Here is a 72,089-nt window from a genome sequence, read left to right on the forward strand (position 1 = left end):
AAGTCTCGAAAGTGGACCAGACATATATATACAACAACTGGCTAGTCTCAAAAAGCAAAAGACGGGTCATCTATACTAAAGGAGACAGAAGTAATCTAGAAACGTCAAGTGCTCACCCTAGTCTCCGAATCTAACTACAACAGGCTCGATCTATTCGTGATGGTAGCTGATGCTCGGTCCTGCATCACGAAAGTAGATGCAGAGTGTAGTATGAGTACCAAGACAACAGGTACCCAATAGGTATTATAGGCCGACTGAGCAGAAAAGGTAAAAAAAATAATATAAAAAAGAGGAATAAGTCTAAATAGGAGTCAACATAAGCATTACAAGGGAAAAATATACTATCTATGAGAACTACAGCTAACTATACCCAACTAGACCCCCATAAGCCCAGCTGGGACACTCGTGCGCAAGTTAAATAAAAACCCGAACGAACTTCTATAAGCTAGCCGAGTACACAGAATAGCTACAACTACCAAGGCTGGGAACCAAGAATCTGCGATGTCAGGAACCGAAGTACTGTATCATTTCCAAACCCATAATCTCCAAGAGTAAACGAACTAGGGTGTCTTAGGGGTCGAGGCCGGTACTAGAACCTAGATGCTGGCCCAAATGTTCAAAGTGGCCAAGACCGGGACTGAGTAAATGGATGCTTGTCATAATACATTGATGCGGTTAAGGTTGGTACTGGGTACCCAGATGCTCGCTGTAACACATTGATATGATCGAGGCTAGGACTAGGTACCCGAATGCTCGTCATATTAGAAAACTGGCAGAGGCCGGGGTTGGGAACCCGGATGCTCTCTGATAATTCAGAACGGAGGTAGGGACTGGATACCCGGATGCTCACAGATAATTCATCCCCTGGTACCGAATATTCTCCTTTCCAACTAGACAGCAACAGTTTTGAGAATCTCCTCCCCAATATGTCAACTCATATGCCGTCAAAACTTGAACCAGAGCCAAAGACAAACGACCACGAAATCTAGTATTACCGACGTATCTCGAAAGCTATAACTAAGCCGAGTGATGGATGAGGGTGTTCTTAAGAGCAAGGGTATCGCCTAGCTAAGGCCAAACTACCAGGCACTAGCCCACTACACCATTTTACAAGAATCTAAAACAAGTTTGTATCCTATACTAAGGCCAACATACTCCACAATATCAACAACATGCTCATTCAACTCTCCTTACAATACTAACAAATAACGACAAGATACACATGCTTCCAAATACTTGAAAGACTTGATAAACAGCTTAAAGCATGATTTCTAACACCTAAGATATACAATTAAACTATCCAACCCAAATTCCAATTATTTCAACATGCTTTCACACATTCCAGCTCAATTTAAAGAAAGATAAACTGTAGCCTACCTATAGGCTGAACACACGAGCTTCAAATCACAGTGTCGGAGTAATTCCCTTCCTAGCGGTCTCGGAACACTACCACATTGTCAAAAATAGAAGCACAATGTCGATACGATTGTTTAGACACTAATTTTATAATCTTTAGAGACGGACTAATTTTGCGGTCTAAAACGGGAAATGTGGGAGCCGCATTTGGAATTCTGGATTTGACTCCCAAAATAGGTTCTAAACGTCACCTCAAGCTCATAAATCATATTTATAATACAAATCGGGGTGGAAAAATAACGCAAGATGATCAAATAATCAATTCTCACATTTACAAACTAAGAAAACAAATAGGGTAGCCTCTTTACGCGTTGATTTCTCAAAAACGAAACTCTCCCAATCAAAAAAAATTACACTATGATGTTCCTTGCGAAATACCTCACAATCTAGCCTCAATAACCACTCAAAATGGAGTTATATTGACCAAGTTACACTGTTCCAAAATTTAACAAAATTTAATTTCGAAAAATACTAAATCTGCAGCGAAAAATTGATTTCTTACCTTGAACGACATGCCAAAAGCAGATTTTGACACCTCCACGATGTTTTTCTCAAAATTACATGCAAGATAGCCTCTGTAATCACCCAAATTGGATCAGAATTTCTCTCAAAATCGCAAATCAAAGTTTTGAGGAAAATTTCTTATAATCTGATATTTTTCAGATTTAAGTACATATGCCACATCATCGCTCGCGCACCAGATTTCAGAAATTACCAACTCCTTGGTTTCGACACTTTGAACTCATCCCGAGTCAGAAAAACACAAACCATATATGGTATTTTATTAGAAACAATAATTCAGACTCAACGGCATGGTCAAAATTCTCATCAGAGATCGTTACAACAAAAAGTGTGTCCCACCTCCGAATATCGAAACCTACTGAGAGGGTCAAAATGAACCTGAAAGCCTCAAAAACCGAACAAAAGGTTGTTCTAGACTAAACTCAACACTCTAGAGCTAACCGTGTTGTCAGAATTCTCATCCAAGTGCGCTTTTCAAGAATGTTGACTAAAGTCAAACTTTGGCTTAAAATCCTCAAATTCTCAACTCAAGGCCTCAAATCTTCATTACAATTCCAAAACTGATTCCGTAAAGTCTCCTAAGCCAATTTTGATATTTTTGAGATGCTGAAATCGACAAAATTCTATTTCGAGACCTGTAGCTTTGATTGACCCCAAATACCACTTTTTAATATTTAAAGCTTATGAAAATTCAAAATTTCTAAAGTCTTAACTTTGCATAGAATTTTCTAAAAATCAACATCTGATACTAATCAGAAACGACTTGGAAAAACTAAAAAGAGGCATAAAATAATCATTTTATAAAAATTCCAGAAATGACCTTAAGGGTCATTACAGGTTATATACAAAAATTGCCCTATTATTTATGTAAATGGTCCTTTTGATTTTAACAACCTGACCTGACGGGCTCAGCCCAGTTTTAAAATTCAAAAAGTGAAGTGAAGCGTAACCCTAATTTCATCCTCTCATTTTTCTCTCCTTTATCTGGCGATCGGTGATCGGCGATTTTGTCAACGTCTTTTCTTTATCAAGTTGAACAACATGGATGATTATCAGGAAATGGAAAGGTTTGGTATGAAGAACGATTTTGAAGATGAACAGTGGATCGGTGGTGAATTCTACTATCAGAAACGAAAAGAGAAAAAGCAAGTTCAAACCAAGGATGATACACTCTATGGTGTTTTTTCTTCTGGTGATAGTGATTTTGACTATGAAGGATCATCATCTAAGAAGAGGAAAAAAGGTTTTTCATCAAAACCTTACCTAACTAAACCTGCTCATTTTGTATCAACTGGAATTATTATGCCTAACAAAGAAATTGATCAGAATTTGAAAAAGGATAATGACGAGCAAATTATGCCAGAAGATGAGAATAAAGGTTTAGGATTGGGATTTGGGGCAGCTTCTGTTAGCGGCCTTGAATTTGGTACTAGTAGTAGTTCGGTTAATGATAAGGATGATGAGGTTAAAGCTAATGGGGCAAACTTTTTGCCTAGTGCTTTTGGTAGGAAGATTAAAAAAGGTACTTGAAGACGTGAGAAGGAAAGGGAAAAGGAGAAAGAGAAGTCTATGTTGGCGAAGAAATCATCTTCTGAATCAGAGAGGAGAAGGGAATCTGGTGGGGATGTTGGTGGGTTTGAGAAGTTTACCAAGGGGATTGGGATGAAGTTGCTTGAGAATATGGGTTATAAAGGAGGTGGATTGGGTAAAAATGAGCAAGGAATTGTGGCTCCAATAGAGGCGAAGCTGAGGCCGAAGAATATGGGGATGGGATTTAATGACTATAAGGAGACTAGTAGTGCACCAGCTCTTCAAGAATCAGATGGAAAGCAGCCTGTTTCTCTTCCTGCTATACTATCCGTGGAAGGTCGATCAAAAGAGAAGCTTTGGTCAAAGCAAGCTAAAAAAGTGAAAAAGGTTTATGTTACAGTTGAAGAGTTGTTAGCTAAAATACAGGAGAAAGGCCTGGAAACTATTCAGAGGGTGTTTGATATGAGAGGTCCACAGGTTCGAGTCTTGACGAATTTGGAGAACTTGAATGCTGAAGATAAAGCAAGGTAAAGTGATGTTCCAATTCCCGAACTTTAGCATAATAGCAGGTTGATTGTGAATTTGGCAGAACTTGACATACAAAAAATTGATAGTGATTTGAGAAATGAGATGGAGACAGTTGCTGCTTTGCAAAATGAGAAGGAGAAGCTTCAAGCTGAGGCAGCTCGCCAAAAAAAGCAGTTTGATAATATGGAAGAGATTGTTGGTGGATTGGACCGGATTGGGGAAGAGAGCACATCTGGTACCCTGACCCTAGACTCCCTTGCAAAAGCATTTGCAGACTTGCAAAAGCAGAGTATGCTGAGGAATACACACTCTGTAACTTGTCAAGCATAGCGTGCTCATATAGCGCCTTTGTTTATTCAAATTTTTCAGAGATGGGATCCACTTCAAACTCCAACACATGGATTGGAAGTGGTTTCGCTGTGGAAGGAGCTTCTGCAAGGTGATGACATCTTTGCTATATCTGATGCTGCATCTCCTTATACTTAACTATTTATGGAAGTTGTGTTCCCTGCTGTTAGAATATCCGACACCAATACCTGGCAGGCTAGGGACCCTGAACCAATGCTTCATTTTTTGGATTCTTGGGAGAAGTTGTTGCCTTCTTCAGCCCTTCAGACAATAGTGGAAAACATTATTTTGTCCAAGTTATCAGCTGATGTGGACTACTAGGATCCACGTCGAGAAACAGTTCCAATCCATTCCTGGGTTCATCTATGGTTGCCCTTATTGGGTCAAAGATTGGAAAGCTGCTACCATACTATACGTAACGTTTAGAAAGTGCACTGCATGCTTGGCACCCAAGTGATATGTCTGCATACTACATATTGTCTCCTTGGAAAACTGTGTTTGATGCAATTAACTGGGAAAAACTAATGGTCTGGTTTATTGTTCCAAAGTTGTTAGTAGTGATGCATGAATTCCAAATAAATCCAGCAAATCAGAACCTTGATCAGTTCTATTGGGTTCGTACTTGGGCTATTGCTATTCCCATCCATCACATGCTTCCCATACTAGATATATTCTTAAACAAGTGGAAAGAAGTTTTATGCCACTGGTTATGCTCAAACCCGACTTTGAAGAAGTGACGAAATGGTATTTGGGTTGGAAGGAACTTATTCAGCATGAACTTCAGGCAAATGAACATGTTTGCTATCGACTCAATCTAGCTCTAGACATGATGAACCAGGCTGTAGAAGGCTTGGAGGTGGTTTGACCTGGTTTGAGGGAGAATATAAGTTATCTTAGGGTTCTTGAACAAAGGCAATTTGAGACTTAGAAAAAAGCAGCAGCACAAGCTCAATCCCGCCCTTCTGTGGGCTCTAACAGTGGTATCCAAATGGATGGTACAGGTGGTGGGGGTTGACATGACCATAAAAGAAGTTATTGAAGTTCATGCTCAAGAGAATGGTTTGTTGTTCAAGCCTAAGCCTAGCAGGATGCAAGATGGTCATCGGGTATATGGTTTTAGTAACATTAGTATTATTATAGATTCTCTCAATCAGAAGGTATTTGCGCAAGTTGAGGACAAGTGGTCTTTTGTGTTGCTTGAACAACTGTTGGACCTGCATAATCGATCTGGGTTAGAGCACCGATAGATGTCTTAAGTTCTTGAATGTTATGTATGGAAGCAACTCTAAGATTTCAAAAACTAGATTTTAGGCTTCATCAATATTTCGTCAGTGGATCTCTTATAAGCCCTTTGTACGTTACGAGAAGATGAAATACATTTTCCCCACTAGTGACATATTATCTGCTCCTTCGATGACACTATTTAACTAGTAAGTTCTCATCATCCTACTTGGGCATCTGGCAAAATCACTAGAAATGAGGGAGATGTGAGCGTCAAATCTTTCTAGCTCAGATAGCAATCCTTCAAAAATTTTGCATAGATTTTGTATTGTAATTGTTTGTGATTTTTATGAAACATAAACAGTTTTTTTTGTTTTTTGAAACAAAATTGTTTGTGATTTTCTTTAATAGAAGTATTAGGGGTCGTTTGGGGTGAAGGATAATACCAAATAATTCCGGGAGTAAATTATAGTGGCACTTAAGTTGATGTTTGGTTGGCAAGTTCAGGATAACTTATTCCGAAATTAATAAATAGTACCGGAATAAGTTATTCCTCCTCTTGGGTGGTATACTAATTCCGGGATAAAATAGGTAAATGACAAATATATTCCTTTAAATATTTTTTATACCCCACTTTTCACATTCATATATATTTACATTATTTTTAATATCATATATAACAACATTCACTCCTTATTTTTTATGAGTCAAACCCATCGGTGACCCCTTAAAGTTGGCACCAACTTTCACTTAGACATCTAAATCAGGAGATGTTCATTTTAGACACTCAAGTAAGGGTCGAATGTGTCATCTTGACACTTTTTTGACAGTTGGCAACTCGCGTGTTTTCCACCTCTCTGAGGTGCGTAGAAGTTGTTTTTCTTAAAAAATATATTATTTTTTTTTGTTGTTGTTCTTTTTTATTTTAACAGTAAACTTTCACCTCCATTATTAGCGGTAGAAGAAGACTAGCAAGTGCCCCTAAAAAACCCATCCTTTTTTTTCCCTTTCTTTTTCACTGTGTAGCTATTTTTTTATATAATATACTAAATCTAGGGTTGTACATGGCAAATCGATAAAACGCACCAAACTGATAAAACGGAACAAAAATTCGACTAGTGGTTTGGTTTGACTTGGTTTGGTGTTTGGAAAAAAACCTGATCATTATAGGGTTGGGTTGGTTTTAACTAAAAAAAGTCAAACCGAACTCAAACCGACCCGATTATAGATATACTACTTTTAAATTATGTTATACATAAAAATATTTATTAAAATATAATTTATAAATATTTTTTATAATTTTTGTTTTCTTTCTTACATTTAGATTTGGACTTGAGAAGCCCATCTAAATAATATACAAAAAAAAGTCATCTTATAAAGTTATATTATAAAGCTAAAATTTCAAAAAGTGTTCTGCCTCCATCTTATATGTTGATATTTTGTACTAGAACTTTTTTTAAGAAGTACTGCTCTGTACTTTTTATTAGATACTATGAAAAAACCCGAGAAACTCGAAAAATCCAAAAAAATTGAAAAACTCAAAAAATCCAAAAAAATCCGAGAAAAATTAACATCGAAAAACCCGACTTTTATTGATTTGGTTTGATTTATAGATTTAATAATCCGACACAAATAGTTTGGTTTGGTTTGTAAAAAAATTGAACCAACCCGATCCACGTACACCCCTAACTAAATCTATACTCTTTTTATGTGATCGATAATCTGTTGAAATTACTTGAAAAAATCTTTTGCTTTTTTCATCCATAGTTTCAGGTGAGAATTCATCATAGGGATTATGAGAACTACTCGAGCCTATGAAATTTTCATATGAAAGTTCACAAAATTGAAAAAGTATGAAAAATGCAAAAAACACCTCACAAAATCAGAAGCAGCCATAATTTCTATCTGTTGAATTAATCAAAACCAAAAAAATTTATACAGAGATAAATTTTTATTGAACTTGTTTGTTCTTGTTTTTTTGTATTAACTTGGATGTATGTATTGCGTTGGGTGGGGTTGGGGTTGGGGTGGGTGGGTTGGAGAAGATGACGGCGGGGTGGAGAAGGAGTTGGTGTTAGGGTGGGGTTGGGGTTGGGAAGATGATAGCGGAGTGGATGGGGGTTAATAATTGTTAATTTTTATTTTTTTGGATAAAAAAAATACCACGTGTCATTAAATTATTGGTCATTTTTTTCTATTCAAAAGATATTATTTGATAATTATTTTTTTATGCCACGTGTCTTTATTTAATTTGCTGCTTTTGACACGTCAGACGAGTGTATTACACGCACTTAATATATTTTGGTGATTGTAAAAAAAGTGTCAATATAACACATCAGACCCTTACATTAGGTGTCTAAAATGAACATCTCCTGATTTAGGTGTCTAAGTGAAAGTTGGTGCCAACTTTAAGGGGCCACTGATGGATTTGACCTTTTTTATGATAATTCTTCATATTTTTTCTATTAAAAAATTACACTATATAATATAATTTTTATTTATAAATTTATTTGACTAATTCTTATGTTTATTTATATTTTGATTTCTCATAAATCATTTTTTATTTTAATAAACTTAAAATGAAAATTCTATTTTTTAATTAAAGAAGATGAAAGTTTTTTTTAAAATACATACTGATATCATGGAAATACACGCATAAAAATATTTAAGGTAAAGAGATGGAAGTTTTATTTTAAGAATGAATATTGAATAACTAAAACTTGGAAAGAAAATATAAAAAACTAAATAAAGAGTATTTTTGTAAACAAACAACCTATTCTTAAAATTTATGAAATGCATATTATTTTGAATACAACAAACCAAACACTTAATAAGAAATAATTTCAGCATAACTTATCCATTATAACTAATCCAACATAACTTATCACATCATAACTAATTCCATCGTAACTTGTATTCAAACAAACGACCCCTTAGATGTTCCATAAACTTTGTAATGATATAAATTTTAATCCTAACTTAGATTTTTTTATCAGCACTTACTGTTCAGCTTCGCCATATCGTAACTTTTTCGTAGATTTGTTATGATTGACCTTCTAGATTTAGGAGACTAATCTATTGTATTCCATGGAGGCATTCAGAAGTTGATTCAAGACAGGTTAAATTTAGACACAATGATGAATGAATGCAAAAGGAGTTGCCTTTAAGTTTATATGATGCACTCCATACTCCATAGAACATGGATGCTTATTTTCTTGTCAACAGTCGATCCATGGACTGATGAATGAGGGCTTGTACTAGTCAAAAGGAAAACAAAAAGTGAGAAACTAAGTAATACGTCGTGACGTCCTCGGAGGCTGTCAAGACATATTCCTTCTTTGATTAGGTCATCTGCTCCTTAGAGAAAAATTAATGGATTGAATTCAAAAATGAAGCCTTATTAAGCAAGAACCATAACTAAGAACGAACAGTTCGATTTGGGCATAGAAAAACTCTCCTAGAACAATATATTAAGAGCCTGTTTGGATTGACTTATTTTTTTTAGTAAAAGTAACTTTGTATTCACAAAAAACTCATCACCGAAAAATGACGAGGATCATTTTACAATCCACACATGGTGTGTTCACTTTCCTCAGTGAGGACTACTCAATAAAAAACTTTACAAGTTACACTGAAGTCAACTGTGTCCACTGTATTTCCTACCATATCATGTTTACACCAAAAATAAAGTAAACTAAGGCATTTGGTTCTAATCTTCTGGCTGTTGGTCCTTTTGCCTTCAAAACATGTTGAGTTTCTCTCATTCCACGATGTTCATCAGACACAATCTTCTGGCTATTTGAATTGACTTATTTTAAGTGTTTTTAAAACAAAATAATTTTTAATCACTTCTGGAGTATTTAGGTAAATTTTTAAAAATGATAAAAATAAGCTAAAAACTATAAGTTAGAAATGCTTAAGTGTTTATAAACACTTCTAACTTATGACTTTCGGCTTATAAGCCAAAATTCAATCCAAATAGACTCTAAATGCATCAATTTTTTAAAATGATAGGAATCATGGGTCTTGAAGTCTAATAAATTTCATCAAGTCTACTTGCAATCCTTTTGTCAAAGGAACAACTATCTCCAACTTAGGGTTGTTCAAAACAAAACCGAAATAAATAAATCAAATCAAAAAAATTTTATTGATTTATACATAATGGGTTATTGCTTTAGCGGTTTTGGTAATTATTTAATTTTTTTATTATCGGATTACTAATTGTTAACTGTTTAAGGTTTTTCTTAATACCAGATAAAGATAAAAGAGTAGGTTGAAGATGTAGCCAATGTACAGAAAGCGGAAAAAGAAAGCCCTGAATAGCATGAAGTTGAGAAAGGATCAAAGGAGAGTGATAAATCTGAGAGTGGTGCTCAGAAGAAAGACCGTAAGAGGAAAAGAAAATTGGAGGACAAGAAGGAACTGGAGCCTAAAACACCTCTGGCTTCAACAATTGTACGCCCTGTACATCAACGGAAATCTGTTGAATGGCTGGTTGCATCTATTGAAGGAGAACTCACCAAGGAAATCTATATTGAAAAGGTCCATGATGCCAGTGCAACTTTGTTCTCATTATCCCCCTTTTATGATTTGGGTCCGGACTGCAAATTTATGATTGTTTATGAAATTGACTTTATGATTTATCTTGTTTGTAGGGTCGTGGAACTGCTGAAAGATATCCCAAATGGTATATTACTTACTAGTCCACTGATTGTAGCACGTGTTCTTTGAAATGCTCACATTTCCCGCTGAATATAGATCTTGAGATAGATACCAGTTCTAGATGTTATTTCTGCTTTGTTTTTTCTTATGCACGCAGTACAATCTTACTTCCTAATTGTTTGTTCTTGATTTAGCACATGAGTATTTACTTACCAGGGTTAAGCAGCATGAAACAACCTATCCACCAAGTTGATTGTTGGGACTGAAACATATGGTGGATTGTAATGTACAGTAAGAAACTACAAGAAAATGAAAAGCATATAACCTATATGAGCTGCTTCACCCAGTTTCGATTGTTTTATTGGATAGACAAATTGTAGTGAGTACCATTTATAATTGTTCAAATTTATATGACTCTGATTATGACTAATTATAATTGGTATTGGAAGTATTTTACTCGCTCTATATGTTGTAAGTTTGGCTCTGTGAGATGTTTGTTTTTGTTGGGGTAAAGCTTTCGTTTCCCATCGAATAGAGGAGGAAAAGGGGAAAATGAGACAAATAGTAGTTCAATCTGTTAAAATGTGACGAAAGATAGACCACTACCTACATTGATTTTATCTTGTTCTCGTTTAAGTTGTATGTAGGTTTATCTATATCCAACTAGTGGTCCTCTTAGATATGCATGAATCTTGATCTGACTCATGACTTTTATTAATATTACCTTCTTTTCTGTATGTGTACATACTACAACAATAGGTATTTGATTTAATCTTGGCTTTGTTACCCATCTAACTTGATTATCTTTTCCTTTGAATCACAGTTTCATTTGTCCTGTCATGTATGAGAATATTGTAATTGGAGGGTCCTAGTCTCCAAGACTTTGTTACCTAACTTCTTTGGTGTATCTAACATTGGTTTGCTATTCTGCGAGTTTCCATTTTCTTGTGTGTTTCTATTGTTTTTCCTATGATGTGTTGATGCAAAATATTATGTTATCAGTGGCATACAAATTATCCAAAAGAAGGACTAATGACACTCTCAAATTGCTACACACAATTCTCTTTGGACGGCGAGGAAAGGTGACGTTTTGATTTATAGCTTATTGCTGTAGATTGGTTTCTTTTATTGTATCATTTTCTGCTTACCCAGTGGTGTTCTGGTTGACATGCTGAATTATATGACCTACATCTTAATTCCCACTTCCTGACAAAGGAAAGGTGTCTTCTGTGTTGCTATTGATTTCTCTTCTATAAGTACCTCAACAGGTATTTGAGAGAAGAAGGAAGCTATGATCTTCCTGATGCATGTTTCATGTCCATTTTAGGGTGTAATCCTGAGCTTTATTCAGACAATCATGTTTCCAATTCTCCAATTTTGGTTGGAATTAACTCTTATGGCTCGTTTGGTTTTGGCATACAACTTTGCATTACTAATATAATGTTTTGTTTTCAGTATTAGTATTGGATCACTTCCTCCCCATGTCCCGACTCATGGAGTTAAGAAACATCTTCAAGAATGCTTAAAAGACAATATGCTATTTGCTCTCTATTTCTTCTTTACTCTCTTTCAGTTGATACTTGGTGTTTATAGTTATTGTCCTTTGCAGGCAGCTCAATTCAAGAGTAATATTTCACAGTTCTCTGGCTTTATGTGGCATGAAAATGAGGTAATCAATGAGTCTTGTTTATAGGAAGTTATTCAGAGAGAGAACTCTTCCTTCTTTGGTTTATGCCAGGTATGGGTATGGCAGGTTGGGATTGGGAGGATTTGAATATAAAGTTTCTCATTGCTTGCTCATGTAAGGCTGTCTATATATCTTGTTCACTGTCTAATTGTTGGGATCTTAATCTGATTTGAGTAATTTTCGTTATAATGATCAAAAATCTTGAGCTCAGAGCCTTAGACTAGTAACTGTTTTTGCAGGAAAAACAAAAGATGAAAGTAAAAGAAAAGCTTGACAAGTGCTTAAAAGAAAAGCCGTTGGAATTATGTGATGTATCTAATATACCTATTGACAAGGCTACATCAAGAAAGGTGTGTTCACATATTACCACAGCATATTAAGCTTTATATGTCATAAGTTATTTCTTCTGTGTGTTCGTGACTTATCTTTTGAGGGTATACCTATGACAGGGTAAATATTTCTTCTTCTCAAAAATTTTGACTTAGACAATTGTTTCGTATGTTTTTTCTTAAAAATTTGACACGCTGGTTCTAAACTTGTCACTTCAGACCATATGAAGCATCTCTTAACAGACCGACACTAGTTAAGCATTTGTCTGCAAACTTCCTTAATAGATTCTCAACTAGTTCTGTGTTTTATGTTTTAAGAAGACTTAGAATCACAGTTGATGGAATTTTTAGATGCTCCTCATTCTACACATTGGAGTTGCTTGCTGAAAAGGACCAGGTTAGTTGCACAACCTTTTTGATTGCAATGAAGTATTTGTGACTTATTCCCGTTGCATAGCATACTTATTCACCCCTGGTGCATTGAACAGTCAAGTAAAGGAAAGAAGCGTGAAAGAGCGAGCAAAAAGAGTCCTTCGTCAACACTTGGCAGTTTGGAAGGTTCAACTAAGGTGTCACTGTTTCTTATTAACTTTTGAGCTTGATTTAATTGCAAGGCATCACCTACTGAATGATTTTAATCTTTGACTAGCTTACTAAATATGAGACACAATCTTCCTCTAGTCTCACCTGCTATCACCTTCTATTTAGTGCACTTGGTTTACACCCTTGAGATTTGAGACGTCAAATCACGTTATCGAGCTTACTGGTATTGAAGTTGTTAATTCTGCTGATTGATGTGGCTTTCTCTCAGAACCTCTACTGAGTTCTGATCTGGGGACGAGAGTGCAAAAGCTTTTAGCTTCCCGGTAAGAGAAAAAAAAGTTATCGAACAAAAGGTTACAGTTTTTCATGCCAGGACACATGTTATACATGTCTGACATTATTCACTTTGTCTAGTATGGGAAGTGCTTGGGTATTGGGATTTTGTGAACTCTTAAATGGTGTATTTAGCTTTTTGCATTTGAGGTTGTTTCATTCTTTCAAATTTTAAATAGACAACAACAACATACCCATTATAGTTCCACAGGTGGGGTCTGAGGAGCGTGGAGTGTACGCAAGACCTTAGCCTACCTTGGCAGGTAGAGAGGTTATTTCCAATAGACCCTCGGCTCAAGGAATCAAATTTTAAACAGAAACCAGAGAAAATCTAGAAGAAAAAAGGAGACTCGCCAACTATGTAATTGTGTTTGTGGGGACTTCTCCTATCATGATATCTGTGTCTGGTATGTTCTGCAGAAACACAAGAAGAAGATTGTGCATGAACCAAAAGATGATTAGGAGGAGAGACCTGAAATGATGAAGGTTAATGATGTTCAGGAGAGATCAGATGATGAGATGATGATGTCAAATCAAGCTAAAAGTGAGGAGAAAGATGGTAGATCTGAAGAATAATCCAAGAAGGACAAGAAGAAGAAGAAGCAAAGTTCAAGTAAATCATTGTTAAATAAGGAACCTGCCGGAGAAGTTAAAACCAAGAAAATCCAGTCTTTAAAAGACCAAGCCTTCCAACCAAGAAAACACCTTCAAATTCATCAAAGGCTCAAAGAAAAATGATGACAATGATGCAAATCCAAAAGAGTATTCAAAGAAGAAAACTACTGAAGTGGTTAAGGGAAAAAAATCTACACAAAGAAGCCTAGTTCAAAAGACAATACTGGTGAGAATCATTGTTTACTCCCATTTGTGTGTACTCCCAAAAATTCTCATCAAGATGATCAATGATTTGTATATGAGTATCTTCATAAATTTCTTCGTTATGTGTGTTGTGTATCCATCTGAAATTGTTTTCTTTGTTTATGTATTTTTATTTTTTTGCTTAAATCCTTTCTTTATTAGCTTATCTGATTGTGCAGGTAAAAAAGTTCTGAATGAAAAGGGCCATAAGAAAGCAGATAAATTGAAGCCAAGGGATGATGAACTCAGAAGTGCTATTTGTGAAGTTCTAAAAGAAGTAAGGAATGAACTTTTATTACGTTGTGGGGTCCATAAGTTCATCGCACTCTGTTTCTCTCATTATTAGATCTCGGTTGTCAAATCTCCTATTTATATGTTCCATGAGAATTTAAAAAGGAGTTGTTTTTCCCATCTATCTAAGCTTTAGTAGATAGAGTTACTTGATATCAATGATGGGAGGTAGTAGGCTCCCGATATAATAGTCGAGCTGTGTGCGAGTTGGGGCTAGGACACCACCATTACCCGGAATGAAAGGAAAAAAAATAGAGGACATGTTTGACCATTTCAAGATGGTGTTTCATCCTTCGCATTTTGGTGATCATAGTTCCCAGAACGGGAATTGATATTCCAAAGTTTATTTTCCTTTATGGCTGACATCATTTGCTTATGCTGCAGGCCACCTTTACCGACATTGTGAAGATACTTGGTGTCTTGTAAAAAGGTTTTTCTGTTCTTTGGTTATACAAAGTACGCGGTGTTGACTAAGTTAATAGTTTGAAAAACTTGATATTACATCCGCTGCGAGGCCATAGCAATACAATTCTGGAATCCAACTGGTTAATATTGTCTTTTTTTCAGCCAAGCGGTATGTTACAGATCTTACACCCAGAAAGACATCTGTGAAGAATATGATCCAGGATGAGCTCACTAGGTTAGTCGATGAAGCTGATGAAGAGGACGAGGAAGAAAATGCTGAAAAGGATGAAAAACAGCCTTCCGTTGGAGGCGTAGAGGCTTGAAAGCGTAGAACGTACCAAGGAAAGGTTGCCTATATCGTCTTATTTCGAGATCCGATCCTTTCTTCCTCAGTTGATGTCTGCATTATGTTCCATAATGAGTTCGATTAGCCGTAATTTATTGATAATGTCCCACCTTGTGGTTCAACTCACTGACTACTAAGTCGTAGAACTAGAAATGTCAGGGTTTTAGTGCAGGATTGAAGCTTAGTGTAAACAACATTTGTAGTCTTTTTTCTTCTGGAAAGTACTGGTCTTTTCATGAACTATAGAGGGGTCGTTTGGCAGGAGGTATTATAGAAAATAATATATGTATTAGCTTTAGTATTATTTAGTTTCTTGTTTGGTACTGTTTTCTACTTTTTCTTTTGAGTCGAGGGTCTATTAGAAACCTCTCTACCCCACAAAGATAGGGGTACAGGTAACGTCTTCGTACATCTTGCCCTCCTAGATTTCACTGGGTATGTTGTTATTGTTAACTAATAGACTCTATTTAGTACTATTTTGTTAAATAGTAAATCATGACATTTCAATACGACGCACTATTTTTGTTCTAATATATCCTATTCAATATTATTCCTATTTTAATGTGTCTTATTTATTTAATACAACAAATCAAACAGTCGATAAAAAATAATATTAGCACAATTAATCTCATACTATTGTATCTTATTCAATATTATGTTTATACATCTTATCAAACGACTCTTAAATGCTAGTGTTGTAATTATAACACTCATCTGAGACTATCTAAGGTCCATTGTTTTAGTGTAATATCCGCATGTGAACAACTAGTACGCCTCAAACTATATGAATTCTAATGTGAAAATTATATGAATTCTCATGTGAAATTTGTAAGTCAGTCATTTGATTCTCTTCAATATACAAGTGATGTGGATTTACCATTTTGAGATATGAGCATTTCTTCATCTACGGAAAGAAATGTATATAAATACTCGTCTTTGGATTATATTTCTGAATTTATATTATAAGTTGTGGTGAATTTGAATCATTATTAGAAAGTATTTTTCATAGTTTAAACATATGTTTTATACATTAAGATTCGTATGAATGATTTTAAGAATTATAGAATATGCTTGTACAAGGCTAATCTTGATTCTTATTATACGCATTGTGAGCATTTTAAATTCGTGAAGGAAATAACTCAAATATTCTCCCTACTTAAAAGATGAAAGTAGCCGAGATGAGAATGTTGAGATGGATGTGTGGGCATATCAGGAACGACAGGATTAGAAATGAGGCTATTCGGGACAAGGTAGGAGTGACCTCGGTGGAAGACAAGATGCGGGAAATGCGACTGAGATGGTTTGGGCATGTGAAGAGGAGAAACACAGATGCCCCAGTGCGGAGGTGTGAGAGGTTGGCCATGGATGGTTCAAAAGAGGTAGGGGTAGGCCGAAGAAATATTGGGGAGAGGTTATTAGACAGGACATGGCGCAGTTACAGCTTACTGAGGACATGACCTTAGATAGGAGGGTGTAGAGGACCCATATTAGGGTAGAAGGCTAGTACATAGTCTCGATATTCTTCCGTATTATTAGGCGCATTAGCGCACTATAATTTCTTGTGCTCTAACTTCTGTTAGTATCTTTCTATTGCTTTCTATACTTTGATTACTCTATTTTATCTGTGTCGCTTTCGTTATTTACATTATTCGTTATTTACTTTCCCATATCGCTTTAAACTTCTAAGACTTATCTGACCTCTTTTTATGATTCTTTTGAGCCGAGGATCTCTCGGAAACAGCCGTCCTACCTTGGTAGGAGTAAGGTCTGCGTACACTTTACCCTTTTCAGGCCCCACGTTGTGGGATTTCATTGGGTTGTTGTTGTTGTATTCTCCCTACGTAAATCTATGAACAATTAAGAGAAACTCCAAAATGAGAAACATTACACTTAAACAAATCTTACACTAAAGACATGTATCATGTATTGAAAAATTAATATAATAATTAATAATGTTATGATCCTAATGTCAAAAGTCTCACATCGGTTAAGTAGGTAATTGATGTGGGGCTTATATAACCTTAGGCTCTCTCACCTTAATAACTAGTTTTTAGGGTGTGGTTCTCTCTGGGTTTGCATCATTAGTATCAGAGCCAGTTATCACCCTTCGTGCCCATCGTGCCACCAAAAGGGCTACCTGAAAAAGAGATGATGTGAGGCTTATATCAAAGAAAACCACACCATAAAAGCTAGTTATTATGGCGGGAGAACTCAAGGTTATATAATCTCTACATTAGCTCCCCATTTAACTAATGTGAGACTTTTGGCATTAGGATCATAACATACCATCACGCTTCGCATCCGTCGTCCTCGACGGCCTAGGCAGCTTTCACTCTACCACAACTAAGTAACTCTTTCTCAGGTAGCCTTTTTCGTGGCATGGTGGGCACAAAGGGTCATGATTGACTCTGATACCAATGGTGCAATCTAGGAAGAACCACAACTTAAAAGCTATCTATTAAGGTTGGAGAGCCCAAGATTATATAAGCCCCACATGCATGTTGGTTTGTTATGATCCTAATGCCAAAAATTTCCACATCGCTTAAATGAAGAGCTGATATGAGACTTATATAACCTTGGACTCTCCAACCTTAATAGGTAGCTTTTAGGTGTGGTTCTCTGTGAGTTGTATCAAATAAAGTGAATACTTATTTTGAAAATCAAGATTTAAATATTTGTCAAAAAAATAAAACTATCTCAAATTAAATAGGTAAAATTACTAATAAAATAACCGAATCACAAGCTAATTCACGCGCCACAACACAATTGCTTAAAAAAAAAAGTAGATCAAGTAAATCATATGTTCCCAGCCACAACCACTAGCACGTGCGAATTGAGGATTCACGTGGGAAGAACACAATTTACCAGAAATAAAGCAGAAATATAGAAAGTCTCATAAACACAATCAAATTTTCCTTCTTCCCCCTTTCTTCCCACCTGCAGAAACCAAAACCCTAGTTCTCCCTCCATTTTTTCTCCATCATTTTCTTATCTATTTTTATTTTTATTTACCACCTTCTATCTCTGGCGCAATTAGGTATGCTATTCTGTTCATTTCTATCTTAAATTTTTATTCCTTAATTTCCCAAGTAATTAGCTAATAACCACTTGTTATAAGCTAAAAAAGATTGGATTTTTATTTTTATTTTCATAAATTTTTCTTCATCTTTTCATATTTTTTCAATTTAACGACTACACATTTCAATCTCAATTGAAAGTTATCACCCATTTCCATTTCATGCTTCTTTGGAATGAAACGACTCTAAATGGAGCTAAATGTTTTTTTATTTTATAAAGTTGACATTTTTGGAGTTAAATGGATATTGAGGATTCATATAGCTGTCCTCAACTAGTTTGAGATTGTTGATTGGAGTTTCTGTTAGTATATTTTTGCTTTGGGGCAGCTGTAAGGGGTGTTAATTGAGTTGGGAGTTTATTCTCTTTTTGGTATTACATATTAGGATTTAGAAAAGACTGCTAGGTGGATGATGTTGCTAGAAGAGCTGCAATTCAATGGGTCAGCCTTCACAGGCCTTTCTGTAGTTTCTGTGCCATTAACCGAATCCATTTCATATATGAGCTGTAGAAGGACATGATGACAGGAAAGTTCATCTACCTAAGATGCTCAATATTAGCTATCTAATAATCCTTGTTAGTTTAGTTTTTTCCTTTTGTTTTATGTTGAGCAAAATAAAGAAATTCCTAGTTGGTTTAGTGGTTTACTCCCTTGAAACTTAATTTTGTTTCTTCATTTTGATTATTCTTCGCATTGGCATGAACAAGCTATTTGTATCTTTTGCTTTAGTAAATACAAATCATATGGATCATAAATTAAGGATTTCAATGAAAGAACACTTGACAGGAAACTTGGTTTTGTGACCATGCTTTGAATGGCTTCTCCAATGTTCTTTGAGAGGATTTGAAACAGCCAAAGTAATCATAGCAATAAATTGCACGAGAGGCAAATGAAAAAGTCAATTGCACTATGTTAATTGATTTCTAAGTGATGCAGATATGAAGACAGAAAGCTAGCAGAAAATAACAGGATGTTTTTATGAACGATTTTCACTGTATCTTTGCCTTCTATAGTCCTATAAATGAGCTCTGAAAATAGCTGGGTCTCTTCCAACTTCCAAACAGCCTCCCCCCCCCCCCCACCCCAAAGAAAAAGAATAAGGGAAAGTTACAGATCTCTTTTAAAGTCTCTTCCTCTCCCCTCTCTCTTTAATAACTAAGAAATTTATCCCTTTTAAAGTCTTTCAGAGGCTTCTATATTCCTCTACAGTTCCTCTCATTGTAACTCGTTGCCTAAGACAACTTATTGCTAACTATGATCTGCACATATATATATATACACACACACACAAACACACATGTATGTGTGTGTGCATATATATATATATTTGCATGCGTCCCTGTGGAAAGTCGAGATGCGTGCAAGATGACACCACTATTATCAATAAAAGTAAAAATATGAAAAGTAATTTGCTTGTTTCCTGCTGAGCCCCAGTCACTTTAAAGAACTTGCATTAGACCAAAAACAATGTTCTTTCCCATGTGTGGAACTGATGTGTGTAGTAGTTGTATATTCATGGCATGAAGATTGTTAGAGATTGTATAGGGTGGAGAATGTGTGCGGGCTTTTGCCTATTCAGGTCTCCCAAAATTCCTTTCAGTTATCTATGCCTCCAATGGCACGTAGGTGGGTCGGGCAATGGGGGGACAGGCAGGATATATGAAATTCCCTTGTGGTTGTATTAGGAAGATAGAACAACAACAACAACTACATATCCAGTGAAATCCCACTAAGTGAGGTCTGAGGATGGTAGAGTGTACGCAGACCATGCCACTACCTCGTGGAGGTATTAGGAAGATAGAATGAGAAGCAATTGATATTGGACCGCATTTTTAACTCTGAGAGGAGGGAATGTGAAGAAAATGAAATGGGAGAATAAACCATATGGCGTGTGGAATGTTTGAAGAAATTCATGGTGTAAGTAGCTTTTAACAAAGATGATTAAGCTTCCATATGGAAAGAATTCATCTTTGTTCTAACTTCTGTTTTTCCTAGTTCTCTTCAATGTTCTATTGTTTTGAAGATACACAAAAGAGTGAACGAAGTGATTTTACATTATTATCTTTTTTATATCATCCTTTAAAGGACTCTTGGTCAACTATTGCTTGCCTTTTGAGTTCTTAATAATCTGTCGGGGTGTGTATTCCTGTTTGAAAATTTTACATTGATTGCTAAAGTATGTAATCTTGGTCTACCGTGTTCTTCTTTGTACAGAGCTTCCAAACTGATGAAATCATCATGTCGAAGATGCATTTTGTCTTACTGGAATTTGGAGAGGGTTACTTTGTGAAGGGTTTGCGGTCTCTGTCTGACAAGTGTCTTTTGAAGAGAAGAAAGCTTAGCCTATTTCGATTTCATTAGCACTTTTAACGTTGAGGCTTATTTGTCTTTAGTTTGCAAAGGCCGATAAGCAATCTTGCCAGTTTGATCTCCTAGTGTTAGAAGGCCCTATGGCGGTCGTCAAACCAGAGGTATGTAATGAAGGAAGACCAGAAGTTTTATATTCAAAGGCTCCATGACTCTGTTACTATATTTATATAGGAGAGAGACACGATCTGTACGTTTTTCCCTATACTAATCTCTTACCCGTTTTGGCTCTTTTTATCTGGTGCTCTCTGTGTCTGGGTTTTAGGGTTGCATTTACTTCAGTCACGACTCATGAGTTACCTTGATTCAGGGATAAGTGTTACTTTGTGTTAAGATGATCTATTATTTTCGTGACCTTCAAAAACTAATACTTCTTGAAGCAGAATCATATTTCTTAGTTAGTGATGTCATTTTGTTTTAAGATTATCTATTATTTTTTCAGCTTCAAAAACTAACATAGAACAATGCCCTTGAATGTTATTCTTCACATTTCCAACTTGAAAGCCAATAATATATAGCTTGAAAAGCTGTCACTATTGTCAGGATGATTATTATTACCTTGAAATTTCTTTCTTTTTGTTGTGGTCTGAACGTTCTTGTTTGCTTGCATGAAATGCGTAGGTGCATCATCCATTTGCTCATTGAATGACATTGTTTCTTAATTCTTCGGATATCATGTGTGTTAATTAATTCAGAATGGGCAAAATTCCTTTTGAATGGGAATATTAATAAGTGCTGTCATGTGTTTTACAGTCCAAGGTGTGAGCATTAGATCTTCTGTGCATTTCTACCTAATAAGTGCTGTCATATGTTTTACAGTCCAAGGTGTGAGCATTAGATCTTTAGTGCATTTCTTTTTTTTAAAAGAAGAGATCTCTAGTACTTGTGTTGCTTTCCATATCACTCTATTTCAAGCTGTTGCCAATTTGTGTTATCCGTTTTTTCTTAATTGCTTTGTGGTTCATTGGTTAAGATGAAGTCCTACATTTGGCTCCAAACTGCTGATGGTTCAATCCAACAAGTAGAGGAAGAGGTTGCCATGTTTTGCCCGATGATATGTAGAGAAGTACTTCAAACTGGCATGGGATCCTCGAAAAATTATGCCATATCACTTCCTCAACGAGTCAATCCTGCTATTCTGGGCTTAATACTGGATTATTGTCAGTTTCATCAAGTTCCTGGCCGTTCTAATAAGGTCAGTTCTTGGTTTCCTTAATAACAATGCAGTGCCCTCCCAGAAAGGAACGATTTTAGTTTGCCTGTGTCATGTGCATGGTTTATTGCAACATTTCTTTTTCGTTTTTTAGTGTAAAGGATGTCTTTTATGCACACAGGAGCGCAAGATTTTTGATGAGAAGTTCATCCGGTTAGATACCAAGAAGTTATGTGAGTTGACATCTGCTGCTGACAGCCTTCAACTGAGGCCTCTGGTTGACCTTACAAGTCGTGCACTTGCTCGGATGATTGAGGGCAAAACTCCCGAGGAAATACGTGAAACTTTCCACTTACCTGATGATCTAACAGAGGTCCATATTCTGACAGAAATTATTTGTATACCCCCCCCCCCCCCCCCCCCCCATATTGTTGGTGTTTCTCACTTGGAAATGGTTTCTCATTAGGAGGAGAAGTTGGAACCTTTGAGAAATATGACCGATGATCCACGTATCCGTCTTCTCAATCGACTCTATGCAAGGAAAAGGAAAGAATTAAAAGAACGAGAGAAATTAAAGGTGCTTTGAGATCTGGTTCTTGCGCTTGTATCTTATGCCATTGGTTACTTGATGCTAATTGATGCATTGTTGTGTATGCACTCTGATTTGCATTATTCCCTAAATGGAAAAACACCTCATTACGTAATTCCAGAATGTCGAGGTAGAAGAAGAGCAGCATGTGGATGTTTCTCTAAAAAAAAAAGAGCAGCATGTGGATGAACGATCAGTTGATGATCTTCTATCTTTCATAAATGGGGTAGATGAAGGTAAGATTGAGACTTAACATCCTATATTTTTCGTGCAGAGTCGCTCTACTTTCGTCATGTTGCATTATTAAAATAATTGAAGTGTTTTACATGTTTGCCTATAATCTGTATAATATTGCCAAGAATTATGTTTGCTGAGGTTGCATTTTGGCTGCCTGGCTTGGCCACATGTTTTATATATAGATATCATTGTGTCTCTGGTTTTATATTGTGGTTTGTGATGCTTATCATCGTATTTCTTATGAAAATAATGTGGAGTCTGCAACTTCAATGATGAAGTTGTGTGTCCTTGTATGTAGCTGTACTTGCTATTGACTTAGACCACGACTATCGATCAATCTTATAAGTTTTACTTTTGATGTATTATTTTCTGCCCTATAATCAGATATGTTGTTTGTATGGTGACTGAGCCTTCCAATGGCTAGTAACTCTTATAGAACATATACTTTTATCAACATATGTGCATATTCCTGTGAGGTCTATGATCTATGGAGAATTATATCCCTTTTGTTTTGTCTAAGCCCCTACATAACATCTGGAAAAAAACGTTTTTACCTTTTTCTCAGCCTCTTTCGAGTGATTCTTTGAGTTTGACTATCATACTTATAATTCTGAGCATGGTGGTATATTTTGCAGATTCTAAGAGTGCAAGAGCAACAAAGAGTAAAAAGAAAAATAGAAGGAGAAAAGAACAAGCTAGAAATTCCTCTACAAATAATGAAACTGGAAACCATAATCAGGTTGGCATCTGTTGAGCTATGGAATTTTCTCCTTTTTCTTATTTTTTTGGTTGGGGTGTGGGGAGTGGGGGTGGGGGCTGAGGATACGCACAAAGTTGCTTCTAAGCATCTTTGTTGTTTCGCTCCGACATTTGTTGGATTGACTGGTTCTATTGGTACTCAGGATTCTACTCCTACATCTAGCTGCATGAATGGTGACACTGGTGATGTGCCTTCTCCAAGTAAACCTTCTGAGCTGCAAGACTCTGCATCTGTTAAGTTTTCACCCAAACTTGATTTTGATGACGGTGATATTGACGATGAGTTAGATCCTGCAATGAAGGAAGAAATTGACAGGTTTGTTTATCTAGTTATATGGTCTCTGGAGATGGATATGTGTAAAGAACATATCATTGTAGTTACAAGTTATTGAATGAATTATGTTCTTTGTGAGGTTGTATTAAGCTACTTTTGTTTCCTTGGTTAAGGGATTTTTTTTTGGGTGTTAGTTACCTGTGTGCTGATATAAATCTTTTTACTCCTGAAAAGCTGTTCTTTTCTTTTCCTCCCCTTCTCCTGGATCGTACTGTTTCAAAGTGAACCTCGTTGCAGTGGCTTCTGTTGAGGCTGCATGCAAGTGTTGCAAATCATACTTTAATAATTCATGAATTGTTAATTAGTGCAAGTCCATGCATATTGGAGGGTTTTTGCCCGTGATATAGCTTCCCTTGTCAAACTCTGGATCTTAACTTTGAGTCTACTATCTCCCCAGCATGGGCACAAGATCGATGATCTCGATGAGATTGATATTCCAATCGTACTTCTTAGAACATATTGATTTGACACCATAAGTGGGACCAAGCATGTTACAAAATTGAATGAAATAGACAAGAGTAAACTTTTTACCTTTTCATGTCTGTCCTTTCCCCATCTGACATCCATTTCTTACCTAACTTTCATATCCCATTTCTTCTTTTCTAAACTTTATGCAAAGTATGATATAACATTTTTATGCTTTATTTAGCTCTTATATCCCCTTTAAATACAGTAGCCCTACATCTATAATCAACAGACAGCAGTGGAGCAGACATTACAGTGCTAGCATGTTTTTAGGTGGAACCTATTTTCACATTGGAGTAAATGGATAAATCTGCATCAATATAAAATTGTCATTTTATCCTCACTGGATGTTTTGCTGATAGAAGCCCCAAATATGTAACAGGGCTTGCTATTCTAATTTGTGCTTAAGAAGATGTAGGAAATTCTATATGAATTGTGTAACTGATGCTCTACTTCTGGGTGTGGCTCATCTTAGCAATTAGTATCCACTACCTTTTGCCTTGTGCTTGCATGAGAGATCTCTTCTTCTATTAAGTGATAAACTATTTTTTTTAAATATATAATGATTTTTTTTCAAGAGATGAAGATGTTCATGTTCATAATTTAGAAAATAAAACATTATATTTTAAATAAATTGCAACTGAAATCATTTCATGCTAATTTTCATTGATAGAAATAAAGGATAACAAAAGAAAATAAATCTACATACAGAACACATGAAGAGAATCTTTTTCACATTATCGTAGACGTGGAGAAAATTTGAACATAATTTTATATATCGATGCATTCACACAGGGACCATCTGGTCATTCCCCCCTCCCTGGGTGGCTAGCAAACCCTCCACGCCAGCATGGGATGCTGTGGCTTTTTTGGGGCAAGCATCTCTTAACTTGCCATGCGATTAATTATGCCATGTTCTACAGATAACTTGATTTGAGTTTCTATATCACAGGGAGGTTGAGGATTTTGCTAGGAGACTTAACTCTGATTGGCCAGAAAGAATGCAGGAGATTTTGTCTTTGGGTCAAGAGAGGAGGCATGTACCACTATCTGTGAATGGGAATGGTTCCCTGAAGAGATATACAGGTAGGGTTTTCTTTTATATATCTTGAACGGGTGTGGTTACTGTTTTATGTTGTAATTTTGAACCAAGAGAAGTGCAAAGTTGAATGAATATCACACAGAATAATCTTGCTGAACTGAAGTGAAATGTAGGCAACAAATCATAATAGAGTAGAACAACATGTTCTAGTTCAGATACTAAAACATAGGCTTCTTGCAGCTGACTTCATCCAGCTATTGATTTTTTATGGTTCCTAAGTTTTTCTCCCTTGACATAGAGGGAAGTGTTTCTATCTTATCACCTTGTCATGTCACACCTGGGAGCTTAGTTCTATTACTCATAAGCTGCTTCAAGGGCAGAGGAAATTTGCCAAGGGTGTATAGTTTTGTTGGCTATGTTCTTGTTCTGACAACTAAAACTAATGGTAATTGTTGAAAATATAACTAAGTAAATGCAAGTGTGATTTCTCAAATAGCTTAAACTTTTAGATGGGATGGTCACACTCTTCATCATGGTTTTAGAGTAGGCAGAGGTCCTAGGATCGAGTTTCACTGTCACCCTAATCACAAAGAATTTCTATATGTTTGACCCATGAAAAAGAATTACGCCCACACGTGAGGGGGCATGTTGAGAATATAAGTAAATAAAGAGGGCTCTTTCTACAAGTTAAACTTTTAGGAGATAGTCACACACTTCAAGCGTAATATTCGTCTGTAATAGAAAAGCAAACAACAACAGAACGAAATAGATAGACATTATGCGACTTGGTAAAAGTAAGGTCCTCCCCTGAAAGAAAGGACTAGAAACATTTGCGGTGGTTGGCCAGCTAATTAAGTAAATCCTACCTCCAATTTCTTGTCGGTGGGTTCTCTTTGGTGCTGAAAGAGCTGGCTTGTTCTGGAGCTTTGTTTGTCTCATGGGGTGTCTGAATCATTTTAGCAGGTTTGGACGGGAGATAATGGTCCAAATGGTGGATTATGAATCTTTTGGATTCAGTTGAGCTTAACATGCCAGTTTGTCTGTGCCTGCTGTTTCCACTAAAGATGGTAAAGATTCAGTGTTCATTGCTTGTAAAGTTCCTTCCACTAATCTTATCCGATCAGAAGAGTTCTTTCCACTTGCTGAGCTGCCAAAAGTAATTTCTGAACGCGGGGAACTGACCTGACTGGCTGAAGTTTTATGGGAATTTCGGGATAGAAGGGAAGTCTCTGTGGTATGTGGTTTCATGGTAACCACCATTTCATTTGTCCTGCATTTCCAGATACAAGTTCCAATTTTGCAGAATTTTCAAAATCTTAGATTTGTTTTCCTATTCTTTAATAATTTAGTTCAAATTAAGCTGTCGTTACTTTCACTATTTATTTTTTCTTCCTGGTTGGGCTTTTCAATTTAATGTTTCTTGGGTCTTTTTCCCAATACGCGGGGATATGATATGAGCATTATTGCCATGAAATGGCTTAAATGCTCTCGGGTTCTATGCTTCAATTCTGTATTTTTATGTAATGTCTCAAGAAGTATATTAGTGTGTATCCTGTTGTAAAATTTGTGCATTGACATTAAAAATCTAGTGAACTAAGATTCCTCTTCCCGTCTCGAGATGGTGTTAACTGTTACTTTTTGGATTTTCTTCTGCCACTGTAATATTTGGCTCATCTGACCATAGTTTTAGAGCTTGTACTAGAGCTAGCTGCATTGTAATTCACTTACAAGTTTGCCCTTTCACATGGTTACATAAAGGTTCGATATTTGAGCATCCTAGCAAGTCAATTTTAACACTCTTGAATATTTGACATTTCTGTACTAGTTGGAAAGTAGTTGTACTATAATCTCTCTTTTTTCATACTATAATCTATCTCACACCTAAAAAAAATGGGGCTTCTTTTAACTGTGGATATTCAAAATCTCATATTTAATTGTATATTGTCAATTCAATTCTAATTAAAAACACTCATCATGTACCATGCATATGTGAGTTCCCGAAACAAAATGAATAATTACGGTAGGTGGTTATTTGGTCATTTTAATTATCAAAAAAAGGGTCATTAGATGTATATTTATGTATATTCGGTGTATATTTTATGTATAAAGTGTATCATAATGTATATTCAGTGTATAGTTCATATATAAATAATTTATATTATAGAATTAGTGTATATTTTCTATCCAGATCCCACATTATGGGATTATACTGGGTTTGTTGTTGTTGTTGTATATTTTCTAGCAAGTTATATTATATACTACCTCCGTTTCATATTAGATGAACATCTTACTAAAAATGTTTGTCTCATATTATTTGATCACTTACTAAATCAAGATAGAATTAATTAAAAAAATTTTATTTTACCCCTATAATTAATATGACATTTTGAATGTAAACAATTCTCAATACTAGCTATTTCTATACTCTATGTATATTGCATTAATAGAAACAAAGGGCAAAATGATAAAAGTCTTCTACTGTAGTAGTGATTTCTTAATCACCGTGTAAAGTTGAAAGTGTCCATCTAATATGGGACAGAGCGAGTAGTCAATGTACATTTCTTATGATTTTGACTATTTTTTTTATATAAATAAAACACGGTTATATTAGTTGTAAACTAATTAATTTATTGTATATATTTAAAATTGTCCCTTTTTATTTTGTGTCAAAAGTACCATACTAATGTGTTAAAAAAAAGTATCTTAACTAGGTATAACATTAGGATGAATCAAATGGGTGAGTTTGTGTTGAATTTGAAAATGTCAAAATGAGTTGAGTTAACAAGTAGATAGGTCATTGACCCACTTAAATATTACTTGGACGGGCATGGGTTGAATTAAAATAAGCTACAATTGGATCTAATTTAATCCACTCAATTCTTACTAAATTTTAAATTCAAAGTTTGTTTTCTTATAATTTATTTGAGCACCTAATTAAAAAAAAATTCTTATATTATGACTTTATAAAACATATCAAATAAAAAAATGGGAAAAAAGTCCTTGTACCAAAAAAGGAAACCTATTTATAAGTGACTACCTCCTTACTTTCATAGCCCCCCACCCCTTTTATTTAACGTTTAAGTTCCCGTTTACTGCTTGATACCATCTTCGGATCTACGCATTTCTTTTGATCAGCAAGGGTGATAGTCACCTATTTTTGCTCGCCTATTATATTTCACGCACAACGTATTTTTTCTGAGAAATACAAGTTTTATATATTCAAAATTAACTTATTTTACTATGATGATATATGTTTTTGTTTCCCCAGTCAACGTGGCTTAATTTTTATAACTAAGTAGATACCACGATTTAACAAAATATTACGTACAAACTTTTAGCAGCAAAACCAAAATAACAAAAAACTCATATTACCATGTAGAATGAAATAAGAGAGTGTTCATTTAAATGTGTATGTCTTTTTGTATTCATAGCAAGGGAATAATTGCGGAGTAATTTAATTTACATAATTTTACATGGTATAACAAAACATGTGCTATGTGTTTACTCTACATAATTATGTACACTTTACTTTTTCTACCATTTCTCTTTTCTTTCTCCCAATCTTCATCCCCTCTCCCCTCCTCTCCCTCTTTCGCTGCCTCTCTCCTTTTTCTAGCTTTTAATTAGCCTTTTTTTTTGTATTTTATTTTGTGTGTTTGTATCAGTTGTCTATTTGCTCCTCTTTTAGCCTTTTTTAATTCTTCTTATCCTCTCTCCTCCCCCACTCACTACCTATCTACCTCTTTTAAAGCTATATCTGCTCCTTTCTTTTAGCATTTTTCTTTTCCATACACATTTTGGTCTTTTGATAATTTTGTCTTATTCTTATTTTTTTGAGATAATTATTGTTATACCCCAAAAAGAAAAATATTTATCATTGGATACCCCATTACTTTCATACCCCTTATTTTTTAACTATCTCTCACATTTGATACCATGAGAGTATATAATATACTCTGATGGTATCAAGAAGAAACTGCTTAATAAATTGTTTGATACTATCAAAGTATAATATACTCTGATGGTATCAAAGAGGAACAAGGAAAGGGGCATTGACGTAAATATATATTTGATACCATGAGAGAGTATATATACTTTGATGGTATCAAGAAGGAAGAGACAAGTGCTTCAGCGAAACTATTTGATACCATCATAATATATTATACTCTGATGATATCAAGAAGAAACTGTTTGATACCATCAGAGTATATTATATTCTGATGGTATCAAGAAGAAATTGCTTAATAAATTATTTGATACCATCAAAGTATAATATACTTTGATGGTATCAAAGAGGAACAAGGGAAGGGGCATTGGCGTAAATATATGTTTGATACCATGAGAGTATTTATATACTTTGATGGTATCAAGAAGGAAGAGACAAATGTTTTAGCGAAAATATTTGATACCATCATAATTTATTGTACTCTGATGATATCAAAGAGGAATAGTGATGTTGATGTCATCATGACGACATGCGCGAAATTAAAAGGAAGAAAGTGGGGTAAGGGGATAAATAGTTTGGGTCATTAGTCTATTAAGGGTAAATAGTTTAGGTTGGGTCCAATTTGGATAAATAGTTTCACAATTGGCCTATTTTGTGTTTTTTTTTCTATAAAACCCTTTACGTGATTGTCTTCCGTTGGGTGTATTATTCTCTGTTTATTTGTAGCAATTATATTTTGCTAAATATAGGAAATTAATGAATACATAGAAGAAAAATAGAAGATACTTGTATCAACTTTATCAATCATATCACTTTAATGGTTGTATCAACATACAATCTCAAATTGTCCTATATCAACATGTATATATCGAATACAACATGTATTTCTATCACGAATGAATATTAGAGTGAACATATACAAGTGATACAAACTATATCAACCTATATTTCAGTATCGAGAATGAATATAAATGATAAAAGAGCGCATGAATATAAGTAATACTTTTGTATCGCGAATGAATACAAGTGATACAGATTGCATTTTGTTGAATACAACTTGTATTTCATCGAACACAACTTGTATTAACCTGTATTCGTCCTTTCTCCCAATATCCCTCTCCTCTCCTGTCTACAGACTGTATTTGTTGAATTTCATAGAATTCAACTTGTATCAAGTTGTATTTGTCTTATCTCTAGATCTCTATCACGATCCAAAATTCGGGTGTGATGGCACTTATTCTTACCTACCAGATAAGTCATCCTAGCCCATAAAATACGGAAATAAAAGACAAAATAGTTTTAAAATAAGCAATTTAAATGTCAAAAGCGGAAGTCTTAATCATTACAAAATTTCACCCACGGACTGATTGTCATATGTACAAGCCTTTTAATATAAGAAACTGAAGTAAATATAAGTCTCAACCTTTGTATCTCAAATAGATCAAAGTAAAAGATAAAGACGAATAGGAAAGATGGCCGGCATCAACAACTACCTCTCGAATCTCCTCGGTAAGCCGCAGATGGAAGGTGAAGAATGGGATCACTGTCCGGGCTCAGAACCTACACAAGTATAGATAGTAAGGATGAATACCACCGACATGGTACCCAACAAACGAACAACTAAGACTCCGCTAAGCTAATAAGACACACGTACTCCTGTCATACCATCCAACCCCCAGACTACAATCTGCATGGAAATCAGCTCAGTCTAATAGTTCTAGCAGCAAAGTATAAGTATACATATAAGTCTCCATAACAGTACAATCCAAGTATCAAATATGATCTCAACAATCAGTAATACAGATCAAAAAAATAGCAGGGGTAAAACAGTCCAAAATAACAAAGATGTATGATGTAATAATATGCAATGCAATGTCAAATATAGTGATGCATGTCTGTCTTAAATGATACACATCCGCTGACTTGCAAGCTGGAACCCATGGGGGTCACACATGGACCATATATTCGCCGGAACCATTTGCCTTCGGCATAACTCATCTCTCGCTGGAACCATTTTCCTTCGTCATAAATCATTTCTCGTCGGAACTATTTCCCTTCGGTGTAATCATCAAATAAAATTCCATCTCAAAGTAATAGAACCAATGCAAATAGGCAATGTCCATGTAAAGTGCAATGATGGAATGATAATATCAATAATTCACAAGTTATATCTCAACAGCAAGTTCGAATATCCACAATAAGTCAAATATCATCCGATATCACAATGGTATATTCAAATATTCATAATAGGTCAAGTATCAACTCCTATTGAATCAACATGTATAAATTTCGGCATATATTGCCCTTTTTATTCAATATAAATCTACTTAAACATCAATTATTTTCATCTAATCCCCAAAATCACCTTCCATCACTTTCAAACATATAAAAAATACAAACACATGATCCTACAAGCTTAGACATAGGTTTAGAGATTCACTTGCCTCGATTTCAACCTCGAACTACGCCGAAATATGAGCTTTACCCTTACGTCGACATTTCAAATCAAGATAATCTATTCAAATAACCAATTCCAGTAAGAATACGAGTCTAACGATAACCAATTCGATATTTTTAACACCGGACCCAAAACTAACCCGAACAGTCCGAAATGTCTGATTTCAAAAAAAGAACAGAAATTCAAAAATTTTAATATGAAAATGATCCTTGAGGTATTTAGAAACTAATATTGAAAACCAATTTGAATTTGGAGTTAAAATCACCCTTTAAACACTATTTTAAAGAAGGAAAAGGTCTTAGTGAAATCCCTCAATTTGAAACCTTTAAATCATGAAATTGCAAGTGAAAATCACATTAAAATCATTGGGTAATGAAAGATTTTAGTCAAGAACACTTACCCACACCCAATCTTCGAAAATTCTCCTTCAAAATTGCCTAGGCCGAGCTTCTAGGGTTCAACAATGGAGAAAATGGGATAAATCCCAAATTGTGGGAAATTTTAAGTTTGCCCAGGTGTTGCTCTTCACGATCGTGACACCTTCCCTCGTGATCGAGATGAGGAAACTTTGGTCCACACATTAATTGACCGTCGCGATCACAGAGAAGTCCTCACGATCATGATGACCAATCCAATTAACCCTTTGCGATTGCGACTAGGCCTACGCAATCGCGAAGAACAAGAGTTTTTGCACCAAATATCAGCAACCAACAACAACAACACTAAGTCTAAATTCACGGAATCAACCCTCGGGATTCATTTGGAATCCCGAGCACATCATCCTTATATGCTACTATACTAATTTTGACATTCTGGACTCAATAGAACTATCAGAATTTAAATTCGAGGTCTCCTTGACCTGAAACTTGAAAAGTCACAACTAAACTAACTTAGGCCTTCAAAATACCAAAATGGGGCTCGGGACCTCTAAAAATTCAATTAACTTTTCTTCTAGACCAAAAATCATCCCCCAAATCCAACGGAGTCTTCGGAATTCTATTCCAAGCGTTGAAACTCCAAAAATTGACCAAAGTCAAACTTTGGCCTAAAATTCACCAAATTCACAACTCAAGACCTCAATTCTTCGTTATAGCCCCAATTCTGATTTCGTAAACTCTCCTAGACCAATTTCCCCATTCCGGAGTTGTTGGAATCAATGGAATTCCATTCGAAGACTCGTAGCTCTGATTGATCTAAAATAACACATTTAAACACTTAAAGATTATGAAAACTCCAAATTTCCAAAACTCAACTTTTTCATAGAATTTTCCCAAAATCGACTCTCGATACAAACCAGATAAGACTCGGAGCAACTAGGGGGAAGGGTAAAATAATCATTTTGCAAAAGATTCCAAAAATGACCTTAAGGGTCACTACATCATCCACCACTAAAAACAATGTTCGTCCTCGAACATAAAGTAAAGAAAGACCTGGAGTATCAAAAAGCTGAGGGTATCGGGCACGCATATCGGACTCAGTCTCCCAATGTGCTCCCCTACTGTACGGTACTTCCACATGACCTTCACTGAAGCTATCTCCTTGGTCTTAAGCTTGCGGACTTGCCTATCAAGAATGGCTATGGGCTCCTCCTCAAATGTCAAGTTTGGTCCCAACTCCATCGAATCAACAGAAATTACATGAGACTCGTCCGGAACATACTTCCGGAGCATGGAAATATGAAATACCGGATGAACATCTGATAGACTAGGTGGAAAGGCCAGTCTGTAAGCCACCCCTCCCACTCACCCCAAAATCTCATATGGACCAATGAACGAAGGGCTAAGCTTTCCCTTCTTCCCGAACCGCATCACGCCCTTCATGAGTGACACTCGGAGCCAAACATGGTCACCCTCCATGAACTCCAAAGGTCAAACTCTCCTATTTGGATAGCTCTTCTGCCTACTCTGGGCAGTCAAGAGCCTACCCTGAATCATACGAACCTGTTCCATAGCATTCCTAAGAAATTCATGTCTAAGGAACCCATCTCAGCTGAATCAAACCATCCGATAGGAGATCGGCACCACCTACCATACAATGCCTCGAATGGAGCCATCTGAATACTGGAGTGATAAATATTATTGTAGGCAAACTCCACTAGGGGAAAATGCTGGTCCCACCTAGCACCAAAATCAATAACACAGGCCCGAAACATATCCTCTAATACCTTAATCGTCTGCTTGGACTGTCCGTCAGTATGTGGGTGAAAAGTTGTACTCATATTAAGCCTAGTACCCAGGCCCTCTTGTAAATCCTGCCAAAAGTGAGACATAAACACTAAACCTCGATCCAAAACAATGGATACTGGGACTCCATGAAGCCGAACGATTTGACTAATATACAATTGGGCTAACCTGTCAGTCGTGTACTTCACCTTAATAGGAATGAAATGGAAGGACTTGCTCAGTCTATCAACAACTACCTATATAAAGTCGTAACCACCCACGGTAGGAGGTAAACCCACAATAAAGTTCATAGTGATCATTTCCCACTTCAAGTGGGAATATGCATCCTCTAACTCACACCCCAGGCCGCTGGTGCTCACACTTAATTTGCTGGCAATTCAAACACTTGGTCACAAATTCTGTAATGTCCCTCTTCATCCTACACCACCAATAATGCTGGCTAAGGTCATGATACATCTTCGCTGTACCTGGATAAATAAAATATCTGGAATAATGAGCCTATTCTAGAATTAGTTTGATCAAATTACCCATCTTGGGTACACAAATCCTACCTTCAATCCTCAAAAACCCCTCTGAATCGAGTTTGGCCTCCTTAGCCTCTCCCCTCATTACCTGTCTCAAATGAGACACAACTTCTCATCATCCTACCTTCGCTCCCGAATCCACTCAACTAGTGAAGATCGAGTGTCAATGAAAGCAAGAAAACCTCCACCCTCCTTAGACACTCATAATCGGACAGAATTATTGGCTAACCTCTGTACATGCCTAGATAAGGGACTCCTGTCAACACTAATCGCTGCAAGACTTCCCATATTAAAGTCAACAAGGTCTTGAGCTTTTGAAAGCTCGCCTCACACTCATTGGACCAATAGAAATCCATGACCTTCTGAGTCAGTTTAGTCAAGAGAGTTGCGATGGTGGAGAAACCCTACACAAAACATTGATAATAACCAGCCAACCCACAAAACTTTGGATCTCAGTAGGAGAAGTAGGTCTACTCCAGCTCTAATTATCTCAATCTTAGTCGGATCCACCCTAATATCCTTCTTAGACACTACGCTCCCCAAAAATGCCACTGAATCAAGACAAAACTCACATTTAGAGAACTTTGCATATAACTTCTTCCCTCTCAACTTCTGAAGCACCGATCTCAAATGACAGGCATGATCCTCCCCTGTCTTGGAATATACTAGGATGTAATCAATGAACAAAATCACAAAGGAGTCTAGATATGGATGAAACACTCTTTTCATCAACTCCATAAACGCTGGGGAATTAGTTAGCCCAAAAGACATAACCAGAAACTCATATTGGCCATAACGGGTCTGAAAAGCTGTCTTAAGAATATCCAATGGCCTAATTCTCAACTGATGATACCTCAATCTCAAATCTCTCTTGGAGAACACGGCTGCTCTCTGATGCTGATCAAACAAATCATCTATGCGAGGAAGAGAATATTTGTTCTTGACAGTCACTTTTTTCAATTGTCTATAATCGATGCACATCCTCATACACCCATCTTTCTTCTTCACAAACAGAACTGCTGCACCCCAAGGTGACATACTAGGGTGAATAAAACCCTTACTCAACAGATCCTATAACTGGTCCTTCAACTCTACCGGGGCCATGCGATAAAGTAGAATAGAAATAGGCTTAGTGATTGGCTCTAAGTCAATAGAAAAATCAATATTCCTATCCGGAATGACTCCCGAAAGATCGGTAGAAAACACATCAGCAAACTCCTTAACCATGGAAATAGACTCCATGGGAAGTGACTCAATGCTAGTGTCTCGAATAAAGGCCAAATATGACATACACCCTCGATCAATCAATCTCTGAGCACGAAGATAAGAAATGATGTTACTAGGATAGGAACCACTAGTACCCTTCCACTCAACTCTCGGAGCACCAGGTGTCGCTAAAGTCACGATCTTAGCATAATAATCAAGAATGGCGTGATAAGGAGAAAGACAATCCATACCTAATATCATGTCAAAATCTACCATCTCAAAAATGATCATGTCTACCCAAGTATCATATCCGGCTAAAGAAATAAGACAGGATCGATACACTCAATCCACTACTAAGAGCTCACCCACGGGTGTGGAAACATGAATGGGTACGCGCATGCGATCACAAGTCAAATCAAAATCGGATGCAAAATAGGGAGACACATAGGAAAAAGTGGATCCAGGATCAAAAAACACAGATGCAGGTTGATGACAAACTAGGACAATACCTGTAATAATTGCATCTGAAGCCTTGGCCTCGAGTATCCCCAGAAAGGCATAGAACTGAGCTTCCCTACCTCCACCAGTCTTCACGATGCCTCTACCTCCACTCTGTGGTATTATAGCTCCACTAGCACCCTTACTAGGTGTACAACCTTCTTTATCTGCCTGAGCCTATCCTCGACCCTGGGCCGTAGGCGTTGGTGCTGTATTGGGTAGAATAAGTGCACTGTAGACCAGTGTGAACCTGTAGTGAGAAATAACGAATTAGATGGTCAGGATCCCCACAACTATAGCAAGATCTCAGTACTGAATACTGCTATGCTGAACTGAATGAACTCATCTGACTACCCCGGCCCATCAGCCTCTGTTGTGATCCCTGCTGACCCTGACTTGCACTATATTATCCACGTAGTCTCTGACCACCCTCAGAAGCTAGCATAGAAGCATGAATCGGTTCGCTATGCTGAAAAGAACCACCACCTCTATAAGAACCTCTACCTCCAAATGAGGTACCTAAAAATTGACTAGAAGCACGGGCCCTCTTGGGGAGCCCAAACTCCTCTCTCTCCATCAATTCCATCTCTTTAGCGGCACCTATGATGGACTGGAAAGAAGCCCCCTCTCTAGTAGCTCAAAAAACTGAAGTACAAATAGAATAAGTCAGCCCTCATAAAAATCTGTGAACCCACTCCGTCTCATCAAGAAAGACGGCCATAGCATGTCTCGATAACTGGTATAAATGGGTCTCATACTTAACAAATATGAGGTTGTCCTGCCTCAAATTCTTGAACCCTAATCGACTCTCCTCCCTCACACTCCAAGGGACAAAGCGGTCATAGAAGGCAGTAGTGAACTCATCCCAAGTAACTTGTTGTGACCCACTAGTCTGGCACTCAGATATACCCTCTACCAGTCTTGAGTTGGCCCACGCAACTGAAGTATAGCATAGCATACCCCATGTGTCTCAGCCAACCCCACTGTCTCTAATAACTCCCTACACGTAGTCAGAAACTCGTGTGCATCCTTGGTCTTTCCACCCTGAAATTGTGGTGGGCTCATCTTTCGAAACCTCTTATATCGACGTTGCTCATCGTTGTTCACCACAACTATGGGTGCATCCGGATCTCTCTTTGTGCTCCACCCTCATCAATCATAGGACCCACGGGTGGCTGACCCATTGGACCCTGAACCACGGGAGCATGATTTTGCTCCGGAGTCTATTCTCCAACTCTGGTCTATGAACCCTTTGGCGTACTTGCAGCACCCTGAGTAAGTCCCTCTAGTACACCCAACATCCACAACAAAGTGTCCTAAAATAATAGCGTTGTGACCTCGGGAAGGACCTAATCTCCACCAATCTTAACACGTGGCTCTGGAGAAGCCTCCCTAGCCTAACCTTGGGCTGGTTCCGCTCTTCGGGCATGACCTCTACCTGCGACCTGTCCACAGTCACGACCTCTAGCTCGGCCTCTACCTCTATCCTTAGTTGGGGTCTCGACATCAATCTCGGGGACTGTCTCCCCTTTACCATCAGCTGTAGATCTAGTCCTTGGCATCGGCTAAAATAATATACGACACTCATTACTACGACAACAACCTCACACGATAAGAAGAATGAATAATAGAAGTTTTCCTAATAGTCTTCATAGCCTCTCGAAGATAAATACAGACGTCTCCGTACCAATCCTCGAGACTCCATTTAGACTTGGCTTATACACGTGAGACCTATGAACCTGGGGCTCTGCTATCATTTATCACAACTCAAAATTCGGGTATGATGGCACTTATCCTTACCCATCAAACAAGTCAGCCTAATCCACGAAATACGAAAAATAAAAGCGAAAACAATTTAAAAACAAGTAATTTAAATGTCAAAAGCGGAAGTCTTAATCATTACAAAATTTCACCCACGGAATGGTTGTCACATGTACAAGCCTTCTAATATAAGAAACTGAAGTAAATACAAGTCTCAACCTTTGTATCTCAAATAGATCAAAGTAAAAGATAAAAAGGAATAGGAAAGATAGTCAGCATCAACAGCTACCTCTCGAATCTCCTTAATAAGCCGTAGATGGAAGGTGAGAGAACGGGATCACTATCCGGGCTCAGAACCTACACAAGTATAGATAGTAAGGGTGAGTACCACTAACACGGTACCCAACAAGCGAACAACTAAGACTCTGTTAAGCTAATAAGACACACGTACTCCTATCATACCATCCAACCCCCAGACTACAATCTGCATGGAAATCAGCTTACTCTAATAGTTCTAGCAGCACAATATAAGTATACATATAAGTCTCCATAACAGTACAATCCAAGTATCAAATATGATCTCAACAATCAGTAATACAGATCAAGGGAATAACAGGGGTAAAACACTCCAAAATGACAAAGATGTATGATGTAATGATATGCAATGCAATGTCAAATATAGTGATACATGTCTGTCTTAAATGATACACATCCGCTGACTAGCAGGCCGGAACCCATGGGGGCCACACATGGACCATGTATCCGCTGGAACCATTTCCCTTCGGCATAACTCATCTCTCGCTGGAACTATTTCCTTTCGGCATTGTCGGAACCATTTTCCTTCGACATAAATTATTTCTCACCTGAACCATTTCCCTTCGGCATAATCATCGAATCAAATTCCATCTCAAAATAATAGAACCAATGCAAATAGGCAATGTCCATTTAAAGTGCAATGATGGAATGATAATATCAATGATTTATAAGTCATATCTCAACAGCAAGTTCGAATATCCACAATAAGTTAAATATCATCCCATATCACAATGGTATATTCAAATATTCACAATAGGTCAAGTGTTAACTCCTATTGAATCAACATGTATAAATCCTCTCCTTTCGATATCTATTACCCCTTTTATTCAATATAAATCTACTTAAACACCAATTATTCTCATCTAATCCCCAAATCACCTTTCATCACTTTCAAACACATAAAAAAATACAAATACATGATCTTACAAGCTTAGACATAGGTTTAGAGATTCACTTGCCTCGATTTCAACCTCGAACTACGTTAAAATCTGAGCTTTACCCTTATGCCGACGTTCCAAATCAAGATAATATATTCAAATAAGCAATCCCAATATGAATACGAGTCAAACGATAACTAATTCGATATTTTTAACACAAGCCCAAAAGTGTCTTGAACAGCCCGAAATGCCTGATTTTGAAAAATAAACAGAAATTCAAAAAAATTATATGAAAATGATCCTTGAGGATTTAGAAACTAATACTGAAAACCAATTTGAATTTGGGGTTAAAATCACCCCTCAAACACCATTTTAAAGAAGGAAAAGTTCCTTGTGAAACCCCTCAATTTGAAACCTTTAAATCATGAAATTGCAAATGAAAATCACGTTAAAATCATTGGGTAATGAAAGATTTTAGTCAAAAACACTTACCCATACCAAATCCTCAAAAACTCCCTTTCAAAATCGCCTAGGCCAAGCTTCTAGGGTTCAACAATGGAGAAAATGAGATAAATCCCAATTTTTTGGGAAATTTCAAGTCTGCCCAGGTGTTTTTCTTTGCGATCGTGACACCTTCCATCGCGATCGCAATGAGGAAACTTTGGTCAACTCATTAATTGACCGTTGCGATCGCAGAGAAGTCCTCACAATTGCGATGACTAATCTAGGTAAACCTTCGCGATCACGACTAGGCCTACGCGATCGTGAAGAACAAGAGTTCCTGCACCAGATATCAGCAACCAACAGCAACAACACTAAGTCTAAATTCTCGGAATCAACCCTCGAAATTCATTCAGAATTCCGATCACACAACCCTTTATGCTATTATAATAATTTTGACGTTCCGAACTCAATGAAATCATCAGAATTTGAATTCGCGGTCTCCTTGACCTGAAATTCAAAAAATCGCACCTAAACTAACTCAAGCCTCCAAAATATCAAAACTAACTCTTCTTCTAGACCAAAAACCATCTCCCGAATTCAACGGAGTCGTCGGAATTCCATTTCGAGCGTCGAAACTCCAAAAGTTGACCTAAGTCAAACTTTGGCTTAAAATTCACTAAATTCACAACCCAAGACCTTTATTCTTCGTTATAGCCCCAATTCTAATTTCGTAAACTCCCCTAGATCAATTTCTCCATTTTTGAGCTTCTAGAATCAACGAAATTCTATTCCAAGACTCGTAGCTTCGATTGACCTAAAATACCACTTTTAAACACTTAAAGCTTATGAAAACTCCAAATTTCCAAAACTCAACCCTTTCATAGAATTTTCCCAAAATCAACTCTCGATACAAATTAGATAAGACTGGGAGAACTAGAGAGAGGGGTAAAATGGTCATTTTGCAAAATATTTCAAAAATGACCTTCAAAGTCATTACATCTCCCCTCTCTCCTGAATCTGGCTCACCTCTCTCATCTATAAAATTATTGCTATGAATTGTAAATACCAAAACTATAGCTATAAATCTTTAATTATACCCGAACAATAGTCATTTTTAAAACTTCCACTTTATTTTGTGGATGGGAGAGAAAGGGGATCAAAGTAATAATAATAATAATAGCAATAATAATAATAACAATAATAACAACAATAACAATAATAAAAATAATAAGAACAACAATAAGAACAATAATAACAATAAAAATAATATTATAATAATAATAATAAAAATAACAATAATAATAATAACAAGAACAGTAACAATACTAATAATAATAATAACAACAACAATAATAATAATAATAACAATAACAATAACAACAACAACAATAACAATAATAGCAATAACAATAACAATAATAACAATAACAATAATAACAATAATAATAAGAAGAAGAAGAAGAAGAACAATAATAATAATAACAATAACAATAATAATAATAATAATAATAATAATAATAATAATAATAATAACAAAAACAACAATATAACAATATAACAATAACAATAACAATAATAACAACAATAATAACAATAACAACAACAACAATAATAATAATAATAATAACAACAACAACAACAACAATAATAATAACAACAACAAAAAAAAACAATAATAATAATAATATTAATAACAACAACAATAATAATAATAACAATAACAACAATAATAATAATAACAATAATAATAATATAGAATAAGAAGAAGAAGAAGAAGAAGAAGAAGAAGAAGAAGAATATAGAACAACAACAACAACAACAACAACAATAATAATAATAACAATAGTAATAGATAACTAACTAACAAACAGAATAGAAAGAATAAAGAAAAGAAAATAAATGAGAAAAAAAATGGTGCGTGGGGGGGGGGGGGCGGGCGTAGGAAAAAAAATAGAATTATTATACCGATTTCAAATTTTAGCTTATAAGAAAAAATATGCATTTTATTTTAAAAATTAAGGATAAAGAAGAGTAATTAAAAAAATCTCCCATTAAAAAATTAATATAATATTTGAATTTGAATTTGAATTTGAATTTAAATGAAATTTGAGTTAGAATAAAGTTCTATCTTCTTAACCTTTCGTATACATACTCCTACCATTACATATAACATTAAGCTTACTTCTCATTTTTTTGTTATTGATCATTAATTTTATTGACTAATATATTTACTGTATTCTTATTTCTTCATTTTCTAGAAACTTTGTATATTTTAATATTTTAATTTTTATATGCAGATGAGTGATAGTCACACTATATGCTAATGTTTTTGCTATTATATACAGGTTTGAATTGAAATAAGTAATTTATTTTGTTCTTATTTTGTTTGTTTATTTTTTAATAACCTTTTATCAAAAATTTTAGTCAAGCATTTTAGCTTTATAAATGCTAACTTTCGTTATTATTTTTATATTATTATTTTATTAAAATAAGTATTCATATTATTTTTTTTATGTGTGTGATGATCTATTTATTTAATCAGATGTTGCAGGAGATTTTGAATAAAGACAAGAAGATTGAGAAACTGGTAATTCAATAACTTTTGTTCACGTGAAAAATTTTCTTATTTATTTCCTATTAACCTATTTAAGGTGTTTTTCTCATAACATTTACATAACCGATTTTCTATCTATTTTATTGATTAATACTAAATTTTTTATAGTCTATTCTACCCACACATTGCATATGTAAGTAGTTTAAGCCGGAATTAATATGAGTGAAGTATTCTAAAAAATATACATTTAATAGTACATAATTTGAAACAATATAATAAGTTTGTATTTAAATTCAGACTCTTTGAATTTTTATAATTTTATCATATATACAGATCATTTTGAAACTTACCACTAATTTCAATTTATATTTGAGTTAGATATTTGTAATAGATACTAAGTTGATTAGAATTCTCCTAAAATTATAAAGAAGAAAAACGTAAGTTCCTTAATTTATCAGAAAAATAGTGTAGTTATCTCCGAAACAATGAATTCAATGAGCATTAAAAGATAAAAATTTAAGTAACTTAAATTTAAACTCAACATTTTATATATTGAAATAAAAAAATAAGAAAACTCAACTACTTGTTATGTGCAACACAAACACAAAAAAAACATTTAAAGTCAAACTAGCAAAAAGTAATTAAAATATAGTAGAAAAAATATACGTAAAGAAGGGGGAGGGGGGGAGGGATAATACTTTAAAAATATAATGAAGTAATTAGATAATACACATATTATTATCCATAAATTTTAAATTGAAAAAATGTGTGTAACAAAATAAAATTTTAAAAAATTTAGAAGTTCAGGAGTAAACAAAATAACTAGATTTGATTTATATTAATAAGAAGAGCACTTGATAATTATATATTAACAATTTAAAACATGATTCGTTGTCTCTATTTATATCGATTTATTATGGAGCAGAGGAGGGTGGGGGATGAGGTGGGACATGGGGAGAGAGGGAGTATTTAACATGTCCAAGCAAGACATCACCCTCGTGTTTCTCATTCATTTTACCATCATCGACTAGGTTTAGCTTTGCCAAGTTACAATTTCCTTGAACTAGCCATTGCTTGATTTCTACATTTGAGCTTCTAATTCCTATGATATCTATCATTCCCCTCTATAGCCCCATTAGATTTTGGAGACATGGAAAGCTTGATTTCCTAACGATAAGAGTAAGACTAGCAAGCTGTATAAAGGAAGGATTAACGAATTCTGGTTTGTCTCCTTCAGTTTTCTTAAACCAACGCCAACACCAACACCAACAGGTAATGTTGCTCGAACGACTACTCGAGTTCAGGTCAAAGCCTTACAAACAAAAAACAGCATTTAGAGGACAGGTAACTTAAGTTCAGCTTATTTGTAGGGACATCAATGGAGAGAAGGGAGGGGTGAGGGTTGCCCCACTCAAAATAGGTACAATAAGAAAAAGATACACAAAAGTTGTTGCTCTGTATAATCTTTGGGATCATTTTCATCAATTGATTTGAATCGATCCATACATTTTCTGGTCTGGTGAGTAGAAAGAATTGACAAATGAGACCGAAAAGAAAAACCCTACCTTACTACAACAAAATTGTATGGAACAAAAGCCCGAGCGACAAGATGCTGTATTGACTCAAATTTAGAGGGGATGAGACAACAAGCTACTTCTCTAGAACTCTTTGTTCAACTCTCTGACAGAAGGCCACTGGTAAAAAGGAACCTCTGCTGCACTGGCTAGGAACTGCACAGTTGGGTGTGACTTAGTTACTTTTTACTTCCTAAATGATGGTTTTTTGGCTTGGGAATGTACTTTGTCTTAATACCCTTTTCAGTCTTTGGCCTAAACTTGACCTTATTTTTTCTACTTGAAGATGAATTAAAAACTCCATCTTTTGGCAGCAGATCGTCGTCAGCTCTGGAAACAGTGCAATGTTCCCCAGAATCTGACGCTGGGGCAATTTCTGAACTGCTACTTGGCACTTCTAGGCGCCCTGAGAACTCAGTGTCTGGAGAAAGCACTAAGGTGACATGATCTCCAGCAATGGCCTCCTTCCATCCTAAATTGATTTTCAGATCAATCAGAATGTAAAAAGCAGCAGACAATACTTGAAGTTGAATGGCTGTGTTTGTGCATGCATGTAATATAAAGAAATGAGAGAGCTAGTAAAACATACTCTGAGCAAGAAAATCTTTTGCGGCGCTAATTAAAAATCCCCAATCTTGATGTGCATTTCCATCAGGAACCTGACAATTCTTAGGACTGCCAGAGTTGTCCATGAGATATGACTGCAAAGGATTTTCATTTAATGACGCCCGATCATCAAACTTCAAAGACATTACACCCTCTTCAGGATCTTGTCTTCCAACTTCATGCCTCATAGGCCTCCAAAGCTTGGCAGCTGCTCTGTCTGACCCAATCTGAAAAGCATTATGCTTAGCTGGCTTCTCGACAATATTGCACTCTTTAGGCATGGCAGGCTCTGTGCTTCCAAAAACATCTCTTGCTTCGACAGGGCAGTTTCCCTGTTGGTCAGTACTGCAATCTTTCAGTGGAATAGATATAGAACCAATCATCACTTCAGAGTTCCTCTGTTTCTGATCTATTGTCTCTTTCTGCACCTCCAGTATTGAAGCATCATCACTTTCCACTCTAACTTTTCTTGTCCATATCTTACTGCTATTAACAGGGGAACCACTGTCCTTGTGCTTCTGTAAAGGTTCAACTTTTGCTTGAGGATTTTGATTGCTACTATTTCGCTTAAACCTTTGCGATGTTGGAGCTTGCCACTCAGCATTGGCAGAAAGCCGTCGACTATTGGCAGACACCGGTTGGGGTTCAACATTCTGAACTTCGACCGAATCCAGGTGTTGGTGAGAGAAATCACATTGGGATTCAATGCTCATATCTTTATTGCTGGAGAATTGAACCAGTTTAAGACAGGTGGAGACGTTCAGAGATACATCAGGAATATCAGAATTGGAGTCAGATGGTCCTGGAACGCTATGTACTTCTGCCAATGGAACCTCAAAACAATCAGCCGGTACCTCCAGATTTCCTTTTTCCTCATTTGATTGCTCCCTTGCTTTCTGTTCCTTCTGTCGAAGCTTTTTCACTTTTTTCCTCTCTAATAGATCAGCTTTCCATTCAGCATTGGCAGAAAGCGGTCGAACATTGGCAGACACTGGTTGGGGTTCAACATTCTGAACTTTGACCAAATCCAGGTGTGGGTGAGAGAAATCACATTGGGATTCAATGCTCATATCTTCATTGCTGGAGAATTGAACCAGTTTAAGACAGGTGGAGACGTCCAGAGATACATCAGGAATATCAGAATTGGAGTCAGACGGTCCTGGAACGCTATGTACTTCTGCCAACGGAACTTCAAAACAATCAGCTAGTACCTCCAGATTTCCTTTTACCTCATTTGATTGCTCCCTTGCTTTCTGCTCCTTCTGTCGAAGCTTTTTCGCTTTTTTCCTCTCTAATAGCTCAGCTTGCCTAGCATATCACAAGAGAAATAATTGAAGGAATTCCTATAACAGCTATACCACATAGAAGCTGAAAAACCAAGATTCACTCAGATAAGAAGTGCCAAGAGTTTTAAGAAACTGGCAGGCTGAGGCCAGAGCCCCATTCAAGCAAGGGAGTTCATATGATACCCCTTGCTCAAATTTTTTACTTATTATACACGTATATAACAAGCCAAAAATAATAAAATGCATGATAAATATACGAGTTGAATCCCCTTGACTTGAAAGGAAATCTGGAAAGCTTGATATAACCTATTTTTCTAAAACTTGAATCCCCTTGATGAAATTTTTGGCTCCGCCAATGACTGAGGCAGTAAGATTTACAACTTTGATTAACTAATCTTTTAATTTGAAGCAGATTGGAAACTGTAACGAATGTACAATTTCCTTTTGGCTTTTCTCCAAATGTCAAACTAGCCCCATCCCCTTAGGGGTAAATGCTTCCAAGGACTATCACTGTCCTGTCTTTATCTACTTACCTAACAAATAATAAAATAAGTCACTTCTAGCTGAAATGAATTAAGTTACTTGACCTGTCAATTAAGATGCCATTATCAAAATCCCCAAGCTCCATAGCACTGTATTTTCCTCATTCGTAATTTAAAAATTGACAAACAAATGAAAAGACAAAATTGTTTTCTACTTGTAGAGAAATCTGCTTCAAAGAATTAAGGGTATAAACTGCAGGAGCACATCTTCAGAGCACATAAATATTTTTACTCCAAAAATAAATCAAGCCATAAGCATCAACAGATTTTGCTTTAATAAGAAACACAACTTTATCAAGTCCTAACTAGTCATTCAGAACATAGGAGCAACAACGATAGAGCATAACCTCAGCAAAATACATGAAAAGGAGAGAATATCAAGACGAGTTGATACTTGATATGGTAAGAAGTGTCTCACTTTTTTTGAGCAGCTTCTTCCTCCTCAAAAAGCAACTTTTGACATCTCAATGCTTCAGCATTTTTGTCAGCAACCCATGCTTTAACCTGAGCATAAATGAACACCAGTTACTGTGGATGTTGGTTCGATGGACAGAATCAGGCAAAGCATAACAAAAGAGTATCTTCATCTCCAGACTTCCAAGAATAATAACCAGAACTGAATCTAACAGTATCATGCAAATACAGATGTGAAAATATATAGTTTCAACACATGAAGCCGGAAAGTTCTTTGGAAAACTAAAAAGATTCAAAGGAGATAGAACTACCAGCTTCTGTTCAAAAAGGAAGCTAGTGCAAGCAACCAGATTCTTTGAGTCGAAACAAATTTTGTCAGCTTCCCCATCAAAAACATATTTTTCCACTGACTCAGCTGTGCCAACGCATAAGAATGTTCTCTCACTAGCATCATCAAGGATGCTAAATAATTCCTCTGAGGTCACTGGAAGCCTGGAAGGTTTAGCTTGGATGACTTCCTGCAAATTGATCCTATTTAGCATCATTAGCTCTCACCTCATTTTGCTTTTGTCCTTGGTTCATGAATACTTGGCAGAAAATGGAAATAGAGAACTAACCAACAACTTTGAACCAGCCTTTATATAAACACGAGGAAGAGACCATAGGGCTGGTTTTCCCAAAGCTGTTGCCAAGGCATGAACAAGTGAAGATCCAGCAGTTTCCTAAAAGAAATATGTCAATCACAATCTAACACTCTGTAAGGTGTGGGATGGGAGAAATGTACCGTAATGCTTTTTCTCATCTTGACAGACCAACAGTCACTTCAGCCAAATTTTTATCAGTAGCCCAAAAGAATTCTGCTAGTCAAAAACAGTTTCAAAAAGATTTCTAGCATAATTACCATTTGTATAAACTCTGTATAGGTTTTTCAGATCAAAAGAAAGCTAAGTCATCGTTACCAAAGGCGTATAATGAGTATGAATGTGGAAGTACTCGATGAATAAAGCAAATTATCTCTGAAAAAGGAAACAGAGACTACAGTCCAATTTATGCAAACCCTGGTGAAACAAGCTGTAATTTCTCGTAGAGAAAGGGAGGAAGAACACATGCAGGTTATCTATCTTTTTTTCTCAACTTCATGTTATCTACCAGAACAGATAAGGAGGGGCATATCTTGCTGCACACTGTGAATAGCCAAGGTGATATTCTACTATAGTCAAACTTCTCTTTAACAGCCTGTCCGTTCCGATATTTTATGGCATTTATAGCAGTAGGCTGTTATACACCTATAACAACATTTGACATTTAAATCATATTGGCTGTTGTAGACAAAATTATCCAAAATTTTCAAATTTTCATTTTTAAATGCAATAAAAAATAACAAATTATTCAAATTTAAAATTTCAGAAGATATTCATACTTTAGTAATTAAAAATTAAACAAAACTAATACACCATGAATAAATTTTGACACTTACAAGATGGAAAACTTTTGTCTAATGGAATACAAATATGTGTTCATCTTTCAACGGAACTTTTTTTTTTTAACTTTTGTCCAATGGAATACAAATACGTGTTCATCTTTCAATGGATTTTTGTTTTATTACCGAAGTTTGTATTGATGTAATATTCTTTGTCAAAAGTGGTGTAATGTATCAAATTTTAAAATATTCGGTCAAAATACTAGACTATTATTAGTCAACAATAACAATAACATTTCCAGTGTAACCCTACAAATGAGGTCTGGAGAGGATAGTGTGTATGCAACCTTACAGCTACCTTGTGAAGGTAGAGAGACTGTTTTGAATAAACCATTGGCTCAAGCAAAGCATAATAAAATCAAGTATGGAAAGGAAGATAAAATAGTCAAAACAAACGTCTTGCAATAAAAGTGGGAATAGCAAATTAAAATCATTAATATTTGAGTAAGACTGTTATAGAGGGATAATTTTACAGAGAATGTATTGTTATAGTGATGGGTGTTGCTGTTACAAGTAAAATATTGTTATAGAGGGGGTAAAATATAATTTAAAAAATTAGTTCCAAAGAAAACTTGGTTCTTATAGTGAAATATTGTTATAAAGGGTGGCTGTTATAGAGAAGTCTGACTTTACTCTTCTAGGGGCATTTCTTCTACCTTCAGTTAATTCCAGATAATCATCACATTTCTGTCTTACGATTGCAACCAGAAGAACTCACTTTAAGTTCCATTTCAAAAAGAACCCACTTTAAGTACCAAGTCAAGAAAAAAAACACATAAGGCCGCAGGACATGGAAAGCAATTACCTTTAGTGAAATATCTTGCAATGATGCAACTTCCTTAACCTCATTCACTGAGAGCTGTATGTAGCAGCCATATAACAACATAATAAATATTAAGGATTGGGTACACAAAATGAAGAATTAGAGAGTGAGGGAGAAGTACCTTGTCCCAAAAGGCTCCCAACAAATCCCTGTATTTGCGAGACTCCTACAAAACGTAAATAAAACATAATATTCAGCCCATGCACACCCAATATTGACTAGTAAATATGACATCGGCATTAATTACCTAATCAGAAAACAAAAAGGTTCACCGCAATGGAAATCATACTGCAAATGGCAATTGACTTACCCAGTGTTCTCAAAGGCAAAAGGAGTTAAAACACAAATTTCTGCTAGGGCAATTTAAGCGTGCCCGTAATGAAGAAAAGTGAAAACGAAGAAAGAATGTAAATTATATATGTACTGCAAGAAACAATAGCTATAAACACAAATACAATTATATGATCAAAAGATTGAAAGAATTGCAAGTGACTTATATTAATAAGAAAATATATTTTTTTGAATCAAAAAATATATTAATTGAGTTTGCAAGTCATTTTAAATTTCTGCTTAGTATAGAAAGTTTTTTTTTGAAGTGTCTGGCTAAAACTGGTTAAACTTCTGTAACGACCCGAATCCGTTGTTAACTAAAAGCGGGAAAAATCATGAAGAAATTGTCTCCTGGGCCCCACGATCCCGCTAGAGTGGGATAGTCCCGCCACAGCGGCACCGCTCCAGTGGGATTCCTATGGCTAGAGTGGGAGGTCGTGGTACAGAACTTAAATCGTGATTTTCTTATTTTCCCACTTCTCCAAAAGTGTAAGTTATGGGCGAGGGTTATTGCAACCCTCAAAAAGGCTGCTCAAGACTTGGAAAGGAGGGAGGAAGTAATCTCATCCCCGAAGGAATTCCAACCGGCAGATTTCAGGCCTATCTTGCCCGTCAGACATCTGGAACCAAGGATTTGGAGCTACGTTGCCTCTCCACAGCTGCTTGGCGCCCAGGTAGGCTAGGTTTTCCTTCTCTGAGTAGTTAAATCTATACCTATTGTGTAGTATAAAGGGATTTAGTGAGAGGTTTCATAATTAGGCTCTTCGATACGGGCCATGGACAGAAATATGGGTATTTTTAGTGGTCAACTTGATGTGACTTGGATAAAGCAATTGTATAATGAATTTGAGGTAATTGGTAGTTATATTCCCATATTGAGTCATGTGTGATCGTAACTACCTTAATTGTACCTATATATCGGTAAGTAAATGAGAAGGATTGAGATAAACCCTAGGGATTAACAACCCATCTTAATTTTGTGCAATAGCTTGCGTAATTGTATATGTATTAATCATGTTTGCTTATTATAACTGTAATCGTCGATTATTGTGGTTGTTGGAATCGGGTGTCACATTTCGACACATATATGGTGTGAGTTTGGGTCCCATGAGAGGACCGAGTGTGTGTGAATAGTCCTATGAGAGGACCCGACTATATCTGTCATTCTGTGGTTGTTACTAGTTGAGGACTAGAGTCAGTACGGACTTGTTCTTGGGTAAGGATGTGGGGTCTTGTGAGGCCATAATGTGATATATGTGATGTCCTAGACCGTCGGGCTTAAGAGTAGAGGATTGCTTGTTAGCGGGAAGTGGATTACGTCAAAATTCAATCAGGTGGTAGTGGTCGTTGTATTTGGTAAGTGAGGTACAGATGTAGCTAAGAGGTGTGATTGTAGGATGACTAAGTTCTGTCTGGTAAGGGAAACAGGCTAAGGCTAGTGGATTGTGGTGTTGCGCAGTGAAAGGGGTGAAGTAGTCTGACTGGTTTGATATTAGTGTGCTCTTTAGGGACCTTGGTAGGCCCACAACCCACCGGTCCCGACCTCAGTAATCAGAGTTAGCAGCGAATCCACAGCTAGTAGGTGGTGAGATACTATAAAGGTGAGCGCGAGGGTACTTGTAAGTTATTGGTGGGTGGGATTACAACCCTTTTTATTGTTTCATGATCTCCAGTTATTTCCTATATATATATATTATGCAGGGGTGTCAGATTGACCAATGATGCCTACCAGTACGTGTTGTTTGTACTGATACTACTCTTGCTATGTCACTTGGCATAGTTTGATTGCAGGGTCAGTGAAGTTTCTTACGTGAAGGCGAAGACGATCCTCCGGCAGCTTCTACTCTTCCTCCTTTGTGGTTGGAGTTGTGTCTTTTATTTTATATTATGCCCTGTTCTGTAGAGCTCTTGTACCTGTTTAGGCTAGTATCCTCGAGGTTTTTAGACAATGTTGTGTAATACACTAGAGTTCCTAAATTACTACAGACTTAATAAAATTTTCTAGCTTACCATTTAAGTTTTCTGTAACTTCCGGAACATTTATTTCATCTTAGGGGTTAAGGGTTCTCCTACTTAGGCTTTAGAGTAGGCGCCCGCACTACTCGGTGGGTTGGATCGTGACAACTTCAAATAATAATTACTCCCTCCGTTTCAAAAAGAATGGCCTAGTTTAACTTGGCACGAAGTTTAAGAAAATAAAGAGGACTTTTTCATCTTGTGGTCTTAAATTAAAGTTATGTCAAATGTACCAAAATACCCTTAATCTTGAAGCCTTAAACATGTCACGTGAAAAGTTGAAATTAAAGTTTTGCCAAAAAAGAAAAGGGGTCATTCTTTTTTAAATAGACTAAACAGGAAATGAGGTCATTCTTTTTTAAACGGAGGGAGTACTAAATATCTAATATCATATTTGTTCACAATGTCTCCTTTACATTTAATATGTCATTTTTTTCTTTCTAACTATACTTATTGGTTAGTGTCACTCTCATCAAGAGAGAACCATGGCCATGCTATCACCTTATAGTGCCCTTCACTAAAGCACCCTTAATAAGCACCATGTCCTGCACCTAGCTTAGGATTTAAGCAGCCTTTACAACTACACGTACACAAATGGTAAACCTCCAAATCTATTCGGGCATTAAAGCACAGTAACATAAAAGAAAAAGGTCTCCAAGATATACCTTATCAGAATTTAAGGATCTGCGGTGCAGACGTATATGTCTTCTGTGATTAATAGGTGAACAAAATTCCCTGGAACATTTCTCACACTTCTGCATTTGAAGGTTTGAAGGATTTGATATAGACCATCCAGTAATATCTGCAAAACAGAGTAGAAGTAACAGAAGCCAATCAATATTCATGGCTTAAGCCACAGTCCTGTATGCGACCTATTACAAACTGGAGAATCTTCAGATAGACCTTTGTAGGCTACTTATTGGCCTCCTCAGCTAATGCATCAAGCACTGTGGCTTAAAGCATTTTGAATGACTTAAACTCACATTCTATCCCAACTTGAGGTCCACAAGCTATTGAAATATCGAAAAGTTCCTTGATCCGAACGATGGGATGGGTGGATCCCTCTACTTTTTTCCAGAGATCTCGGATTCAATTCTTAGAAATGGAGAAACTCCTGGTAGGAAACACTTACATACGCAGAGAGAATCCGGATTACTTGGGCCAATGGGCTTTGGATACTGGATGGTTAAACAATTAAAAAAAGGCATGTTGTATTCTATGAACACCAAGTTCTAAATTTGTTACCTGGCTGATCCATAGAATGAAGCCACTGCATCCAATGAACAGGACCTCCTTCCCCTGTTCTTGGTAGGGGTTCCTTCCCCATAGCTTGCCTAATGAAAGTATCAAGTGAATTGTTCACTTCATCTGCTTTCATTGCATCTGGAGTACCACCTGTATTGAGCTTTGCCACTGGCACCTACACACAACTAATAGCTAATAAAAGGGACTTCAGAAAATAATTTTGACATATACAAATTCTTTTGATAAGGAAAAACTTGGCATATACAAATAGAAAGAACATCATATTCAGCAGCATGAGTTAGATACATGTCTGCATGCATGCTTATCTTGTGCTCATATTGGAAATGTGTGTCCTGGCAGCGATGAGCACAAAAAATTCGAAGCAAAATAAAAAGGGAGGACAAAAACTAGAAAGATCATTCACAAAAAAAAATTATTGCCTTCAAAATAGAAAGGATTTATACAACCCATAACTTGACATACTGTCAGGCAGAATTGTAAATACATAGCACAAGTAGTGGTAAGGTCTGTGTACACTCTACCCTCTTCAGACCCCACCTGGTGGGATTTCACTGGGTATGTTGTTGTTGTTGTTGTTGTATAGCACAGGTATCAATAGATGTCGATAATTAGACCAAACAACAGAATTTCCAGAAGAACAAATAGAATGAGTCAAACGACTGGGCATATCTGCAATATCCAATCGTCCGGAGATCAAACTGCTTATTACACTCTAAATTTAGAGACATGCTACTAGTGGAGTAAGGGAATAAAAATATTTGTTGAATCCCATCTTAGATTTATACCACTATTCATATGTGGATTTTCTAGGTGAAACTTGAAGATCTCTGTTGCATAAATATGGTTTAAGTAGGTGCTCCAGGGGTTAAACTATGGGAGCAAATCCTCTACCCTGCTCCCTCTGCCAATTTGTTACTCTGGAGGTAAAGGTCACTTAAGCAATGTGTCTTCATTTCGAGAAAGTGCAAAGCTAAATTTCCCCAAGCCACCTCTGACCCAAAGGCGCATACGTTCTTGGAGGTTCTTTGGATATTGCCTTAATAGGCTACACTAAATAAACCCAAAGAACACATGGCAGTGCAAATAACAAACAGGCCCTGGTAGTTGGCTTGCTTTCCTGGTGTTCAAATACTTAAAGCTGGCTTGTTCATTTCGCATTTTAATCTAGAAGTAATTTGGTCAAATTGAATCAATTACTTGTCTTTCTTCTTCATTCACGAGGAAAAGACCTCTCAAAAGCAAAGAGTTTGTCAATAATCAAAGCAAGAAAAGCTACACAGAGACTCAATCCTACGTAGTATACATATAGTTTGTCTGAAGCAACAGTCTATACTTGAGACCTGGGAAAAAGCAACTAGATTATCTACTAGTAACTACTAAACATGCCTTGAACGACTGGATGTTAATATGTTTGTTACTTTGATAGTAAAGTTTACACCAATCCTCCAATCAACTTGATATTCTAAGAACTTAGACTTGTGTATGTACCAAAGGTTAATGGAATAAGAAGAGGAAAGAAAGAGGCAAACTCTGTAAAATTAGCAACTGTTACAAAAAGTAGTGTTTCTTGGAAAAGGAGTTTTCCTAATGACATCATTTAATATCCCAAATTAAATCCATCTAACAAGTCCAGTAGGTATTGAAGCATTTGAGTCTAATCTCAACTAAATCCCATTGACGACTCAGAGGTGTATTAAAGAATTTGACCTATCCTTCCCATTTCAATTCAAGTTCCCATATGCTCCCAAAAACGGATCAAAAGTTAGATAACGAATCCATTAGCAAACACTATTGTAGGTCACATTCCCACTAAAATACCTGATGCGCCAGCTCTAATTATCTAGTTCCTAGAACAACTTATTTTATATTTTTTTCCTCAAGTTCAGATTTCCCCAAAAGATACAACAGTTGAATAATGGTATCCACGTGTTTACTATATTCCAAAAGATAATGCCAATGCAAATCCCATTTGGAATCACGAGCATTTTATGATACCAGATCTTAATGATAACTCATAAGTTGGAAGAAATTTGAACACAAGCTCCAAGACTAGATTCAACTAGATCTCCACTAGAATGTTAAAGAACAAAATCTTCATTCCATTATCATACAACAAAAAAGCGAAACATTGGTTGGCAAAGCAGCGGACAAGACCAAAAACTTTCTATAGTGTTGGCCTCGCAAAGTAGTTGCTTATCTGCCCTTATTATACAACAAGAAGATATCTTTACTTTGGACCCACCAACAAAAGAAATCATTCCCAATTCAAAGGTTACTAACGAATTGCCACCTGGTCCGTGACTATTATCTGTATATACCAAAGCTGGTCACCTTTTTTTTCAAGTAATAATTTCTTTCGAAACCAAAGCTTGTTGCCACCAAATTCTTAGCTAAATGCAATAAAAACTACCAAGCAATAAATCAAATTGCATTTACAAGAAACATGTAGAACTGATTCTCCAAAATATTTTTCCACATTTATATAAAACAGCCATGCCATTGTGAACCCCAATCTACTTTCAACCTAACAAATACACATAAACAGAAAGCAATGGTACCATGTTTTGCATGGATAGATCAAGAAAAGTTGTAACACATCATCAACAACACAGTAATCCAATATTGCCTCGACCAATGAGTGAGCCCCCACCCCACCCAAACAAAATTCTGCATTTCAATTCAAGACCAATTTATTAGCACTCCTCCCTTCTTAATCCATCCAAAAAAGATTGGCATGTTTGTTGATTTAATAGAAACTACAGAATCTTTACATTCACAAATTTTCACTTAGGAAAGGTCCACTATATACTACTAAAACAAGTAATACTATTTTGGTACTAAGATTCTTTTTTAAATGCCTTGTCCAGTGACTCAAATGCTCTACAATTTCGATTATTTTTTTTAAAATGTCTTGTCCAGTAAAATACCCCCAAATCATTTGGGGTGAGGGATTAGTAAATACACTTATAATCAAGAAGAAACCAAGAATTTAATAAAGAAGAAGCAACAATTACAAACACAAAGATATCATCAGATCAAAGTAAAACTGCATCGATTGAAACGAAACAAAAAAAACTCCCCTACTAGGATTTGAAGTGAGGTGATCGGTGATCGCAAAGTAGCATAAATCATTATAAAGAAGACGGAGAAAGCTGACATACCAATCCAGTCAGTGTGGCGTCTAGTAAGGATCGAGAGATCAATGGCGGTCGAAGAAATTGAAAGACTTAGTATTGAGTCTTCGTTGTTTACGAAAAAGAGGAGTATCTGTCTATTTATCGAAAAAGAAGGGACTGGTCGGAGAAATGTTCAGAGGTACAGATAGAGGAGGAGGAAGAAGGAAATGAGAGCGTATAACAAGGAGTAAAGAATACGTGGAAAATGAAGAAGAAAAAGAAGAAAATAGAATCTCTTTTTTTATTTTCTTTTTTGATCCTTATATTCTACTCTAGTTATTTATGTGCACCTTGGTTTTTAAATCAACGGTTTTGTCCCTGGATCTGTTTATTTTCAGGGGAAATGGTTCAAAACACACTTTAACTATGGGCGAAATTGTTGTTATACATACCAACTTTGCGGAGCCCTATGACCTCCTCAGACTTACTTTAATATATTATTGTGGATATTAATAGGTTAGTTGGACCACCAAGTGAACACACGTATATAAGGCGCGTGAGGGTAGACTTAAAATTATACAAATCTATTTCTATTCGCCACATAAGAGTCCACAATTTTTTATTATTATTATTTTCATTAAATACTTCAATGTAGTCGTTTATTATTCTTCATGGTATACCTCCATTGAAGACTTGAGTAACCTCAAAATCATTGTCGCTTAATTGAAAAGGATTGAAGAGGTAAGCTTTGATTATTTACTTTTTTCAAATTTCTTGTCTCTATTTGTGTTTAGAGCTTCTAATTTCTTCTCTAATTTTTTTCGTATAAAAAATAGGGTTAGTTCTTGTCACAATTCAAGCTCTCTAGTGACACGGCGAATAAAATCCCGAAAGATTCTAAACAAGCCTCTTAGCATGAGCATGACTTAAATAACAAGATAAATTGAAAGAAATGAAATGCGGGAGGTAAATCACCAAAATAACAATCTCAACATAAGGGAGAAATCTGAGTATAATATCTGACAATGCGGAAGAACATACTAAGTCTGACATAGTCACTACAAACATAGATAGGGCATGAGACAAGCCCTAACTCACCAAAAGCAATCTGAAACTGAAAGACATAAAAGAACTCATAACATGAATGTGCCCTTGAAGCATGAGGACTCACCAAAGCAGTGTTATGTAGATAGGATCCAATACTAACCGCGAGTCGGATGGAGAGCGTCGTAATCTGTATTATAAAATAATTAAGTATGCGGTTAGTACTATGGAATGTACTATATGGAGAATGTGCAATGCATGATATAAAACATGATAATGCAATGACCAAGCTAAAATATGACATAATCTATAACACCCCCTAAATGTTATTGATTCATGGATCCTTTCTTTCATGAAGTCCAAATGAATTATCAAAATTTTCTATTTAATTCAAGCATGAAACTTTATGGGTTTTTCATATCATGATTTCAAATACATAAATTATTAAATATTTGAAGTTTAATTACCTATCTTATATTAACTTATATTGGCTTTCAAATGCATTAAAATGTTGATTTATCAAAAGTCCTTATATGAAGGCATGAAAAGATTTTGATCATGTTCTAAAGTATTTTGATCATGTTCTCTCATGCCTAAAGTATTTTAATCATGTTCTCTCATGCCTAAAGTAATTTGGGCATAACTTTTTATAGAATAGTCCAAATTAGGTTATTCAAATTTTTGAGTAACCACAACAACATTACCTACAACTTTCATGAAGACCATATCTCCAGATTCGGAGGGTAGGTAGGTCAAATAAATTAATTCTTTCAGGACATGGTGCTGTGACGGAATAGAGTATTTGTAGAAGAAAAATCATATCTCACGGTAGGATGCTCCAAATTGGATGATTCTTGAACTAACTGAAACTAGACTTCTAGATCTACAATTCTTATGAAGACACCAAATCCTAATAAGGAATTTATCTTATTCAAATGCAGCTTCAAAAATGGATATTCCGTTAAATGAGATCTCATCTCACCTACCATAGAAAGATCTAGAACTATTTGACATCATCCATGACATCAAAATCCTCCATTTAATTTTCAAGATCATCCTTTGTAATTAATTTTATTTATTGTTAAGTCCCTCCTCCACACCTATAAATACCCACCTTATTTTCTCATTTTATTCATCAAGCTTTCTTAAGCAACTCTTCTCTCTATATACTTCTTTACTCATTCTCAAATATAGTTTTAGTTTTAGTAGTATAAAAATACTACTTCGGTGATTTTTATACTCCGGGTAGTACACAAAACGCTCCGGCGAGAAGAAAAGACTAGGGGTCCAAGAGTGTTCCAATTCGGAGTAAAGCTTCGAATTTAAGGTATGTAAGGCTTTCATAGCATCGGATTGAGTTCGTTCATGTGCCCAATATTTAAATTCATTATAATTGAGTTATAGTTGATTTGTATCTAAATTTTGAATTTTAAACGAATTAATTCTTCTTCTATTGAGTTAGATATATTTATGCATTAATATTATTATTATTGTTATCTCTCATATTATTGGAATTATTGTTCATGGCTACTTTTCCATTAATCCTAATTGATTTGATGTTCATGAATATTTTTACACATGTTTTGAGTAAAGATGTTGGCTTTTTAATATTTTCATTGATAAAAAGAGTGATATGAATTAATATTATATATGTATTTTATTGAGTTTTGAAAGAGCAAAAGAGCTGAGTTTAAATGAATTTGAGTAAATGATGTTTTGAGAAAGATATTTTATGAGATGTAAATGATGTTTTTGAAGTATAATGATTAATGAAGAGGTAATAAGATGAGTTTGATAATTTAAATTAAAGTCCAATGAGACTAGATGATTAGATTAATATGAGCACATATTTTGGAAGTAGTATTGAACACCGAGTTGGATAAGAGTTTAATTGACTCAAACCCCAAAACTACGTAGCCAGCGTAGGATGGAGGCTATGCCTCTTAAGTCCCAAAAAGAGGACTTTGATGAGTGGATCCAAGATGGTGATGTCCTTTACCCTGGCAAGGTATTGGATGGATGTGGCAACGACATCGATTCGTTGTATCTTCGCTAGCTCATAAGTGATGGTTGTCGGTTAGAGAAACTCTCAACTGAGTAAGCATTGCTTATTATTATTATTATTATTATTATTATTATTATTATTATTATTATTATTATTAATAATAATAATAATAACAAAATTTAAATGGACTGCACAAGACAGCGACAGGCCGACAGATTTGATGAATGAACAATAGATTTTACTGTAACAACAATGATTTCACTGTTAAAATGTTGAAAAATGGATAATTACTGTAGATTTTTACTATTGAGAACTGTGTACTTTTTGACTTTTGCACATTTTACTGTGCACTTTTTAGATTATAAATGAATGCATTCGGCATTCATTTGGGGCTAAGTTTTTGCTCCCCCTTCTCTCTACTCTCTCACTAACTTCTCCTAATATAAGTTTGTAATAGTTTGAAGTTTGTACTATTGTGATATAAATAAATAAAGAGTGAAGTTTGGCTACAATCCCAGGAGACTGGTGGTGTTACAGGTACCCTTCTTTTACTTTCTTATATTTAATTTTTGTATAACTTAGACCCATGATGGGCTAAGTCTTTAAGTGTTAAATAATAACTAATATAGGTTGTTAGAATACCAAATGGCAACGACTCTAAAATAAGAGGTTTTCTTTAATGGGTTAAGGTTTTGGTCAGGTTAAAGTTAAAACAATTTTATAGTAAACTAAGCTTAAACCATGGCGTTGGTAAGCCCTAAAAGGGGTGTTCCCGACATGGTTAGTGATGAATTAATTGGGTTAAAACCTTGTAATTCCGTTGGTAAGTCCTGTATGGCTGATGATATCGCCTAAGGATGTTCCCGGTTGGGTTCTAAACTATTGATTCGTGGTTTACATAAAATATATTTGACTTTGTAAAATTACCAGACTAAGTAAAATTTCCAATAACCCCTAAGGTCCTGTTCAACACTTGGTATCAAAGCCATGGAAGTATTCTAATAATTTATTATTAAGTTATTATTTAACACTTTTTCCAATAACCCATAAGGTCCTGCTCAACACTTGGTATCAGAGCCATGGAAGTATTCTAATAATTTATTATTAAGTTATTATTTAACACTTTTTGTTTAAATTGTGTTAATGGATTGGTTTAAAAAACCAAAAATTATTAAAAATATGTTAAAAGAACAAATAGATTTACCTGTTAATCAAGATTTATTAAATACTTGGACTATTCCTAAAGTAGATGTGCAAACTATTTATAAATTAGGCACATTTGAAAGATTTGCTGGTAAGACAACTGTTAAAACTACCGAATTAAGTTTTACCATTGAGAAGGAGAGTGATATTTTCCATCTTTTTACTCAAGATGATATTGATTACTATAAACATAAAGATTTTAATTATTTGCATATTGGATTAGTACAAGTTGCTTTTAAGCCTTTAACTTTAAAAGGTTTGCCTGAATCTTTTATTGCTGCTTTAAGAGATGGTAGAAATTTAAATTGGAATAATTCTTTAATTGGTACAATCCAATCTAGTTTGGCTTATGGTGCTGTTTATTTTAACGCCTATCCAAATTTAAATGTTGCATTATCTGATGTGAATGTTTTACAGTCTTTGATTTTGAATGTAAAAATTAATGGTTATAATTATTTACCTGAAACTGAAGTAATTTGTATTTGTACTAGAATTGTGTATCGACCTTTGTATACTTTATCACCTAGGTGTCGTATTGCTGACCACAATAATGAGACTGTATTATTTGAAAATAATTTTTCTAAATCTAAAATTATTACACGTAGATTAATTAAATTGGAAGAAATTAATTTTCCTGAAGAATGGATTATTGAGGAGGCTGATGTCCCTCAAAATATTACTTGTGAAGAACTTGCTGAAATTTCCCAAACTTCTGATGGAACTGTTAGACTTCGTTTTAATAATGATAATATTCCTAGAATTACTAATTCTTCTTCTAAATTAACTAGATCTATGTCTTCGTACATTTCTCCGGCTAATTATTTAGTAGATATACCATCTAGGGCTTCTACTTCTCAGATTAGAGAAACTATTCCCCAGAGATTTGATCATATTATAATTGATAATAAAAATATTGCTAGAGGAGGAGATTTAAGCGAACCAACAGATTCCGAAATGAATTTTCCAAATGGTTTAGATGGATAGTACACCCATTGATTTTAGTCCGGGTTTACCGGCAAGAAAACAAATATCTGAAGAATTTTTTTGTAAAAATTGGGAACCTTTTCGACAATGATTTTTTTGATCATTTTCCTCAGAAGAAAAGAAATATTTTCAAGAAGATTTTTATGCTGATTTAGCTAAAGAAAATATTTTATTATCATTTGTTCCTTGGTTCATGATTAAATATGTGGGATAATATTTATCTGTCATTGAACATGAATATAGATTATCTACTGGTGATATTGTTATTTCTTCTTTACCTCCCATGCAATCTTTTGAAATCTATAAAGAAGGAAAAACAATCAATTTTACTGCTTTTGCTAAATTGTTTCATGACAAAAATGCTTTAGTAAATTGTGAACATGTGAATCTTTTATTAAAACAGCAAAATTATGCTAATTATTACTTAAGTGTCTTAGGTGAACATGTTATGTCTTTACATAAGCATCTTGATAATTCTTTAAAACAAATAAAAATTTTACAAGAAAAAATTGATTTATTTACAAACAAGAAAGAAAAAGGGGAGCAAAAGATTGTTAGAAATACTTTACAACCACCTCCTTAAGTTTCAGATTTTAAAACTGAATCTTCAGAGGATATTGAACAACTTTTAAGAGATAAATTAAAAGATATAGATTTATCTTCTCATATCAAGAACTTGGATTTAAAACCGCAACCTGTGTTAACTGCAAAAGAAAAAAAAATTATTAATCAACGTGCCAAACATGATTCTTCTGTGAATAGGATTAATACTAAATGGGCTAATAAACCTATTCAACGCATGTATTATTACAACAGGCCCACCCCTGTTGATGTTTTAAATGAAGAACGTGAACATATTTTCAACAATAGTTATAATTACCGTGAAATTTATGAATGGAATATTGATGGTTTTAATGATAAACAGATTTTTACTATTGTTCACAGAATGTTAATGTATAGCACAATTTCCAAAGTTAATAAAAATTCTGATAAAGAAATTGCTTATATGATTGTTGCTGGATTTACTGGTCAATTAAAAGGATGGTGGGTTAATTTTTAGAAAGAAGAACATCGTACTACTATTATGAACACCACTACTATTTCAACTGTAGAAGGTCAATTAGCCTATCAAACTATTGATGTTTCTACTTCTGAAGGCCAAGAAAGGGCCAATACTGTTTATACTTTAGTCACTACTATGGTTGAACATTTTTGTGGTAGATGGACTGATGAAGCAGAAACGATTAGAACTACTTTACAAAATTTGCGCTGTAGACAATTGTCCGATTTTAGATGGTATAAAGATGTATTCCTTAGTAGAGTAATGGAATTGCATGATTGTAGTCATGAACATTGGAAGTCTAAATTTATTGATGGATTGCCTTCTATTTTTGCTGAACTTGTTAGGAAAACTCTTCGTGGAACTGAAACTAAGATTCCTTATGAAAAACTTACTTATGGTAAGATCATCAGTGTTTGTACTCAAGAAGGTCTGAATGTTTGTAATGAAATTAAGATGAATTATCATATAAAGAAAAATAGATTAAATGAAAAACAACAATTGGGTGAATTTTGTGATCAATTTGCTTTTGATATGTCTATTACTGCTAAAAAGGGAAAAGTTTACCCTTCTAAAGAAAAATTTTACAAAAAATCTCACAAAGTTAAGCGTCGTGAATTATCTAAATATGATTTTAAAGAGCTTTCTAAAAAATATAGAAAAATGTATAAGCGTAAAATGGGAAAAAAAATTATAAGAAAAATGTTAAATGCCATAAGTGTGGTAGATATGGTCATTATGCTAATGAATGTAAAACTCAAGAAAAAATTAAAGCATTAGATTTGGATGATAAATTAAAAGATTCTTTGTGCAAAATTCTTTTATACTCTGATAATGAGGATTCTCCTTCTAGTGCTAATAAAACCAGTTCAGATTCTGCTTCTTCTTCTACTGAAGACCAAGTAAAAGTTTTACAAAATGAAGATTTATATTCAGACTCTGATAGATCTTTCTCTGAGGATGAATGTGAACCATGTCAAAAGGGTATGGGTTGTGAAAAAGATGATAGTTTGTATAATTTGTTATCCAATTTTCAGGATTTTAATTTAACTGTTATAGATGATGATAAGATTTTTGATATTTTGAAAACTGTTAAAGATAAAGATTTAAGGAATAAAATTTTTGATACTATATTTGATGAAGGTGCTAGTAGTAGCAAAATAGATGAAAAACTTGTTGATATTATCAAACAACCTGCATATTATTCTATGGCTGATTTAAAACAGATTTTAAATCAACGAAATTTCTTTTCAAAAGAGGTCACTACTTCTGATTTAAGACAAGAAATTAGTATTATTATTATTATTATTATTATTATTATTTTTATTTTTATTTTTTTATTATTTTTATTATTATTTTTATTATTTTTAAACTTGCATTACATATTGATGTTGAGATGATATTGAGTTCTGAGCTGAGTTTTCTTGAGAGAAGTTTCTTGATATCTGTCCATACCTTCCTGCCATTTTACATACTCGTACATTCCATGTACTGACGTCATTCGACCTGCATCGTTTTATGCTGCAGATACAGGTGTTAGAGATCCTCAACAGGCGCATCGTTGAAGATCATTATTTTTCAGCTATTTGGTGAGTCCTTCTTGTATTCGGAGGAACTCTTTATCCTTTAATTATTGTTGAGTATTATGTTTCTTTTAAGGTAGCCATGGACATGTCATTGGCACCATAAGAGTATTAGAGGCTTCATAGACAAAGTTTAATGATGTAATTGGAGTAGTTCTCCTTTGAAACTATTTCTTCTAAAATAATTTTCTTCTTTCATTTGATATTGTTAACGGAGAGCCAACATAAGTATTCTTATTAAGTCTTCCGCTAATAAACGAATAAGTGACGAGATCAAGTGGTTCTCTCAGAGGCCAGAGATGGTTTCTGAGTGTCGGTCACGCCTAGGGTACCCTCTTGGGGCGTGACATAATCATTTAAAATATCGTTAGAAAGATAAAAACATGGTCAACGCAATATTTGTAAGAAATTCAAAAGCTTAACATAACATAAGTGGGAGATATAATAATCTACATAAACCATATAAGCTATAACATGGAGTCCAGTGTCATATCTCCCACACCAAAAAGAGGTCTTACTTGCCAAGGTAAGGACTATAAATATGAGCTATTGTGGATCAACTAGTTAGGGCCAGTTAAGGCAAAGTCCTACGGTGGTAGGTAGTTCTGGGACTCGGGTAATCACCACTAGTCCAACTCAGTGCTAGGTAAACTCTCAATAGGAATATCATAAATAAATTTTCACACTCCAAGCTAGACGCTAAGAGTGACACGGCGATCGAAAATTCGAAGAATTCCGACCAAGCCATCTTAATGTACATTGCATTCAAAATGTCAATAAAGCATAATGAATCGAGCGGAAGAATAGTCTCAATCGTAGAAGTCTTGATATGAACAAAAAAAACTCAAGTCACATGTCCAAACGGACTACATCCACTCTATGTCTAAACATGTCTCTACATACTAGACGGGGGCTTAGGACAAACTCCTAGTTCACCCTAATATAAAAGGATTCAAAAGTAATAATATGAAAGAAAATCTCATCCTCAATGAATGGTGACTCACCAAACAACTTGGAAACAATAGCAAGCTCTAGCCACAAATAGGATGCATCGTATGATCGTCTATCCCTACATTGTGATATAATGTAGTCAAATATATGTTAGTACATAGAAGGTACTAAGTATGTGAAATATGCATGAACAATGAGAATAGGGACATAATCAATAGGAACATAGGATGCATGACCAATGTAATGAAAAACATGAATAAGGCTTTAAAAGCATTTGAAATCATATTAAAAACTTGTGGTCAATACATCATAAACATCATAACAAAACTTACTTCATTTCATATAATTAGTGTGGGATAGGACATTTAACCGACATCTAAGACCATGCAAGTTATAACATGGAATTCTCTATAACTCCTACGTCGAGAAAAAAGAGGCTATTTGTCACGCCCCGAGAGGGTACCCTAAACGTGACCGACACTCGAAGACCATTGCTGGTCCCCAAGCGAACCACTTGGTCCAATCACACATCTATTTAGTATCAATCAACCAACGGAAGTTTAAAATAAAGAATTAATTTAGTGGGAAACTCAAATCATTAATCTAACTCAAAGAATAAAGGTCATGGGCCAACAAATCGAACTCCAATCTATGTCGTTAAAAATAGTTTAACAAAAATAATTGAAAGAAAGAAAATACTCAATCGACCCATCACTATCTAGTCTATAAAGCCTCTATCACTACTATCTAATTGGTGCCAATGACATGTTCATGGCTACCTCCAATCAAAATGAAAAAGGCTAACTCGACGCAAGAATAACATAAGCGGTGTCCTCCGAATGTAGAGGAGGACTAACCAATATGCTGAGTGTGTATAGATCCTCAATGGTGCTCCTATTGATAATCTCTTAAACTTGTCTCTATATCATGAAATGATGCAGGTCCAAATGGACGTCAGTACATGAAATGTACGAGTATGTAATATGGCAGAATGAAACATACCTCAAGGAAGAGTAACGTTGGTTCGAATATCTCAACTCAGAAAGATAAGAGAGACTCAATCAAAGTGTCATAAGTCTAAAGTAAGAACACAGTTAGTCAGAGACTAATCATAAACCATTCAATTCAGTCTAATCATGTACGATATAATTCAACTAAAGCATTCAATCCAATCCAATCATATATCATCCGATCTAATCCAATCACATACCGTTAACTCTAAGTCAATCACATATCATCTAATCCAATCTGATCACATATCTAACCAAATCATGTACAATCCAATCACAATTCATTTAACCCAATCCAATCATATACAATCAACTCAATAATCAACTCAACAATCGGGTCAAAGGACTCAACTCAATAAATATGCACATTAGAACTTAGCAATATTATACAATCCAACTCAATAATCAACAATCCCAATCAAACCAATCATATCAAGCACAATCCACTCAATTTGAGAGTTTCTCTAACCGACAACAATCCCACCACCTATAAGTAGGTGATGCACAATGAGCCACGTCGTTGCCACGCCCGTCCATACCTTGCCAAGGTATGAACGGATCAACCAATCATGGATTTCATCAATCAGTCAAGTCCTATCATTTCAGGATAATAAAATAGGAAACATTCGACTTTAACGGTTCGATCCCATGAGAAGCATTCAACTTTAACGGTTCAATCCCTTCCTATATTGATGGCGTAGTTTATGGGATTCGAGTATGGACTATACTCTTACCCAATTTGATTCTCGATACTCCTCCCAAGACTCAATATGCACATATCTATCAAGTGGGTAAAATATTCAAAATACTCATTTAGTCTCTTAGGACTTAATTTCAAATCAACTCATTTAGTCTCATTGAACTCTTTTCAAAACTCAATCAATTTGATCTCATTGGACCTTCATTCCCAATCAACTCATCTCAATCATCAAAATCTTATTTTAAAGATTTGATACCATCTCAACTCAATGAATGCAGAAAATATTAGATGTCCTTAAAACATAACTTCAACTCCTCAACTCAAACTCAAAATAGACATTGTTATGTACAAATGCTCAACTCGTTTATACTCAAAGTACTAATGTTCAAAATAATTAATAGGCTTCTCAAACTCAATTCATGTTTAAACCCCTTTTAAATCGAAGATGAAAATAATCATTCTTTAAATCCAAAATAGTATATAAATAGTTTATGCAGAAATGCTCACAAATCATTTACTTAAAACTCCTTCTCAAACCATAATTTATTTTTAAAATATTCATAATACTCAAATCAAATCAAATTATACAAATCACATATCACATAATCACATTAGATTTCAATCCATTTCACCTCAAACATCATCATCAACATACCCCTCCATCAATCATTTTACATAGGTTAAATAACCACCATTCACATCATCATTCACACTATCATCAACATCATCATCCACATCACTATCAAGTATTATCATCACATCATTATCAATCATCATCACCACATCATCGTCAAACATCTACTCCACAATCCTTATTTTAATCCTATGTTCAATTTATAGAAACAAAAGGACATTCTTAACTATCCAATTTATTCTTTTCATTTCAATCAATACATATACACACAAAACCATCCATCTCAACCTCAAGACAATTATGACAAAAGAAATCTCGTCTTGAGTTCATGTGAATGAATACATGAATCCATACTCTCAACAAAACTCAACTCAAAAATACATAGTAATCTATATACAAAGATCCATTTGTAATCAATAATATGAAAGATGACTATTTAATACTTCAAGTCATGAAATCATCAATCAATTACTAGTACATAAAAATATTCTAGGGTTTAGAAATATTTTAGGAAAACCTTCCTAGAAGGTTCAAATCTTTCACAACTCCTATCCAACACATATATGGGCATATGGAAGAACTCAATCCATATTTTAGGATAGCCTTACATACCTTGCTTAAAGATCATCTCACCAGAAACCAAGACTTGACTTGAAGATCTTGAATCCTTGAGCTTTTGAGGATAAATCTTGTTGGAGATGTTTGGGAGAGAAGAGAATGAAGATTAGGGTTTTTAGAGAGAGGCACAAGACTGAAAATATGGTCCAAATCGTCCAAGGCTAGAGTATATATAATTAGGAAAAAAGTCCAGTTTGCCCTTCCTCAAAATCTGGAAAACTGGGCAAAATTTCCTGCTGGCGCTATAGTGGCGCATCGCGCCACTGCAGCGCCAAGCCAAAATAGGCTTAAAACCTACACATCTGATAGTGGCGCGTCGCATCAAGGACCAAATTACTGAGGCTGTTTATGGCGCTATAGTGGCGCATCGCGCCCTTACAGCGCCAAGCTTAAGTTTTCTAGGTTTTGGAAAATAGGCTTAAAACCCCTACAGGCCTAATAGTGGCGCGCCGCGCCAGGGACCAAACTACTGAGGCTTGTTCCTAGCGCGATAGTGGCGCGTTGCGCCACTACGGCGCCAAGCCCAGGCTTCCTGCAGTCACAACCCAGGCCTGAAATTCTGACAGTACTAGTCCATCTTAGGATAGTCATAACTTTAGACTCCAAACTCCAAAATTTACAATCTTGGCGGCGTTGGAAAGAAGACTCAAAGACCTTTAATTTGATAGGTCATGAGCCACCCAATTCATCCTATATTAGGAGACATGGTCGTTTGAAGTTTACCCTTATACTAACTCATCCAAAAACCTAATCGATTGAGATTCTTTGGACTCGATTTGGTGTTAGAGATCCCTTATGACCCCTAAACACATCTAACACACTTCAAATACTTAAGAATTAATCCTAACTCATATATAAAATTACAAGTCATACAGTTCAAGTCTACACACACGTGGAAAAATGTTCGAGTCTTTGCAAAAAAAAATCTGGGGTGTTACACTATTTGCCAAGGTAAACTCTGTGAGAACATCATAAGCTAAACATGGATCCACTAGCTAAGCCATAAAGGCACCTACGGGGAATTGTAGTTTGGGACTTTAGGTTGCTACTAACATTCCATTGGGTAACAACTTTTGGTTACCAAACCGAACCCCACCTAAAATTCCACTCGGTGCTTAGTCAATATCCCAACAGAATTCATTAAAATATCATCAATAGCATCATCACGGAAATAGTCATAAGAGTAGCTCATTAACATTGTTGATTCATAAAAATCCATAAATTTGATGAGAATTGTCTTTATCACCTCTTTAATCATGATTGTGTGAGAATTGTCCTTATCACACCATAAAAAATTACTCGAACACCATTGAAACATCATTTATAATCTTCATCAATCATTCATTAGTCTCAAACATCATTTATAAAATTTCATTGAAAACCATTGAAATTGATCATAATTCATGAAAATCACCATTGAAAATAACATTATTCATGGGCACTTGTAATACACATTAAAATCATGCAATTAAGATTGGAACATGCATAATATAATCATTAAATCCAATTAAAAATATAATTGAAACAACCCAATACAATCTCATCAATCTAGGGTTAGAAAGTAATTTGAATTAAGAAAGTTTTGAGGAAAACCTTGGGACTCCATGGATGAAAGAAATCTATGGATAAAATCCCACATACCTTAGCTATCAAGGCCCTAGCAATGGAGTTTGATTGATGAAATCCTTGGAACCCTAACTTAGAGAAGATGAAGTTCTTAGGGGAGTCTTTTCTTCCTTGCCTTAGAGAATTTGAGAGAATGAATAAGAGTAGGGGGAAATTTGAAGGGTTGGGGTAGTTATAGGTTATGAATTTTGTCCAAAAAGAATCTAGATACATTGAACCAAAAAGGGAAAAGGACGATAATATCCTTCATTAAACTCTCTCAGAAGACCCTACAAATGGCCCTCTATGGGTCGTCAAAACCTTTATGAATCGTCAACCCCATTCGTTAACTTAGTGTTCCAAAATAATAGCTACTGGAACTTATACTTGGCCTCTACGAATGGCTCCTATGACTCATCAAGGAGCCTACTGGTTGTAAGGTCGACTCGTCAGGCTCCCTCTTTACTTGGTCAAAAATTAGAACTTAGGACCAAACCCTACGAGCCCATTTACGATTCGTAAACTTTTCTACGACTCGTCCTGTTGAGTCATTTTAAAAGTATTGAGACTTGTTATTTTTCAGAAATCAGATATAGCCCCTACAACTCATTTTTTATGAGCCATCAGCACCTTTACGAGTCGTACATTGACTCGTAGACTCACTTCCTCACTTAGTCGAATTTTCCAACCTCAGTATCAATCCTAGAGTCACTCCTATGACTCATAGGTCAACTCATAAACTCTGGAACAGTTCATTTTCTTGAAATTTTCTTTTGTTTTGACTTTTCAACTACCGAGGTCTTACATAAATAAATCATAGTCTTTGAGAAGAAAGGTAAGAATCTTATAATATTGTATATAATCACGGCTGTCATACCAGATTCTCATACTACTAGTGAACTCTAATTTATAAGAAAAATGATCCACGATCATTGATGGTATTTCGGGTACCATACTAATTGAAACTTACTTTTAGAAAAAATATTCAAAAGCATCAATGGCATATCTAGATGTCATACATGTCATGCGTCTAAAGAAGATGGAGTAGCTCCTTTAAATTATATCATGAACCATCAACACAATCAATGTCATAAGAGATACTTAATTAAAAGCATCTTGATCATGATAAGCTTTTCATAGAAAGTCATGGAAATCTTCATAATAGAATACTTCAGCTTTTTGAAGCACTCTTGTTTTGATAAAACATCGTTGATACTTTATCTCAAAGCAGCTTCAAAATCATAGATCATAAATTCATGATGCATGCATAATTTTCAAATATAGTTCATAGTCACAAAATAGGCATAATACACAGGTTTTTGTGAATTTCAGTGAAATCGTGTAATTAAGATCAAATCATGCATAATAGATCAATAGAAGTGAAATAAACCATGATTGATTGAATTCAATGCAAGATCATCAAAATCTAGGTTTAAGAAGAAATTATAAAATAAATTTGAAAACACTTTGAGACTCTATGGATGGAAAGGATTCCATGGATGAATTTTCCACATACCTTGTTGATCCTTAGCTATAGAATTGAAAAGGAGACTTGAGTTCTTGAAACCCTAACTTGACTTGTAAAAGACGACTTGAGAGAATTCATTGGAAGAACTTTGGGGTTTTGAGTGAATGAGAGGGAATGAATAGTTATTGAAGGGTAAGGGTAGTTATAGGTCTCGAAAATGGGTCCTAAACGACATAACTTTGATATTAAAAGAATAGAAAAAGTCTGAATTACCCCAGAAGAAGAAGAATTATCGACTGATCTACGAACACCTTCTCCATAGAACTCTATACGGACCATATAGGATCTCACGAAAAGTCAACGGGCAGGATCTACTTTCTGATCTTTTTTTCTAGAGCTCGTGGAACCTTGCACGGGTCGTATAACCTCTCGTGTATCTCCTTTAATCAAAAATTCCCCAAGGGTGGTGGTGTGGTCTACAGACTCTTCTACGGTCTATAGACCCACCACAATCTGTAGAGTACGTCTGTCCTAAGGGACCTTTAATCCAAGTCTCTGAAGTTCTTCTACGGCCTAATCTACGGTCCATAAAGCCTTATACCGACCGTAGATCCATCTGTAGGCTTTGACTTTAAAAAGTTTTCTTTTTTTCTCAGGCCGACCATAATAGCCACTATGGACCGTATAAGCTTGTAGGTCCGTATATGGCCTCATAGAATTCCACATCAACAACTTTTTTTGATATATTTTTTTCATTTTGACTTTTCAACTTTCGGAATATTATAACTATGAAAGAGGTAAAATTGAATTTGAATAAGATTTGTATAGACAATGAAGATCCAATGTTGATTGTGGAGGTGTGATGCAGTCATGGTCTCTTGCTCTCTTTGAAATATTTTTGGTTCGACAACAATCCCAAAAGAAAATTGTGGTATTGCCCATATTATGGTGCAAAAAGTGTAATTATTGAGATGATGGAGAATTCAACTGTGATGGAGATTAAGACGAATTTGCCTCAAGTGTGATGAAAAAGGACAATAAAGAAGAGTTTGATTTCCATGATTGTGAAAAGGTTGAGCCGATAAAAAATGCAACAGAGAAGCCGATAGAAGTGAAGAAAAAAGGGACCAACTACTTTAGTTTTAATTAGATTTTCATTATGTTTTTCTTAATGTGTGTTGCTATATGGATCAATTGATTAATGCAAGTTGAAAACTTAAAGACTTGTCATGATCAATTGCCATAGCAATTGCTATATGTTTCAAGTTGTAGTCTTTTATGTTGAAGAATTTGATTTTGTTGAATGACATTTTTTGTGTAGTTTGTGGTTAAATTATTTCAATTGAAAACCTGTTGGTATAAATGTAAGAGTATAAAATTGTTGAAATGGCTCACATGTTATTGAAATGAAAGATAAATTGATTAAAAAAAACATTCCTTCGTATAAAACAAGTGCATCAACGTAAGTTCATGTACTAAAAACTTACATCAACAAACGTAAGTTCATGTACCAAAAACTTACATCAGCATAAGTTTACAACTCACAAAAAACAACCATCTTAAATTACATTAGCTTGTTTGTCAACCCTACTATTAACATCTTAACAGTACCAAAAAAAAAAAACTAGACTACCAACATTTTAGCATTATTTCTACGATTCCTTGGATGGGGAAGAAGACAAGTTTTTTCTTGTTCACGCTTAGATTTTCAAGCTGGGTTGTTGTCACTACTGCTTTACCCTTCCATTTTACTCCATTCCTTTATAACCAAGGTCCCTAGTAACAGTAGATGTTGCCTTTTTTGGCCTTTCCTTGGCTCTAGGAGGAACTTCAGTAGTAGTCGTTTCCTTTCTTGGCCTTCCCCTAGTTCTAGAAGGTGCTTTAACAACAATTGTTGCCTTTCTTGACTTTTCTCTAGCTCTAGGAAGTGCTTCAGTAATAGTTGTTGCCTTTTAGGTGTTGT

General features: G+C 35.4%; 2 protein-coding genes and 2 pseudogenes across 7 annotated transcripts; 3 read left to right on the top strand and 1 right to left on the bottom strand.

The window, feature by feature from the left end:
• The first annotated feature begins 2,837 nt into the window (after positions 1-2,837).
• On the top strand, positions 2,838-5,941 carry LOC129900680 (septin and tuftelin-interacting protein 1 homolog 1-like; annotated as a pseudogene).
• Positions 5,942-6,367: 426 nt separating this feature from the next.
• Positions 6,368-15,340, top strand: LOC129899980 (DEK domain-containing chromatin-associated protein 4-like; annotated as a pseudogene).
• A 2,591-nt stretch (positions 15,341-17,931) lies between these two features.
• Positions 17,932-26,655, top strand: LOC129899402 (SKP1-like protein 21). Of its 2 annotated transcripts, none has more exons than XM_055974357.1 (10): positions 17,932-18,056; positions 20,310-20,566; positions 21,436-21,657; positions 21,797-21,988; positions 22,082-22,192; positions 22,326-22,440; positions 23,077-23,180; positions 23,344-23,516; positions 24,952-25,085; positions 26,002-26,655. In XM_055974357.1, the coding sequence occupies exons 2-10, from the start codon at positions 20,546-20,548 to the stop codon at positions 26,019-26,021; spliced, it is 1,092 nt and encodes a 363-aa protein (XP_055830332.1). In that variant the 5' UTR covers positions 17,932-18,056; positions 20,310-20,545; the 3' UTR covers positions 26,022-26,655. The 2 variants fall into 2 exon arrangements, with proteins under 2 accessions (XP_055830332.1, XP_055830334.1); XM_055974359.1 differs by having other exon boundaries at positions 26,005-26,655.
• A 16,532-nt stretch (positions 26,656-43,187) lies between these two features.
• LOC129899114 (uncharacterized) lies at positions 43,188-55,576 on the bottom strand. Of its 5 annotated transcripts, none has more exons than XM_055973931.1 (10): positions 55,307-55,576; positions 52,125-52,299; positions 51,545-51,681; positions 48,655-48,699; positions 48,516-48,569; positions 46,848-46,952; positions 46,542-46,748; positions 46,235-46,320; positions 43,972-45,296; positions 43,188-43,854 (listed from the first exon to the last, which is right to left on the bottom strand). In XM_055973931.1, the coding sequence occupies exons 2-10, from the start codon at positions 52,255-52,257 to the stop codon at positions 43,562-43,564; spliced, it is 2,385 nt and encodes a 794-aa protein (XP_055829906.1). In that variant the 5' UTR covers positions 52,258-52,299; positions 55,307-55,576; the 3' UTR covers positions 43,188-43,561. The 5 variants fall into 5 exon arrangements, with proteins under 5 accessions (XP_055829906.1, XP_055829908.1, XP_055829907.1 ...); XM_055973933.1 differs by having other exon boundaries at positions 52,125-52,309; XM_055973932.1 differs by having other exon boundaries at positions 52,125-52,316.
• Between the last annotated feature and the right edge of the window lie 16,513 nt (positions 55,577-72,089).

The sequence above is a fragment of the Solanum dulcamara genome, chromosome 8, assembly GCF_947179165.1.
Source record: "Solanum dulcamara chromosome 8, daSolDulc1.2, whole genome shotgun sequence".
Taxonomy (NCBI): Eukaryota; Viridiplantae; Streptophyta; class Magnoliopsida; order Solanales; family Solanaceae; genus Solanum; species Solanum dulcamara.

Bases quoted from the DNA above. Each gene is read 5' to 3' on its own strand.
- LOC129899402 (XM_055974357.1), top strand. From the start codon at position 20,546: ATGGCGGTCGTCAAACCAGAG. The intron at 22,441-23,076 runs GTAAGATTGAGA...TATATTTTGCAG, and splicing joins CATAAATGGGGTAGATGAAG to ATTCTAAGAGTGCAAGAGCA. The intron at 23,517-24,951 runs GTTTGTTTATCT...TCTATATCACAG, and splicing joins ATGAAGGAAGAAATTGACAG to GGAGGTTGAGGATTTTGCTA.
- LOC129899114 (XM_055973931.1), bottom strand. From the start codon at position 52,257: ATGAAAGCAGATGAAGTGAACAATTCACTTGATACTTTCATTAGGCAA. The intron at 46,953-48,515 runs GTAATTGCTTTC...TATTTCTTTTAG, and splicing joins TGCAAGATATTTCACTAAAG to GAAACTGCTGGATCTTCACT. The intron at 46,321-46,541 runs GTAGTTCTATCT...ATTTATGCTCAG, and splicing joins TCCTTTTTGAACAGAAGCTG to GTTAAAGCATGGGTTGCTGA.